At 41.9% G+C, this 56,032-nt stretch overlaps 3 protein-coding genes and 1 long non-coding RNA gene across 7 annotated transcripts; 2 read left to right on the top strand and 2 right to left on the bottom strand.

The window, feature by feature from the left end:
- Window positions 1–624: 624 nt before the first annotated feature.
- uevld (UEV and lactate/malate dehyrogenase domains) lies at window positions 625–12,537 on the bottom strand. 3 transcript variants are annotated; one of them, XR_013790091.1, is made up of 13 exons: window positions 12,380–12,537; window positions 9,435–9,519; window positions 9,121–9,186; window positions 7,885–8,048; window positions 7,643–7,784; window positions 7,392–7,492; window positions 7,186–7,291; window positions 4,657–4,827; window positions 3,853–4,017; window positions 2,800–2,893; window positions 2,371–2,494; window positions 1,900–2,267; window positions 625–1,659 (listed from the first exon to the last, which is right to left on the bottom strand). XR_013790091.1 is itself a non-coding variant. In XM_079501832.1 (12 exons), the coding sequence occupies exons 1-12, from the start codon at window positions 12,419–12,421 to the stop codon at window positions 2,103–2,105; spliced, it is 1,419 nt and encodes a 472-aa protein (XP_079357958.1). In that variant the 5' UTR covers window positions 12,422–12,537; the 3' UTR covers window positions 625–2,102. The 3 variants fall into 3 exon arrangements, 2 of the variants coding, with proteins under 2 accessions (XP_079357958.1, XP_079357957.1); XM_079501832.1 differs by having other exon boundaries at window positions 625–2,267; window positions 7,392–7,486; XM_079501831.1 differs by having other exon boundaries at window positions 625–2,267.
- A 447-nt stretch (window positions 12,538–12,984) lies between these two features.
- Window positions 12,985–20,533, bottom strand: spty2d1 (SPT2 chromatin protein domain containing 1). Of its 2 annotated transcripts, none has more exons than XM_079501829.1 (7): window positions 20,357–20,533; window positions 19,641–19,726; window positions 18,051–18,171; window positions 15,669–17,570; window positions 14,482–14,644; window positions 14,281–14,361; window positions 12,985–13,862 (listed from the first exon to the last, which is right to left on the bottom strand). In XM_079501829.1, the coding sequence occupies exons 2-7, from the start codon at window positions 19,701–19,703 to the stop codon at window positions 13,772–13,774; spliced, it is 2,421 nt and encodes an 806-aa protein (XP_079357955.1). In that variant the 5' UTR covers window positions 19,704–19,726; window positions 20,357–20,533; the 3' UTR covers window positions 12,985–13,771. The 2 variants fall into 2 exon arrangements, with proteins under 2 accessions (XP_079357955.1, XP_079357956.1); XM_079501830.1 differs by having other exon boundaries at window positions 20,435–20,465.
- Window positions 20,534–22,499: 1,966 nt separating this feature from the next.
- tmem86a (transmembrane protein 86A) lies at window positions 22,500–39,935 on the top strand. The gene is made up of 3 exons (XM_079501694.1): window positions 22,500–22,627; window positions 37,135–37,399; window positions 38,965–39,935. Exons 1-3 carry the CDS (start codon window positions 22,607–22,609, stop codon window positions 39,402–39,404), a joined length of 726 nt encoding a protein of 241 aa, XP_079357820.1. The 5' UTR covers window positions 22,500–22,606; the 3' UTR covers window positions 39,405–39,935.
- A 23-nt stretch (window positions 39,936–39,958) lies between these two features.
- On the top strand, window positions 39,959–44,994 carry LOC306923531. The gene is made up of 2 exons (XR_013790074.1): window positions 39,959–41,967; window positions 42,003–44,994. It is a non-coding gene; the product is annotated as an uncharacterized lncRNA (long non-coding RNA).
- The last annotated feature ends 11,038 nt before the right edge of the window (window positions 44,995–56,032 follow it).

The following is a 56,032-nucleotide window of genomic DNA, read 5'->3' on the forward strand; positions in this document are numbered from 1 at the left end:
TTGAAATGTTTCATAGTTTTAGAAATATAGTGCTTTCAAATTTGAGAAATTTATAATGGGGCTCAATGGCAGATTTTGGCACGTCAAAAAATCACTTTCACCTAGAAACTCCATTCACACTTTTTATAATTCAGCATACTGTGGAGACACATGCTGGAACTTTTTACTTTGAAATGTTTTGTAGTTTCTGAGTTATTTAACTTAAATGCCCAATGCATTCTCAATGGCAATAGCACAAACTTTGGCATGCTACTAGTCCTACATACTTACACCTAGAAACCCTATTCAAACCTATTTAGGTTCATCTTACAGTGGACATGTTTGCCTGAAAAGGAATCTTTGAAATGTTTCATAGTTTTAGAAATATAGTGCTTTCAAACTTGAGAAATTTATAATGGGGGTCAATGGCAGATTTTGGCACGTCAAAAAATCACTTTGCTTCCAATTTGTTCACTGAATCATGAATGAATCACATAGCGACCACATCGGACTCGGAGAGTTTGGCCACTTAATTAATTCAGACTCAGAGAGTATGCTTATTTTCCTTCTTTATTTCCATAATGCCAATGCCATACTTTACTACTGACTAATGGTGCTCAGCTGCTGACTGCAATGGTCTCTATGGTGCTGATGATGGGGTCATCCCTATAGCCCAAGATTTTGTCTTAATTGTCCCTTTTAGTGGTACCGTGATCTCAGCTGGCCCATGGACAAAGGTTGTGTGCATTCCGATTTATCTGTGTCACAATGAAAACATTTATTTTTTAAAAAAAGAATACTGTGACATTTTTTAATTCATTGTATTAATGTTATATCATTATAATCTTGTCAATTATTTGGAGGCCCACCTCGTATACAGTATCCTCATGGCCCACCAGTTGATTATCACTGGTCTAGGCCTCTGATCATTCTGTATGCAACCATTTGAGTTTTATTAAAGAAAAAAAAACATCTTCTATTTCTTCTGTTGGGTATTTATTGCACAGGTTTACAGTATACGATGGCAAACACAATTTAAATATGAAGGCACTTAATGTGTAAGAGTAAATGGCACTAAGCAGTTAGATAAGGCAATTCAAGTTAAGCTGTACACCAACAATAGGCCTACAATATATGTCTCAATATCTTAAAAACAAAACAAAACAAAAAACAATCATAGTAGTATAGTGCACTGTGCACTGTATAGCATTACTACTACAGTGTACATTAAACCCATAAGATAGGTTTATATAAATATGGAAGCTTTGGCAAAGATTTCAAGATTAATTAGTTTTCATATTTCATATTTTAGCAATATGAACAAACTTAATTAACTTAGTTAATAGTTAATCTAAATTGGGAGGGATTCTGATCCGACATGTACAATGTCATCATTACAGTATGTGCAAAGCTACCAAGTCACAGTGACATATAGTCCCGTGCTTGTAGATCAACATGTTTGCTTTGAACTTCAGCAAACTTAAGGCTGTGTTTGTTACACTTCGACTAATGCCGAAAATAGTCGATCGATAAGATCACAATGTGTTGCGATTGGACGCATTGTGACCTTACAGATCGGCTTCAAGTCCTACTGAGTTCATGAGAGAACTTAGAACTGCATTACGTTGGTAAGCTCAGATCAGCGGTTCTCAAAGTGGTGTCCAGTGACACCCAGGGGTCCTTGAGGGGGGGGGGTCCCCACCCCAGCTAAATGATTGATTATTGAGGAACCAAATGGACCCTTGCAAGCCTTTAACAAATGGAAAAAATAACACATGTAATTGTACACTCCCTGAGTTATGGGGGTTTGTGGCCTTAACCCATTAATACCGGGAAAGCATTTGTGTCATTTTAGATTGTACCATTGACTATTCAAAAATAGCAGATATACAAGCTCACACTCGCACTGCAAACTTGTACATCTGCCATTCTTGAACATTTTTGAAAAATCTTGAGTGTTTCTATTTGGAATTATGAAAATGTTTGAGAACTACCGATATAGAAGGCATTTGTAGAATCGGCCTCAGGCCTTTGGTTAATCCAAACGAAGCTGGGGGGGGGGAGGGGGGGGTCCTTGACATTACACGGTTTGAGAACCACTGGTTGGGATGTACGGAGTGTGATCATATTTTGAGCTGAGCCATGGTGTTGGAGAGCGAGGTGACACTGTCCCTCAGCTTGGAGTCTTCTTCAGCTCCTAGAGACACGCCGGCGAGACGCGCGGAGCCGTTGGCTCCCAGGATGCAGGGTATGCTGAGGAACACCTCTGCACCGATGCCACCCCAGCCCTGGAGCGCACACACACAAAAAAACATACATCAAGTTAGACAACCCTAAAGAACTCATATTGTAGCTCACCATTCTGGTGATCATCGGTGATGAGTGTTTTACCTGAGCCAGTGTGGATATCGAATGGGCCTTCCTGCTATCTGTCAGTATACTGCAGACGATATCAGCAATGGACAGACCTACAGACCATGAGCGCTGACCACGACTCTTCGTCATTTCCATCCCCCTAAAGGAAAGGATATACTGTATTTAAGTCAACCCACCATATGTCAACAAGTAGAGCTACCCCTCTCTAGTGTATGGATGCTTTTGTGTACTAAGGGTCTATGCAAAGTAACCAATTACACAATTACAACATGGAGTCTAATTATTATAGCATTTCAACCTCTTTCAACCTCTTATGGCCATGTATATTATGTTTAAGTGAATAAAACTGACCAATAACTCACAGACCTTGAAGTGATCTGTAAATATTTGGAAACAAAGAAATCCTTCCATCAAAGGATTCAAGTCACTATTTGTCGTCTTTACCTGTCTAACAGTGGCTTGGATATGCTGGTGGCTGGAGCGATCTCTGGATGCTGGCTGGAACTCAGCCCAATCCCAATGCTACTCATCACAGCAACTTGAACACAAAGAAATAAGCAGAACAGAGTCATGGCAGTCATGAGGCCTCTTAGAACGGAAACAATGGACTATGACTATTTGGAGAAAGCAGAACAAATTGTCATCCGTGTGTAATACAGAATAAAACCATACAATAACATCTAAAATTAGATGGGTTGTCCTTTTGTAAAGAAAGACCTTTAGTGATCTGTCAAGTATTATAATTTTGACCTTCAAGTCAGAATTTGTGTGGCCTGGGCCATGGCTCAGCGGTCCAGGTACCCTGGCTGGTAGTCCAGTCTGGCAGTGTGCCATGGGTTCGACTCCCGATCCCGACGGCCTTTACTGCGTGTCACCCCCTCCCCATTTCCTGTCAGCTGACTATCTATCCCTCTATCAAAAATATAAAATAAAGGCGAAAGCCACAAAAACAAAAAAAAATTCAGAATGTCTGTCAAACCAGAAACAAGATTGTGTCAAAGGATCTAAATGTCTCAATAGAAGAGCAGGGAGATTTGACAAAATACATTTATATTCACTAAAGAAAATTATGTAATAGTTGAAAAGCTCCCAATTGATTAGTCCGATTAACCAATTAACCCTGTATTGTACTTCATTGTACATTAGTGGCGTGCAAAAATAGCTAAAACAGCCGATCAACAAGCATTAATTGTAGTCGAGGCAAAGGGTGTAACCCATTTAGGCCTGACCTCAAAATTAAAAAGAATTCTTCTAAATCCTCCAGCTCTAAATCCTCCAGCTCCACGATTTTTCAAAAATCTACAAGCTCATAGTGCGCCACCGAGTGGCGCACTACGAGCTTGTAGGTCTGCTATTTTTCAATAGCTAAATTATAACATAATGTTTAAAACACCAAAAGGGGTTCCCGCCCAAAATGGGTCTAATCTTGAAATTAATTTTAATCATATCTCCCAGCCCTAAAATGCAGTGACATGGGATTACCCTCATTGCCCTCACCTTTGTTGTCAGACAGCTCTCCTATGACCCAGGCCTGTTTGTGTGTGTTCAGGTTAATGTCCAGAACGTGACAGAGGCGCTCGGAATCCAGATTACACCCTGCACCGAACACCCGGGACGGGGGCAGCCCACTCTGTCTCCAGGCTACATGGGTCATTACATCCACTGGAACCACAAAGAGACAACACAGTGGGTATGATGAGAGGAGTCATTTTGCGCAGAGTGTGAGTGAGTGAGTGAGTGAGTGAGTGAGTGAGTGAGTGAGTGAGTGAGTGCGTGCGTGCGTGCGTGCGTGGGTACACTATGCGATAGTGGACAACATTTATGCACGGAATAGAGAGAAAACGAGCATAAAGAGATAGATGAGTGAGAGACAGAGTAGACAGGGACAGGGACAGTGGGTATGTGTGAATCAGTGTGTTGTGTTGTGTTCTAGGGCTGCAGATACTGTACCAATTATTTCCTTATTGATTGTACTATCAATTACTCTCAATCCAATAATTGAGAACTGCAGGTTTGTTTTATATTTAAAATATATCATCAACGAATCAACAATCAACAGCATTATTTTATACTTCATAAATAGTAAAAACCGGCGATCTACAAGCTCACAACGCATTGTGATGTGGCGTTTAGTGCATCTGCTATTTTCACTTTGTTTTAAATGCTGACCTTGATTATGCTCAAAATAGGGATTGGTTATTTATCATTTATTTTATTCCATTGTTGATAATCGATAGTTTTTTCCAAATGGATTACATTGATTACATGACCTGTTGCAGCCGTATTGTGTTGTGTTCTGACCTGGCTGTGAGGCGATAAGCAGCATGGCGTTGGGGTTGAGTCTCATCAGGCCAGGGATAATTCCACGGAACATGTCTACATTAGTCTGGACCACGCTCACATAGGACTGCTTATTGCTCCACGCGTTGGCCGTCACCACCACTACCCTCGAACCCGCCGAGGCAGACAGATCTAGAAGATAACATACATAACATGCATGCGTCTTTAGCCATATACATTATATGGGAATTGGACTAAAATAACAAACAAATCTCCATACAGTGTATAAGAATATCCCAAACTGATGCAGTTTGTTTTAGTTGTGGTAGGAAAAGACACTATAGTTTGGCTCCGTGATGAATTACGAATAAGACATAGCAGTGGTGGCCATTTTATATATATATATATATATATATATATATACATACATATATATATATATATACATACATATACATACATATATATATATACATACATATATATATATATATACATACATACATACATATATATATATATACATACATATATATATATACATACATACATATATGTATGTATGTATGTATATATATATATATATGTATGTATGTATGTATGTATATATATATATATATATATATATGTATGTATATATATATATATATATATATATATATATATATATATATGAGAGAGAGAGAGAGAGAGAGAGAGAGATGTATAGAGAGAGAGAGAGATATATAAATCAGTGCTATTGAACACCCTTTACATCTGTGTGGGTTTTACAAATACTGAACCAATGAGAAGTATTTCGTAAGCACTTCTGACTAAACCTCCTAACTCCATTGGATCCTCAAACTGTCAGTCAAACCAACTAACTCCAACTTTGTAGAGCACTGATTAGAATGACAAAGTCAGATGGAAAAACAACATCATCACATTATTGGTCAAAAACCTAACTCCACTTGAGCTGGATTTGGGTAAAGATTTGGGTAAAGTGATGATAATATAATACACATTCAAGTATTTGACAATGTATAAAGACACTTCGATGAGAGTATTGTGTTGTTCTAAAAACATTGTTTATTTAATTTTCTGAAAAGTTAATGTTTTGGACATAGCAGGACAGGTTTCTGCCCGACAGAAGAGATATACTATATTTAACCAGTAAGACGCCCTGAGGGCGAGGTCGCGTGCACGCATCCGCCTGGGTGACGGCAGATTGCTGGGCGAGCGCTGGCGCTTTGGCATGGGGGGTCAGATCAACATGGAATGAATTATGTACTTTCATCTTTATTTATTCAGGGAAGTCAATTGAGAACAAGCTCTCTTTTACAATGACGCCCTGATTACACAGTACATACGTAACATACAATTCAAACACAAATACATTACAAGAAAAATAAACAATCCAGATTGAACAAGTACAGCTATATGTCAAATTATTCCATACAAGACTTTTAAATCGATCAAGTGAAATAAAGTTCTTCAGTTTTAAGACTGATTGTAGACGGTTCCATATGTGGGGGGCATAGTATTGAAAGGCAGTCTTACCCAGTTCAGAATTAATATCAGGAATTTCTAATAGAAAGTAGTCTTGAGAACGGGTGTGATGATGGCTTATTACTTTAGGCTGCAAAGATAGTTAGGCAATTTCTTGAGTAAGGCCTTAGAAAAACAGTTCAATGCTGTTCTTGTCTCATAGCCAATGATGGCCAACCAACCTTCTCATAAAGTCTATAGTGATGAGTGAGAAACCCATCTCTGGTTATAAACCGGAGGGCAGAGTGATAGATTGCATCCAGTGGTCAAAGCAAGCTTTATTTCTATAGAGAAATGCTAATTTTGGTTTTAGTTTAGTGATAAGTTCAGAGATGTGGGTTTAAAGGATAGTTTGTCGTCTATCCAAATGCCTAGATACTTATATATATATATTATATAATTATTTATATAATTATTTGATGAGGTCAGATCAATATATGGAATGTTAGAACAGGTCAGCTCCATATATGGAGATCCAAGGGTGGCAGCGGGGCAGTGTCTTGACTCAGTGTACAGGGTTTGATGAAGGCCCAGGTAGGGCCGGGCCTTAATTTCCCCTGAGGATGTCACGTGATGTCACAAGGCATGACCATATATGGAGGCGTGGGGTGACGGACTGACATATAGGAAATGCAAGTTTTCATAGTAAATGCGATCTGCGGTCGCAATAACCCCCTCTATAGATACCGTAAATGAATAGGTTTTCTATTTGTGGCACCACAAAATGGCCACCACTGCAACAGAAGGCCAGACAGAATAGAATAGGGTAATATCACTTTTTGTTATAGACACATACATACAGTAGCTGCTGTTGATACTGTATAGTGTACAGTTAAAATACAAGCAGCATTACAGAGTTTGGCTCTGGAAGTCTGGATATCTTGTCATTTAGGTCCTTGGTGGGCAGAGGAACAAAAAAGTGAAGCAGTTCAGCTTGCACACAAGGGGACTCAAGCCTCTGTGTGAGGGAAGGAGCTGATACATGGGTGGCGTCAGTCTGAAATAATTGATACTTAACTGTACCTTTGGATACCTCAACCTTGGGCAACTTGAAAATCTCCAGATCCATGCTGCCACCTTTGGTCGAACTCTCTGCTACGTCGATGAAAACAAGTTTATCCACTTTGCCCTAGTATCAGACAACGTGAAAGAAGAAAGTTGAATGTTACGCCAAGGTATTTCAGCGTCTTAGATTAAACACCTGAGTCACAATACAAACCAAGATTTACCTTGGCCAAAATGCTCAAAACTGCCGCCATTCCTAAGTCTCCTCCCCCAATAACTGACACTTTGTTGATTGGCTGATCATGATGTCGAACACCACCTGCAACTGCCATTAGATTAGTGATCATAGGTAGCTTTGTTTTTAGTTTTTTGCTATGTTTAGTTTTTTTTAAATCATCACGCAGCCAAATCCTTAGTGTCAGTTTAACTCAACCGTTAAACTGATAAACACATATGGTTTTACTGTATGGCTGACCTTGGTTGATCTGGAGGTTCGACACAAAGGCCAGCAGCTCATGGGGATCTTTGGTGTCTACAGTCGTCTTTGAGGACAGAGGTGGATCCTCCTCAAACTTGGAGATCATCTCAGCTAGGAGACCAACCACAGATGACTTAGGCTGTCGACAGGGATGTGAGAGACAGACAAACCCAGTGAAAAGAATACAATGCTGCCAGACTCCTTACAAAAACACCACACTGATGAACACAAGGTCTTACATGGTCCCAGTTGTGTAGCTCGGGCAGGTATAACCGTCCTCGTGCGTCAACGTGCCGGCCCTCCCTGATGACCATGTTGGCAGTGGGTCTCAGCAGGCATATGGGAGGTGTGAAGGGGAATGAGTCCATTAACCACAGCTGAATGGGAAGGTTGTAGGAGCGGCCTGTTCATGATAATGAAAATACAGTAAGGGCTTGCCGCTTAATACTGATCACTTTGAATCAATGAGTAGAAGATTAGAATAAATCTTATAAGACCATTGTTTCCAAAGTTTCATTGCATTGTCTGAATTCGAATGCACACCCCTCTTTCTTTCCCCTCAATGTAGCACCGTCCATTGAAGACTTTTTATTCCCATAGCAATCATTGCTATAGTGTGTTTGTAGTGTTTGTAGTGTGTTTGTTCAGTAACAGCGGTCTCCTCCATCTTTCCAGCTCTTTAGAAAACAGAAAATACATTTTCAGGTCAGGGTCCTAATTTCATCCAATCAGGAGAGAGAACTCATACAGAATAAAGAAGTGATGGAACAAAAAAAACACATTAACAGACAAAACTGGAACTGGCAAACTATAACAGAAGCTGATGAATGGGTACTTACTGAATTCATAAAATTGTTTTAACCAAAAGAATATTACTTACATCAAGTCCTAATAGTGACTGATTCCTGGTTGGTGTTAGCCTGGGTTCCAGCCTGATTTGCTACGTTCCGTGGATTTGTAAATAAGTGGCATTTACAAATCCACGGAACGCAGCAAATCAGGCTGAAACCCAGGCTAGGTTGGTGTATTGAATAGTAATACTAGTGGTGACTGATTCTTGATTCATAATATTGAGTAATGGATAGTGACAGATTCCTGGTTGGTATATTGAGTAATGGATAGTGACATATTCCTGGTTGGTATATTGAGTAATGGATAGTGACAGATTCCTGGTTGGTATATTGAGTAATGGATAGTGACAGATTCCTGGTTGGTATATTGAATAATAGTGAGTAGTGACAGATTCCTGGTTGGTAAATTGAATAATAGTGAGTAGTGACAGATTCCTGGTTGATATATTGAATAATAGTGAGTAGTGACAGATTCCTCGTTGGTATATGGAAAAGTAGTGAGTAGTGACAGATTCCTGGTTGGTATATTGAATAATGGCTATTCCTTCCTGGTTCATATTGAGTTATAGATAGTGACTAATTGCTGGTTTGGTTACCTGTCACGTGTGGACAGTGCATTCATACCTTCATACTGGACAGGGATGTTACCAATCAACTTCAGGAGATCCTTTTGAGAGCCGTCACTGAAAGCTGAAATGGGCAATGATTGTAAATTAGGTCTCAGAGAAATTCAACCTTAAGTTTGGGATGTTCTTTTTATGGAACCAAATGGACCCATAAATGAACACTGAAGGTTTTACTGCGTAGAGAACATACTTTCACCTGTTCTGTGAAAACGGTTAACCTAGGTGTAAACAAATAGTAATATTAAACCCTGATTTAAATCACTAGCAACAAAGTAGTTGTCATGTATTATATATTTATTGAAGAAGCCTTACTATAAGTGCCTGTCACTGGTTTCATCCCAGGGTATATCCGATGGATCTTCTGCAGCTCCCCAATGGCAACATCATGGAATTTGTACTGATATCACAAAAGTATGGGGGGGGGGGGGGGGGGGGGAATAAGCAATATAAACTTTTGAGATGACTGATCATTCAATAACATTCATAAATATTGTCTATCCTGACCATTCTGTATGTCAAAACAAAACCTTGCTTTACACAGTAAACTCATTTTTTACCAATTTGTAACTCAGGGACTTTACAAATGGCGTGTAATATTTGTACACCCTATGCTAGTGTTTAAGTAGCAGGAGTCTCCCTGTCTCTCCAGCTCTTTAATACATTTTCAGGTGTGTTGCCAATTTCAGGAGAGAACCCATCTATCTATAAATGCACCACATCTCTGTCTGTCTGTAAGTCTGTCTGTACGTGTGTATGGCTGTATTGTAACCGTTCTCGATATGGGCATAAAAGGGACACATAATAACTGGGTGGGGCATGCATTTCCAACTTGCATCGTTCCAAATAGGTCAGAGCCAACAGGCACAGCTCTAGAGACTCTGGCTGGCACAGCTCTAGAGACTCTGGACTAGCCTGATTACACCTAGATCTCCATATATGGAGCTGGCCTGTTCTGACATCACAATTATGTTCTGACATCTGCATAGACTCCATATTTGGGCATGCCTGATAAAGAACTCCATATATGGGCTAATGGGCATAAAAGGGACACAGACATAACTGTGGTGGAGCATGCATTTCCAAGTAGGCCAGTGCCCAATGGGCAACGCTCTAGTTTATCAAATTGATAGTGTTCCAGTTCCAATTTTGTCTGCTCATGTCTTTGTTTCATCACTTGCAATTCCACCTGTTTATCCTATTATTAGTTCTATTGGTATCCCAGTCGACTCCTGTTTTTCTTAAGAGCTGGAGAGACAGAGACCTGGAGACTGAGAGACAGAGACCTGGAGACTGAGACAGAGACCCCTGTTACTGAACAAACACACTACACACTATAGCAATTATTACAAAATATAGTAGCTCTAGATTTTGTAATAATTGCTATAGTGTGTACTGTGTAGTGTAATAAGTAATTAACACTTATTTTGTAGACATGATTTTCCCCATTAGAGACACATGAGCCTCTAGTCTTCCTGGGGTCCTGAACATACAACTAAAACCCTAACCCTACAAATGAAAGTCAAATAATAATAATAATAAATCCAACAGGCCAGTCAAATTAAACAAATACACAAACAATTAAATGCTTGGCAAGTTACAAATTTGTTATAGGTTGGTTATAGGGGCGACGGTGGCTCAGGGGTAGAGTGGCTGGATGGAAACCGCAAGGTTGCCAGTTCAAACCCGGGCTCCCCCAGAGTTAGTGTCGAAGTGTCCTTGAGCAAGACACTGATGTGTCTTGCTGGTCATGATGTGCTGGTTAGTGGTTGGTGCCTTGCATGGTTTCTGCCGCCATCGGTATGAAATGAAATGATTACTATATTTACCCAGGGTATCTGGGCTAAGCTCAAGAACTTGTTTCCAGCCAGGCCCTGCTCATAGAACATTTCATCGTAGTGGTTCAATGCCTTGTTCAAGGGCACTTCAGTGGTGGTAATTTGAACGTGTCGGACCGCTGATTCGAACTGGCGACCTTCCGGTATCAAGACCGCTCCGCAATCCGTTCGGCCACCGCTGTGTGTGTGAATGGGTGAATGTAATGCACAATCTATGTAAAGCGCCTTGGAGGCTTGGATAAAGGCGCTATATAAATGCACCATTTACCATTTGCACTCTGGAATGCTCTGCCCCCAAACAAATAAAATCCATAACAGTGAGTTTGAGAAAATTTGTTCTAGGTGCTGGGACTGGGAGTAGGCTACTACTGTTGTAAGTAACCATGCTCAGAAGACAGATGTAACTGGTGAGCCAAGCTGGATGGTTTATTCCGCAGTAGCATTAGATTAGAAGATTTAAACACCCCCCCCCTCTCCCCTCCACCGCCTTTCCCCCATACTTTTTTTACTTTCTTTATATGATGATTTCCTGTTTTTATAGAAGTGTACAAGTCTTAATGTTTTATCATGGTTTCGTCCACAAAAGGAGAAGTTTTTGTATTGACTTATACTTTCGTTTGAAATGTACCCATTCTACTAGCTCTGGTCCACAGCCCTAATGCTAATTATGCCCTTAATGCAGGGCAGAATTAGCATTAGGGCTATGGACCAGAGCTACCATACATACTGTGAAATAGAATTTTCAATCAATCAAATCAAAAACCGATAATTTCTGTACAGAACCAAATAATGATTAGGAGTGATGAAAGCAGAACACTTCCTAGTCATACTGATTCATCTTCCCATTTTGAATGTATTGTTTATATTTAGACCAAGGTGAGCTATCAATAGTTACTCCCAGAAGTTGTATTGTGTTCCCAGCAAAAGTAGTCAACATAGCATCTTAACCACTTTATGTTGGCTATTCAAAATAGCAGATCTACAAGCGAGCTAAATTGGCATTCAATCATGCCTTGCTCGAGAACAACACTTCCACAGTAAGCAAAGCCTTCACTTTCACCTAGGAATGTTTTATATCAGGAATAATATTGTAAAATCGACATTCATCATTCATGATATTGATGAGGTTAGCCTTGGATCAAGATGGTCATCATCGGTCATATCTAATATGATTTGTATCAAGGCTAAAAAGTTGACGTTTTTAGCCCACGGCAATAATTGTGTACCCATCGTATGGTACGCATACAATACCCATTCTGTTTTAGTCCTATGTATACACGAAGACTCTTCGTGAAACCTGAATGACAGCTAGTATATTGACAGGCTGGTCCAACCAGTTAGACGTTTGAACATAGGAGTTTACCATTAACTACTAACCAGCCACAAACTATTTTAAATATAGCTCTTAAATAAAGAACAAACCCTTGACAGTATCTTCTTTGTGGTCTCCGAACCCAGGTCCATCTATAAAACTAATACGATGAATATGGTCTCTCTCCTCCGTGGATTGACTGACTGACAGAAGCACACAACACAATAACACAACTTCCGCAAACTTTGCTGACAAAGGGGCGCGGTTTTTAACTATGGCGCGTCCCTCACAACCACAAGATACGGCAAGCCGGGGGGAAAAAAAATCCATTGGGTCATGACTCATGCTAATAGTACGCTCGTTGCTAACATGTTTTAAAAGTGGTGGGCGGCGGGCGCCAGGGGGCGGGAGTGGACAGAGAAATTAAGATATAACAAAAGCATGAATAAAAAATACATCAATATCAAAATTAATAAAATAACTATTTAATCATTTAAATTCACAAGATTGTGTCAAGTTTGACCATTTTCAAGCTAGTGGGCCGGTTTTGGTTGTGAAATTTGGTCAAAATTGGTCTAACCAGGGATTATGAGTTTATTGATCAGTTATTTTACCTCATTAATTTATTTAAGCCATATAATTGAGGGTCCTTGGCATGGAAGAGTTTAGGAACCTAAGTTACATTACTATATTCACTGAAGTAAAGATACACATGCATGATCCACAACATTTATTGCGACATGTTTGCTTTCCATTCATCAAATCACTTATTTCTGTGTTGAACAGATTAGTTTCAATTTGATTGTACCTAAAAATAGACTTCACACTTTGACCAATAGGAAAAGGACCACCACAAGTAAATAACAGCCATTAGCCATTCAGTTCTGTCAAAACCTTTTAAAGGGAAAAATATATTACAACACATTATATGGTCATGATTTGTTCATCATTATAGTATCCATCATTAAATTAAAAAATAAAAATAAGATTGATGCGATCCTGTTTGCATGATTTGAAACATGAAATGGTTTAAAAAATAAAGAGTGACGCCATCCTGTTTTGCATGAGTTTTGAAATATATGAAATGGTTTGGTTCACAAAATGGCACATTGTCAACTCCTTTTTTTTGTGGTTATTACAATTTTGTATACAAATATTTCTGCCTTGAGTAGTGTAGTTCCACTTTGTGGCTTGAACTTTGCAAACCTTAATTACATTTAACAGAGGGAAATAAATAGCATAACATGAGAAAATATGAGAATTCTATCCTGCATATTCTCATAGAATGATGTAAGTCAGATGTGGTTGTTTTATTTCTTGCCATTAACTCTTCTCAAGTCCACTTTCAGGTACTGGACATCCTCCTTGTTAAGCAAATGTAATCTGAGAGAAGCATAAAGCAAATTAAAGATACACGAAAGTGGACACAGTGGTTGGCCTCCCAAGTAGGTAAGCTGGCACCCGCCCAGAAACTCTAGAGTTTTTCTCTATTCATTTTATGGCTAACAGATTTTTCTCCTCTTGGCTGCCCTCTTCATCTCGTCCAACTCTCGCTTCTCCTCCTCCAAATCTTCGTTCACGGCCATCTTCAGGCTAAATTCGGCAAAACATAGGGGCACAAACAAAGAATCAGAAGCAGAACATGTCATGTGATCCACAATGTATCCACATGTAGACGGCCCTTTATTCCTCACCGATGAACGATAACGTGTGTCAACGTTCGTCAAATCCTTCTGAAAGTGATCCAAACGACATTGTTCACTATTATTTTTATCGGTTATTGTTATCGGTGTGTGGACTGCACTTGAATTAGATTTTTTTTAAAGATATTATTTATAGTTATCGCTAAAGTTATCATTTCTATAATACGTTATTTTCATTTGAACCTGTCTCTGAAACCACAGACATGGACAGAAGATAACAATGTAAAGGGTTAGTGCAGACCATTATGCTCCTTGTGGGTGCAAAGCTCAAACAACAACAAAATACTAATGTAATAAAAGAGCATTACCTTCTGGCCTCTTCTTTCTGTTGGTCTCTCCAGCTGCTCTCCATGAATTTCAGTGCATAGTCACTCTCATCACTCTTGTATCTGTGGTAAAGAGCATGACACAGCCAATGATTTGTATGAGTTATGGTTGATCTGTAATCTACATATTATGGTGTATGGTGTAAATTAAGTGCGTCACAGCAGTACTGTGGATTTGTGTACCTGCTCCGATCATAGCCAAAGATCTCCTTGATGTGTCTAGAGATTTCGTTCGATTCATCGTCTCCCTCATCAATGAAATCTTCCATCTCCGAGTCATATTCGTCATCTTCTTCATCATCCATCTGCCTCTTGTATGCAGAGGTGATAGGTGGGAGCGTTGTTCCTGGGAGAAACATAAAAGACTTTCAGCAGGTTCAATTAACCTAATTTGTTACCTCAAGGTCAAGGTAAACTTTATTGTCCACAAGGGAAATTTGTCTTGGGCTTTCACCCCAGCTACAGCCACACCTAAAACATCAATGACAGACAAAAATACATTGCAGAGGGAGACGCAACATTACACAAATGATGTGGATAATCTAGCCTCACACAGTTACTGCTGTTTCAGAGCCTCGTTCAACATCTTAGTTGATGCTGGTACAAACGATTTTTTAAATCTTATGTACTTCCACTTTGGCTCTTTGTATCTTCTCCCAGAGGGCAGAAGTACAAACTCACCATTTAAAACATGGGTAACATCACCGACAATTTTTTTAGCCTGTTTTAATGTAGCCTGCTCATAAATAGACTACAGAGAGGAGAGTTGTTTTACCCCCATGATCTTCCCTGCAGTCTGCACCAATCTGAACCTCAGTTTCACCGAGAGATTACCGAACCAAACTGTGATGCTAAACAGTTTGGTTCGGTAATCTCTCAGTGTAACTGAGAATTGAACAGAACAGAAACAATGAAGGGGGAGTATGTGATTTGTTTATGGGGCAAGGAAAAGCAAATATATGTTGTCTATTTCATTTTTACACTATGGGCAGGATGAACATACTGAAACTCTATGTTTATCTGAACACAGAGCTTGGTCCAGCCATTCCATGGAACTGACCCAAGAGTGGTGACAAAGGCTGTTGAGCACTGCTGGCTCAGTATTCACACACGATCGTTCTGGCACACAACACTACTGGTGTAATCACCTTTTCCAAGCTAAATAATGTAACAAGCTGTAATAATATAACAACTCTTTCAACCACAGATATAGAATCACAGACTACAATGACATCTCACACCATCTCAGATAACCATCTCAGCTGAAATTATGTATTCAGATCCACTTAAAATGTAGCTTGTGTAGCAGTGAGATACTTGAATACATAAACCAACTAGACTTGGGCCGTTAATGCGTCTCTGGTTCTTACCTGGTGGTCTCGTCATAGGTCTGGGCGGCATTCCTGGCTTAGGGGCCATGCCAGGCCTCTGTGGCATGCCGGGCCGAGGGGGAACACCCGGTCTTGATCCACTGAAGTCCCTCGTTGAGATGGTCTCAGACACCACAGTGCATTTGGGTCTCCCTGGTCCAGACCCCATCATGCCAGCTGGCCTCCCAGGTGCCCCACTTCCTGGGCGACTAGGTCCACTCCCCGGGGGCCTGATGGCTCCTCCTTGGAGGCTATTCCCACCAGGCCTGGGTGCACCTGCAGGTCTTGCCTGAGGTTGGCTCCCTTGTTTTGAGGTGCCACTCGACGGCGCTCTCATCTGTCCATTATTGCCAGGTTTTATCTGTCCATTATTGCCCGGTCTCATCTGTCCATTATTCGCCGGTCTCATCTGTCCATTATTTGCTGGTCTCATCTGTCCATTATTCGCCGGTCTCATCTGTCCATTATTCGCCGGTCTCATCTGTCCATTATTCGCCGGTCTCATCTGTCCATTATTCGCCGGTCTCATCTGTCCATCATTGCCCGATTTCACCACAGAGCTACCTCCAGGCCTTGATGGTTCTCCCTTTCCAGGCTTTTGGCCTCCGCCTGTGGATCCTCCCTTTAATGTGGTTCCCTGACTGGGTCTTGGTTGTCCCGAGCCCCCCTGCTGAGGTCTTTGGCCCATCGAAGATGTTCCAGGTGGCCGCATAGCTCCGGGCCTTCCCTGAGGTAACGATGATGGTCCCTTCTGTGAGTTAAGGTCACTTGTGGTGCTGGACTTGTGGCCGGATGAGGGCCTGGGATCTGAATGTTTGTTTGGAACCTGAGAACTTGCTCCCTTAGAAGGGACTTTACTGCTTAAGGCACCTGAAGAATTAGACAAGCCTGACCTGGGTCTATCTTTATCACTATGGGAGGTCTTCGGTCTGTCTCTGTCACTAGGAGAGGGTTTCTGTCGGTCTCTATCACTAGGAGAAGGTTTTGGTCTGTCTCTGTCACTAGGATACGGTTTCTGGCGGTCTCCATCACTAGAAGAGGGTTTCTGACGGTCTCTATCACTAGAAGAGGGTTTCTGACGGTCTCTATCACTAGAAGAGGGTTTCTGTCTGTCTCTGTCACTAGGAGAGGGTTTCTGTCTGTCTCCGTCACTAGGAGAGGGTTTGGGTCTGTCACTATGGGAGGGCTTAGCAGAACTAAGGCCTCGATCACTTGAAAACGTTGGCTTTGGTCTATTCCCTGACCCAACAGGCAAAGTGGGCTTTTCCAATGAGCCCTTTTGAGACTTCACATTTCTCTGCTCTTTCTCTAAAGTGCCTTTTCTAAATGAGCTTGAGCTAGACTGGAACTTGGTTTCCCTATCTCTTTCTCTCTCTGGCCTTGAGTCCCTCCCTTTCATAACCGGCAGCCCCTTGGCTCTGCGCTCCAACTCCATCTCCCTTATCTCATCAGCTGTGCGGAGTCTTTCGTCGGCCTTGACCAGCTTAGTTTTTATTTCAACTGGCTCAAACTGCTTCTTCTCTGCCAGCTTGAGCAGTTCCGCAAAGGATGGGGGTGGACCAGCTGGTTTCTTGGAAATGGGCTTGCTCTTGCTATAACCACTACTACTGGAGGCTTTGCTTGGCCTCACTGGCTCGGGTTCGGGCTCAGAATCGGACTTCTCGTACTCATAGTTGTCTTCATCCTCCGGATCGTAATAATCATTATCTGGCCTACTCATGGGCATATCCTCATTCTTATCGCCTTTTGATCTCCTCTTCTTGGGCTCTTCTACCACTGGGATGCCGTTGTACCCATGGAAATTGTCCTTAGTTCTGGAAGCCATTGCACGTGCCTTACGGTCCGACTTCAACTCGACCCTCTTGGCTGTAAGTTCCTCCTTTGCTTTCTTCTTGTCCGTTTCTGAAATAAAAGTACCCACTCAATTACATTAAAGGCATAGTATGTAACTTTAACCTGTGTTTACATAACAAAATAATATATATATTTTTTTGTATCCATCATTTCTCTCTATGCCTGCCGTTATCAGCCACTGGAGTAGTGTGGTGGCGTTTTACCTGCAGAAACACATTGCCCTCTCGCTGTATTTTCTGTTGTTTTGATAGAAGGGGACTTATTTGAGCGTTATGTTTTGCGAGCGTTCAGCCAATAACAGCACAGGGGTGTGTTCAAAGAGATTGTAATTCAAACTAATGTGTGAATGGATTGTTAATGGAAATGCAAGCAAGAGGGGCCCGGCCAAGTTCGAATCCTCTGTTAACAAATGGAAAGCTAGAGAAGTTACCTTAAGTTTAAAATAAAATTGTAACCATCCCATGATATTTTGTATGCGTTTGTGACTCTTGAGATGAGCTGAATGAAGTGATTTTAGTTGTGGGTTACCTTTCTTTCTGTTTTGAAGTTCTTGTTTCTTTAGAAATGCTTGCACAGCGGAAGAGTTCACACCTTTCACCTGTGGGACCTTTTTGGGTGGTCCAGTTTGTAAGCTGTACCTTTTCTGCTGCTGTTTGACAAAAACACACAAAAACAAATAGTTTAGTAAATTCATTCGTTGAAATACCAGTTGTCCATAATGTATATACCGGTAGGTTATATTCATGTTGTACAGTAGCTTAAAGAAGCTAAACTACTACCTTAACCATATTTCCCAGTAGTTTTGGGTTAACTTCCCGACTTTCATAATGTAGCTTTAAAGTTAGCAGTTCAGCAATTTATCATTATTTTTCACCATGCAGCTGGGAAACTTAAAATAATAATGGGTCTTTTAGATGGGTCCCAGGGACATTTTATGAGTCCTACTTCAACGACGTTACAGTACAGTCCAGAGTACAGTATTGCATCGCAGGATCCCTGGAGGGTGAAATGATTGCGTCCTTTCTTAATTTAGTGAGTCTAAAGCCCTAACCACACCAAAGGGTCAAGAAGGTTTTAGCGTTGTCCCTGCGTGTGATATGTCTTGTTGGACATTGACCCTAGTGATTCTATGCATGGAATTCAATGGCCCAAACCACACCAAAGGGTAAAGACAGTTGCATGGTGACCCTTTGGTGTGGTTAGGGCTTAAGGATGTAGGCTATTTGCAATTTTGCATCACTGCTGTTTAGGGACCACTGTTCAGCCATATTGTTGTAATGCCTAATGTATGCACAATACTGCCATACGACTACAACTACTGTACTTCTCAAACTACTGTCCAGAGATCCTCTGGGTTCCTTGAGGGGGTTCCACAGACAAACCACTGCTTTACTCTGCACACTACAATCTAACTAGGCCGTTGATGTTCTCAACCTATTTAGGCTTTTAGTGTATATTAACAAACTTTGTCCTACTCAAACATTAAATTCTTATGACAATGAATGGATCATTTTACGTCATAGTGTCTGAGCAAATAGGCAGTGTCCATTTTACGCCGTGATGATGTACGATGGAGCGCCCCTCACTTAACACGGGTGTGTTTTTTTGTATTAAAAATGTCTTAAAAGTCCTTTCACTGTCATTTGGGAACCCCCCAAAAATAATCTGGGGTCCCCGCTAGCTCTGGTCCATTGCTGCCGTTAAGTTATCGACCAGAGCTACGTCCCCGCCCACAGGTTGAGAACCTGAACCACTGTACTAGGCTACAACGTTTACAGTGAAGTCTGCTTTATACTTCTGCAATGCATATCACAATGTAGCCTAGCATAATAGCATTGTGTTATGCAACCTCCAGCAGTGAAAGGATTCCACACGCACATGTTCTTGGCAACCCCTTTTTAAAGCCAAGTAGCCAACCCTGGGAGGATCAGCTGTTACTTTACTGGCATGAAGGGAGTGCCAGGAGTGGGACACTTGGACGAGTTAGCCGTTAGCTGAGCTAGCACACTCGATGCTTACGCTCATGATTAGCTAGCCGGTGTGGAACAGTGGAAGAATCGTCACATTTAAAATAGTAAAAACAAACACATTCTATTCTGTAATTTCTTTTCAACTCACCGTCTGCACTTCACCGAGCCCCTGGTTCTGGGAGGCGATGGTCAGGATGTTTTCGAAGTCCATGATGGCTTGGTGGGGTCAGCTGGCTGGATCAGGAGGAGAGCCAGACGCTGGCCCGGCCACGTAGTTCACTTCACAGTTTTAAATACTTTATCTTAGATTAGATTGTAGGTCAGGGAACAGTGGCCACCCCTCGTCAAATGTTAGGAATAAAACGCTGATTGTGCTGTTGCTGGCCCCGGCCACCACAGGATGATGTGATCAGAGAAATCAAATTAAACTACAAGCAGAGATACCGTTACTCGCTGCTAGCACCATGCTAACGCTAGCCACGTTAGCTAGAAGCGAATGTTAGCTCCGACAGCAACTGGCACTGCTGTTAGACAACAACAAATGCAGACGAGATCCTCCCGGGGCTGTGTAGTGTGTACTTAGATCTCACTAAAATGTATATATAAAGCAACGCAAACGGAGCGAAATCAACACGGAATTGATCGTGACTGACTGTCTGATGCGAAACAGATTGTGGAATTAAAGGTCCACATTTCGAATCCAACAGATTTGGTAGGAACGCTCCGGCGGACTGGATCTCGGATCAGGACTGCATCAGATAACATTCAAAGTGAACTTCAAATGTAAAATGCCAACCATGTAATCCAAAAGGCATTACGATTCATTTATATTTCCTAAACAAACGGACACGACTGCATGCTTACTTCAATTGCGAATAGGCGTATATATTTGAACTTATTCTTGTTGAGGTCAGCACTAGCTCCTACTATGAAGAAACTTACTTTACGAGAGAGCCTAGTAGTATCAGCCTATCATTACCACAACCACGTATTTGTCTTCTGGCCTATGCTTAAACCTGGTAGGCTAAGTGGTAACGCGACTCACACCTGTAGTCCCCCCGTGTTCCCCAGCAGGGCCCTTGCTTCCCCAACCACAACGGGGCAAGCATGCAGTGACAAACTCCATTCATATTCCTCCCCTCCAACACACCTCCTGAAACCCCCTCCCCCTCCTTTCTTGTAATTTGCTTTATCTGGCAAACATGAGTGTGGAATCTGTGGATACTGTATTACTGTGGATGATTTAAGCCTAGCTCCGTTTGGAACCTCAATATCTGTTGCTTAAACGCTTCGGAGCTAGGTGGAAACCCTGGTGAGCCTACTTCGGAGCTAAAGCGTAAACAGCGTAGATTTGGCACAAAAAACGAATTTCACCCACACCTGACTGACTGTAAAGTGTTGTATTGTACAGTTAAGATGATCCTTTTGAAACTTCTCAAAGGATCTTTCGAGGCCAATTTTAATCTGGCTTGCAGGTCGTTCCACGACCAGGGGCCAAAGAAAGTAAAACACTTTTTTACCCCCCTCAGATTTAAAGGCTGGTACTACACACCGTAGCCAGGCATTTGATCTGAGGTTTAGCCCATTTACCAAATTCAATTTGGAGGAAATGTAAGGGGGCAACACACCAAGAATGTCTTTATAAATGTGTGTAATTATATTATTATTATTATAATAATTATATAGTTGACTAGAAGCTACATAACCATACAGTTATTACAGCCATGAATGACTTGTTGAATAACACTAACTAAAACCCAAATTAACACAAACCTCTATCTAACGTGACAGAAGAGTACAATCTAATTGAGATTATAATACCATGATAATAATACTGTGTTCAAATTGAACACAGTAGGCCTACAGTGATCTGAATCTGATTACCGTCATTAGTGATCCTATCTTCACATGCAAGCGTAATTAATATACAGCAACTTCGCAAGGGAGCGCATTGCCCCGGGCCATTCACCCATTCCGTTCTAATAGTATACTCTGTTTCTGGTTTTATCCACACCTCCTCCAGTGTCGTGGCGTTGCGTGACGTGTGCGTTGTTGCTATGTAATATGATCCGTTTAAAACCCGAACTGTGTTTATGTGCCACTAGATGTCACTATAGCGAAGCAAATGGGCCGACGTACTGTTTCAGTAGAGCTTGCCGTCCCATGTATGTGACTATGCAGCCAGACGACCTTGTTTTCTCTTTTCCTTTTTTTGTAAACTCACACCTTTCAACACGACCTTTCCTTTAGTTGTATTATGTAGAGATTGTATCCAGGTCAAAACTATAGACTAGTGATTAAGTACAAAATAAATACCCCCTTATGATTTATCCAACACAATGCCACTGTTGGAGGAAAGTAAGTACATTATTTGTACAAGACAAGTACTGTATTTACACTAGGGCTAGGCTATTTACTAAATGTTAGTTACTTACAACTAAGTAACTTTAGTTTGTATATATCGTATTATTACAAAACATAAATTAATAAATTATTCCCTATTATATACTGTCTTAGGCTATTCGAAAATAGCCGAGTATTTTCAAACAAGTTACGAATATCTGAGTTATTTTGTCCACCTCTGCAGTCTGCATTCTGCAACAATGCAAACGTTTCAATCCAAACGTAAATAAAAGCCATCTGCTCTCATATAAATGTAAACACGAGTCAGACTCCTCCTCCAAATATGGGCGTTCACGTCAGAGCCATAGTTCACGTCTGCCGCCGATCCCACCCACTTGACGTGAAACTCCCCCGTTCATTGGCCTGAACACATCGCGGCTCCGCCCCATAGAGTTGCTCCGCCCACATCTTGGCAATCCTGTCACCGCCCCATCATCTAAAATGCCTGGTTTTCGAAAATAGTAGATCTAAAAGCCCACAAAGCGTCATGGAAGCGACGCCTTGTGATATTGTAGATCTGCTATTTTTTCGAAGCGCGACACCACCGTGCGTGTGATGGAGCATACATGAGGCTACAGACCCCCCCCCTTACGAAAAGAGACAAAAACAATCGGCATCATCACAGTCAGACAAAACATATATATACCGTACTAGGGGAAACTGTCCGCCGTTAAAGCCGAACCGGGCGCATCATAAAGCGGATGAAAAATCATGGTGTCTCCGGTAACAGTGGTGAGTAGCGAGCTTTATACCGCCACGCCAGCGTTTTGATGATATGGAAACCAGATAATCCTGATACATTCAGTCTGTCATCTTTCTACCAAGTGAAGTAACCCGTCTTTGTAGGGCTGTCTGTTATGTCATGTGTGATAGTCTTGGTTGGTAAACCCGCTGTTTATTTTCTTTAGAAGATCATTTATGTATACCCCTTTATTTGCATGCTAAGAAAAGCTGCAGACCACTTACGGGTTCCACAGTTATCACCTTGGCTTTGTTACTATTTATGGCTACGAAAATGAATTTGAGAAGAGGTGATAGAAGAAGGCACAACAGGAACTTTTTTTTTGTCGGTTCGTATGGTTGCTTTTTGTTAGTTGACATGTTGTTGGCATAGACAAAACGGACAAAGACCGAGCGCCAACTTTTCCTGTAGAATCTCTGCAGCATCTGAGTCGGACAGGACTCTTCTACACACTTCTAAAAGCACAGCCCTGGCAGACAAATAAAACAGGCTGTCACGTGACCACCTTTTTGTCTTTGCTTTTTCTCTGGACCATCATGTCGCGCATGCGTCGACTAATGTCCCACTGCCTCCGTTGGCTCATTAGAGGTGAATGTTTTTTTTATATATATAAATGTTATAAATACACACACACACGCCCTGAACATGCATTGTGACCTTGTAGATCTGTTTCCCTTTTTGCTACCAACAACCTTGTGTGATGGAGTATGATCTATAAGCGTATGGTGGTGAACACCTTCACCTAAGTAAGAAACCCATTTGTTGTGGACATGACAAGTCAATAATTTAAAGTGCTCCAGCATCCGCATACTTTGACAGTTGCTGCTATGAAATAGTATCCTGGTGTGGTAGTGTGTGACCTGGCCTTAGTGGCCTATATACTTTAGCCTAGCCACTAGAAGTTTAGCCTAGCCTATATAATTGTGTTGCCCAGAGGAATTCCTGAACTGATCATGATGTATTGTACAGTATGTGGTTCTCAAACCTTTTCATATGTCAAGGATGCCCAAAATGATAAACTCAGCAACAATTATTACTCTACTTTTATAATACCACTTGGTATTGTATTTTATCATTTTAATCGTTGATTAGTCACCTTTACAATGAGGTATAGATTGTAAAGATAAGGCGTTCGTGGAATGAGCAACACCGCTACACGTGTGGGTAGCGCCTCCAAAAAATTGCCAAAATGGCAAGTGCTTGGTATTCAACCCTAGCCCCTTTCAGAACCCTCGGTTACCTTTTCTGAATTTTGGACGGTGGTACCCTAGGGTCCCTCATCGGTTATTCCACTCTCCATAGGACGCAGATTTACCTACTCTCTGTTCACGGAGACCTGCTCGGTCGCTTGAGTGTTGGTGAGATGTTTCAAAGATGCATACAGAGCTTTAGGAGACTGCAGAAACGTGTGCGAAAAGGCGCTAATCGGAGTTGCCGTTAGTATTTTTAATCTTCGCTTAACTTCTCTCTCCTCTCTCTTCCTTGACTTCCTTGTTGACTTCCCATTGTACCGCCTCCCGCACCGAGACGGCTAGCTGCACGTCCTAGTTACTGCCTCTGATTGGCAGACCGCGTACATGCAGGATGTTTATAATGCTGTTGTGTCGTGGGAGGCGGGACATGGGAAGTTAGGAAGAGAGAATTTCAGAGAAGCCAAAACTTAAAAAAAAAGATTAAAAATACTTAACGGCAATTAGCGCCTTTTGGCACACATTTCTGGGGTCTCCTAAAGCTGTTGTATGCATATTTGAAACATCTCACCAACACTCAAGCGACCGAGCAGGTCTCCGTGAACAGAGAGTAGGTAAATCTGCGTCCTATGGAGAGTGGAATAACCGATGAGGGACCCTAGGGTACCGCCGTCCAAAATTCAGAAAAGGGCTAATTCAACCCTTGCTTTGAGTTGCTTAGTGGATTGGATGATTGCACTCTCCCACAGCAATAATGGGGGGAAAACATATCAGTGTTAGGGAACTCTGTAGCGGGTGGAAGATCCAAAAGCAGCTGCAATAGCTTGGCACCATGCTGGTCACCAAACCTTAGCCACATTTTGCTGTGGGATGGCATCCCGTTCCTCAACCAGGTTTTGTTGCAAGTCAGCCAACGTGGTTCTGTTCACTCTAGAGTACAGCACGCCCAAGCTGATCCCACAAGTGTTCAATTGGGTTGAGGTCTGGACTCCTCATGGCAGGCCATTCCATCCTCTCCACTCCCAAATTCTGGAGGTAAGCTACTCTGTGATGATCTGTGGGGGAGAGCGTTGTCATCCTGGAGGATGGCGTTAGGTCCCTGATTCTGAAGATATGGGATCGCCACTGGCTCCAGAATCTCATCCTGATATTTCACTGACTGCATTGATATTGCCTTCAATAATGACAAGTTGACAACTTCAAGTTCTGTCTTGCCTGTGAGAGAGATACTGCCTCATACCATGCCAAGCTGTTGCAAATTCTTTGGAGGGGCTACCCACACGTTTAGCTGTGTTGATCATTCCACGAACGCCCGATCCTTACAATCTATGCATCGTTGTGAAGATGACTAATCAACGATTAAAATAATATAACATACAATACCACTTGGTATTATTAAAGTGGAGAAATAATGGACCAAAGTTACGTTTCCGAACTTTTGTTGCTGAATTTATATAGCTGTGGACCCCATCTTAAAAAATATTTTCAGGGATTTGAGAAAAAAAACTTATATATATATACAGCTCCATCTCAAAAAAATTGGATATTGTGCAAAATTAATTTTCTTCTGTAATATTCAAAAAGTTTCATATATTCTCATTGCACATAAAGTATTTAAAACCTTTTTTTGTTTTAATCTTGATGATTATGGCATACAGCTCATGAAAATAAAAATAAAATCCCTATCTCAAAATATTAGAATATTTTATAAGACCACCATTTATTTATTTTTTATTTTTTTCTCCAGAAATGTCAACCGTCTGAAAAGTATATTTATGTATTCAGTCAAATTAGTTCATCAATAGGAAGTGGCATGGAGGTTGTCTGCTGTAGCTCACCCTAACTTACCTTTGGTGGCACAGCAGCTATAAGCGGGACAGATATGGTGTTGTGTGATATGTTGTCATAAACATTGTCAGCTATGTTCCTGCCGTGCCTCTTTGCGTGCCTCCTACACATGGGGGATATGGGCTGCATGGGCACGTTGTTCTTTGTGCTTGTACGTGTGTCATATTCTGGACACTCAGATTACCTAGAATAGAAGTGGAGATGTCGTCATGGGTGGCTGTTCAAACATATGTGCTTTTGTTGTCTTGTGGCCGGAGGTAGGCCGTCAGTGCCCCACAGCTGTCTGTTCCAAACAGGGTCGTGTGTCCTGTTACAAAGGCCTTACACCCAGTGTTGTTTTTGGCAGCAAATTTTTATTTTAGTTTTGGTCATAGTCTCTTGAATAGTTTGCATTTAGTTTTAGTCACATTTTAGTCACCTGGAATGTTTTAGTGTTAGTCTAGTTTTAGTCGACTAAATCTACAGTTGATTTAGTCGACTAAAATGTATTTTGGCGGGCCTTGATGCCGTCATAATGACTGTTATTACACTTGCTGAAAATAACCGATCTACAAGCTCACAACGCGTCGCAGCGCGATGCGTTGTGAGCTTGTAGATCTGCTATTTTCAGCATGCAACCAAGTGTAAAAAGACTTACTGGATCTCTTGTCCACTAGTCCCTTCCTAACATTTTAGTCTAGTTTATATTCGTCAACAAAATTGTCAATATATTTCTTAGTTTTAGTTATCATTCATAGCTTAGTTTTCATTCGTCAGTGGAAAAAGTTAGTCGACGCACATTTTTCGTCTTAGTTTTAGTCGACAAAAACAACACAGCTTACACCACTGGTTCCAAAACACATTTTCTCGTTTTCAACCACTGTCTTACACAACATCCGTGTACACCTCTGTAGTCTTATCTTCAATGGGGCTTTCTGAAATTGTTGGTGACAGTTTGGAATTTGAATCCATTCTGTATAATAAGAACATCTTGCACTAGACTGGATTACAGTACTTAAGTTGACAAAGCACAAAGGAATCTGTGAACCTCAAGCCAATTAATATTAGTTTGAAGCACAAAGCACATTCAAAGCAGCCATGGTTGTCCAAACTGCAAAGTGCTGTACAAGTTCAAATCAAAATTCTAATCGGCATAAAGAAGCAAAGAGCTAGAAGCACAACAGAAAACATTGCGTCGGTAAAAGGCAAAAAGCTAATTGCAGCCAGGGTCAAAAAGATGAGTCTTTTAATAGTGAGGATTTAAAAACCTATCTGGGCCGATCTAATGTGGAAGCGTATAGAGCGTCGCAGTCCCGCCCCCTACCAGGGCCCAGAAAATGATTCCCCGTTCATCACCCAACCGTACCCGGGACCACATGGAGGTAGTTTCGGGACCGATTGAAGTTTACTCGGACCCGGATCACTGCAATGTGAAAGCATTGAATACAGTTGAATAAAGTGTACTCGGGTGCGAAATAGTCAAGGCCAATCATGTGAATCACGGTCAGCGGGGACCAGGCAACCGTATTCGGGAACAGTTTGAATCAATCACTCAGTGAATCGCCCTTAATTGGAGGAAGAGACTGGGTGGTCATGACCAGAAACTTTCATTTTGGTCTTGCTCTCATCGAGACTGAGAAAATTGGTGTCCATCCGGGATTTAACATCACGCAAACAATCTAGCAGAAATGAAATAATTGGCTGTAAAAGGCTTATTGGACATAATGGCTCAAAAATGAATAATGACTTAAAAGTAAATGACTCTTTGATTTCTCTAGTCTCTATACTAATTCAGAAATGAGTCATTCTACTGGGTCTTCCTTTACACCAAGAGAGAAACTAAATTCTGTTCACTGGTCATGTACATTTGGTCAATCATTAACCCATGCATGCAGGACATGTAGCAGCTGGTGTACAACCAACCAAGTGTGTGATAACCTGTGTTCCATGGTGCGTTTGTAAACAGCGTTCCATTTGTATTGGGCTAATCAAAGGAGAGATATATCATATAAGGCCAGGGAATGCATTTATAGGGTCTAACATGTTGTGTTCTCTGCTTCTTTCTTGGTAACGTTATGACTCATGGTCACTGTTGATGTCTACCAGACACAGTGGCTTCATGATCACTGTGATGCTAAAACCATAGCATGCCATGCCTCCCCACATCACACACAACAACACATGTATACATGTAACGCATACATGCACAAGACATAACACTCACCAGCATCAGAAATAATATGGCTTACAGATACTATGCAATCCAGGCATATTTTGTACATGACATGCTGAATATACAGAGTATAATGTATTGTATTATATATTGTAACTTGGGCATTGTCTTATGTATATTGAGTATTGACACGTAACATGAGACTGATCACCCAAACCTTTCTGAGAATAACTCGGGTGGAAGTACTGTAGACTGCTGGGGTGTGATGATAAGAGCAGGGAGTTCTGCATCGTTCAACCTACTGTTGGAGCGGTTAAGATAGGAACAGTAAAATGGAGAAAGAATAAAATGATAATTTGTACTTTCAATGAAAACAATTGATTTAGCTTTACCCACTTGAACTCTAGCATCCCTATTCTGGGGTTAACAATCTGGAGACACAATGTTTCTGCCCCACAGCGACAACATAGACATTCATGGTCAGTTTGTGCTCCTCCTCCTTAACACAGAGGTCACAAAGCTGCCACGTTGAAAGCAACCCAGCACAACAGTAAATGTGAGTAGGGAAAAAGGAATGGAAGTGAGATGGGTTACTTTAGTGCAGACAATCACATCTAGCAGTACAGAGGTGAGCAGGGCAGAGGCCTGCAGACATCAGAGCGAGTGTGCGAACAGCAGTTCTGGGGTCCGGGGACCCCAATGGGTCTTTGAAGAGGTTCCGGGAGCAAAATGTTTAGGGCACCACTTTATTTACTACTTGATTTTCGTGTTGCAATGCTGTTGTTCTGCTTGTAGACCTGCTATTTATGAAACATTTACACAAATCTTCTCTTATGCGGTTCCCTGGCACAAAATCCCTTCAGATGGGGGACAAATGTGTATCATTTTGTGAGTCCTTGACATGAAAAAGTTTGAGAACTACTGGTCTAGAATGAGGGGGCTATTCTGTTCAAACGGTTTGGCCTTATCGACTAGTAGGGCAGAGGAGGAGTAGATGAGGGTTGAGGTTGGTTGATATAAATCAACGGCAAACCACATTACAGTTCAGGATCAGGCCCGGCGTTCCACTGACCTCATCTGCTCCAGCATCCCTGGCCTGAACCCGACCCAAACATCAACAAAACAAGAGCCATTTTCAGATATGAATTCAGATGCACACACACACACACACACACACGCTCAGTTCACTTCACACCGGGTTTATCTGTGATTCTCCAAGCTAAAACATAGGACATCAGCTGCAAAAAACCTGCCACATGTGCTTGCCACACTCACACATACGTGCGCACGTATGGCATGGCTCTGACTGACCTTACAGCTCGAGCTCAAGACTCAAGTTCAAGTTCTCTCTCTTCTGAAGTTGGACTTGTTTAATTAACCGTTTGGCCGCCAGGATTAATTAAAGAATGATTACTAATGCCAGGATATCCCCCCGTTCAACCCTTATTTTGAAGATCCAAAACACCGGAACCAGATGTTGACTGAATGGTATGTGTGTTGTCGGATTAGGTGTTGATCTCTCACTAGCTGATGAGAAGTACAGGCCGGCGCCATTACAGCGACCACTATACTCCGTGCAATAAGTGTTGTTTTGACCAGAAATGCCGACTGGGACGGGGAATTGGAGATTTAACGTAGGTTACGTTTATCAACATTTATCGGCGGAGAAAGTATTAAAGGGCTTAAAAGGAGAATCTCACCTCGGAGACACTGGATTGCTGCCAGCATTCTGTGCAAAGCCCCATGTAAGCCTCGGCACATTCATCCACTTGGAAGCTACATTTCAGTAGAAAAGGCTTTACTACATACTGTATGCTGTGGATCAGCAGTTCTCAAACTTTTTCATGTTAACCATTTAAACACCATATGGGTAACTGGAGTCCTGCAGGACTCAATACTAAGGCTGAACGATTTTGAGAAAAAATCTAATTGCGATTTTTCTGACCAATATTGCGATTGCGATTTGACTCGCGATATATTTTTTTAAATCACACCCGTGTGAAGTAAGTGGTGCAACTCCGTGTGGGCGCCCCCGGGGGGGTCCCCGAAACTTCCAGACCCACAGGAACGTGCCCAGGGTGCCGGCCCGGTTTAGGCGAGCCGCTCCGTGTCCGAAACGGTCGAGAAAGAGTTACCGTGTGTGGGTCCCCAGGCGGTCCCTATACTGTACTGTACTGTACTGTACTGTACTGTACTGTCACTGTACTGTAATGTCACACCTACAATCATCATATAGGGCCTATACAGTTAGGATGCGCAACAGTGACACTTGGTTGTGAAAACCAACCAAATGCTATTTTCGTGCTCGGACAGACCCAGCCAGCCAGCCACCCACCCACCCACCGACACACAAAGCTCCATAATGAAGTGGTTGCACCACTTAAAAAGTAAAGCTTCAATTTAGTATTCACTGTGTCCATTTAAAAAGTAATGAAACATTACCAAATGGCATACCATTCATTTACTTTACCAGGCAGTGATGTCAGGATTCACAAGATGTGAGACAGCTCAAAATAATGTAGGCTAACTAACCAAATTGACCTGTGTTTAATTAACTACAATAAGAATGTGTGTTAAAATTGTAATGTTAGAAATAATTGTAAATAGCTCTCTGGATACAGACCATAAATGCAATGTAATTTCCAGACTTTCTATTTAAGTGCAATTGCTATTAGGCTACAGTTATCTAATCATCAGAGCACAATATTGTGATTCTCATTTATTATTCACATTTAGATATTATGTTCAATTGATTTATTTGTTTTTGAGGGGCAGTAGCCCCTCCTAAATCCAGTGCACGTATGTTCACAAACGTCCTACACAAACATTAAATTCCCATTGACAATTGTATGTCATTGTCTGAGCAAAGAAATAGGCCTAGTGTCTATTTTACGTCATGATGATGTACGATGATAAGAGCGCCCCTCACTTCACACGGGTGGGATTTTTGTAACCAAATAAAAGCATATGCATTGCATAAGTGTAGGCTACATTTTGACAGATGTGATGACAGAATTAGGCTATCAATTATTAGAGATCATTTTGTCTGAGGTTTAAGACAAGCTCATAACTTTAACTTTAATGTTTATGAGCTTGTTGGCCGGCTATTTTAAACTTTTTTTTAATGATGGCTCTCGGATCTCGGTACAATTTCGCGGACCTCGCTCAGACAAATCATTACAAATGTACATGCACCACAATGGGGACCGGTTCACTAGAATCGGGGACGACGACGACAATGTAGCATTTTAATAAAATAAACAGGGGACAGGACAGCAGGACAGCGCCCGTGCCATGCGAAGGTTTGTGGTGTTGCTGCGGGATGTTTTGACTGTCGCTGTACCATGACAGGTCTTGCACAAAACTCTCTTGTTGGACGTCTGTAACGTCAAAACCAAAATAATGCCATATCCCCGAAGTGCCTGATCTCTTTGGGATTAAATTGTGCGGATTTAAGAAAGTTTATTCGGGCTCCGCAGACGCTATCTGCTCCTCAGCTGCTGCTGACTTCTAGCAGTAGCTAGCATTAGCATCAACGGACTGAACACAGAGCAGAGTAGACGTAAATGATGACTTTGTTTTGGGCACTGCGCGAGCGTGTACACATGCACTGCAGTCACATGCACTGCAGGGACACTTCTGATTGGTTAGAATAGAGAGCACAGTATAGCCGTGTTGTAAATACTGGATCAGACGCGCTCCGGGTTGATTATGATTTTTTTTTAATCGCAGCCTTTGCGATTTGCTAATCGCGTGGTTTCAAATCGCAATTTCGGTTTGAAAACGATTAATCGTTCAGCCTTACTCAATACTATAGTGTATTTTCTGTTGTTGTGGGGAAGCCAGCCTTAGCTGAAAGAAGCCGATCGACAAGCTGCAATGTGACTAAAGCTCACAAAGCTTTCCCCACAATAAAGTGGAACAAGGACCCAAAACTGAAATGTATTTGGCCGCACACTCCCAAGATTTGTGTTTCCAACGTTCTTCATATTTCTTCGAGATATTTTGAAAATGGTAGATCTGCAAGCTCACAAAGCATGCAAGACTAGGTAAAGTTAAAGTTAAGTGGTTGAATCGATTTTTCCTATGGTTTGATTATTAAGTTAACTTATTTAGCTGGGGACCCCATTGGAATCCCTTCAAGGACCTCTGGGGGTCCCTGGACCCCACACAGAACCACTGCTGTAGGTTACATAAAATCAGTACCTCTCCATTCATCATGAAAGCAAAGCCCTAATGTACCTGCACCCACTAACTTGACTATTCTCAATGTCATCGCTAATGGTTAAGTAATAATATCTGCACGCTTGAGGGAAGTAGTGACACCAGCTGGTCTGACCAGGCTGACTACATTCACGTCTTCTTGAATCAAATCAATTGAGTGGTGGCTTGCCAACTGTTGTCGCACACTCCACAACCCTCAAAAAAGGTCTGCCAAGAAGCCAATTTGACAGACTCCGTAGGCCTATATGTCACACAGCAGACTCCGTAGGCCTATATGTCACACAGCAGACTCCGTAGGCCTATATGTCACACAGCAGACTCCGTAGGCCTATATGTCACACAGCAGATGACTACATAAATACATTAGTTGAAATGAAACGACGATTTATTCAAAGGTGTACCTGACACAATGGGTTGATCAGGGATTCAGCAGTGCAGCCTTACAGAAACCCTGTTCTGATCTACTAAAAAAATAGTAAAAAGCGGTCGACAAGAATTTCTCAGTCACTTGTAGCCCTCTTTATGCCTGATGAAGGTCCGACCGACAACCTTTCATCCATAAAGGTTTTGTAAGTGAAAACAGTGTGTGGGACTCCCCTCCTTCCTACTCATGCCAACCAAGCACAAATGGATCTACTGTACATAGACTTATATTATACAACAGGTCGTTTTGAGGAAGCAATCTGATTGGTTGAAACAGTATTCTAGCCGTGCTTATATGACATTATAGGAACACCTAATCAAAACAAAGAAATCAGCTGCTCTGTTCTCCAAGAGCGCAGCAGACATTAAAAAATACAATTTATTTTTAGCGATTATCTTAGTTTTAAGGGTAACTGTAACACTGCAGCATTGCAGGCGTGCATTAATGATGATAAAGAACACCCTCTCGTGTAATATTGCTTAATTGTACCGGTCGTTCATTCATGCACTCTGCATATCTTCAGTATGTTTTATGTTATGTTTTATGCCTCTTACCGGACTAATAGAGCACCGAAGTCCTGACGTCACTGTCAGTAGAGGGCGTCAGTCCCCAGGTTTGTGTACTTTTTATTTGCATTGTAATCTCCATAGGGGGATTTTAGATCGCCTCATAAGAACTGTGTTTGAAAAATAAACCGATCACCCCGGCCTTTTCACTCATATGGATATGAAGCATCGACTGAAGGTGGAACTGTACAAATATACCCAAAGAGTAACAAAATAAGCAAAAATAAGCAAAATAAACGATTCAAACAACCCAGAGACTACATTTCCGGGTAGGCAGGGTGGCTGCATCTGCCCGTCGCACAACAGAAACCGAATGTTAATTACGTTTATTTTTATTATTATTTTATTGATATTTAATGTTTCGTGGTTAGTACGAGTCGAGTCACCACCAGTTGATCTTACGTCAACGAGGAATCTCAGGAACGCAATGTGTTGACAGCTGGGCATGACGTATATTAGCAGCGACATTGCCTTCATATGTAGTTTCAAGGCTTTTGCGGCCACATTAATTCCATTTTATCCAGAAACTGGCTGTATCAAATATGAATGGACATCATTAACGACGCACAGCCACTCCCCTGACAGAAAGGCCGGGGTGGTTCAAACACAGTTCTTATATGAAGCGACCTAAAATCGCCCTATGGAGATTTCACTGCAAATAAAAAAATACATGAACCTGTGTATAGGCGCCCTCTACTGAAAGTGACGTCAGACTTCGGTGCTCTATGGAGACATAAATAAAAAACAAGTACTAGAGTCTCATGATAAACATAAGTATGTCTGTCTGTCTTTGTGTGTGCGTGCATCCATCCCATTTATGCCAAGCAGTTGCCAGCAGCAGATAGTGGCTGCTGGCTCTAGAAGCACTCTCAGATTCCACTATGGTGTAACACAAACTGCCTAGTGGTCACTTAGAACACATAACAGAGCGAAATAGACAAAGAATACGGCACTAGTGTTTGGAGCTCAAGTACAATATGCCCGATGTTGCGGCATGAGCTACGCTACGTATACGATGTCACTTGAACAAAATGATACTTGGCACTTTCAGAAACATACTTTTTGGTCTTTAGATTACACAGTGTACACATCGAAAAGCAACACAGCAGACAATGTGTTATATGTCTTCTGTTATTTGCCAGAAGCGATTACTTTACAAAAGATCTCAGTCATTCAGAAATAGTGTTTGTTCATGAGCTGGTCACTGAGCTCTCATTGACTCCAGTGCATTCTGCCGAACTTCCGGGTGCAGTTTGGCTCCCATGGTGCGACGAATCTGCCGTCTGAAATTGCGTGATAGCGAAAATGACGTTGGTGACCTTACCTCCATTTCATATACCTTAGACTACATATTGTCTCAGTAATACAGCCCTCCACCTCTCCACAATTTGGGATGAGTGCAGCAAACTAGCAAAGCATTATGGTCATTGTAGTAATCCAGCAGTGAGACCAGTGTATGTGACATCACAGACACTTTGAAATACTAAAATATCTAAACACATATTACCCACATAAAAAAAACCCGGAAAGTGTTTCTTGTCTCCCAAACATCATTAAAATAACTTAAGATCTGGTTGCAAAAGGGGGGAAGTGGCCCTTTAAAGGTTGCTCCCTCTGCACAAATGGCTTGACCGTTGTGAGCCTGCAGGTCATCAGGTTCCTGGAGATAGAGGGGGGGGTCTGTATCGTAGGGATGAAGGTGGGAGGAGGTCAAAGCGGTTCCCATAACCTCCTGTCCTATTCATGCTGAGTTTGAGCAATAATTCTCAGGGTTATTGTTCGGCTGGAGTTTCCCTTTCCGCAGCTTTTTGTTTAAAGGGCTCGTGCAGTGATGCAAACACAGGTCATCATGACCAAGACAACATTCGGGAAACACGATGATGAGCACCCGGCTACTGCTGCAAAATGCATTTATCCTTTACAATGGGCTTTACATTCACACACAGATGGCAGCTAATTAAACTATTCGAGAGGCCCCAATCTGGAGCAAGTGTCTTGCTCAAAGACACTTTGACACTAACCCAAGTATCAACCGGGAATCGAACCAGGAATCATCAACCACAGAAGTAATCTTTTCCATGTGATGTGTATGTTTTAAGACGTATAAAGGCAGAGAATGACAGTAAATGCAACTGAATGGTTCGTGACACAGCTCACTTCTCAGAGACTTGTCAGAGCCAGCATATGATACATGAGAATATGATGGAAGTACAGTACTCAGTCACTTCACTTCATACCTCCTGCTTCATAGTTGCATGGTTCTGGATGCTTCACCACTCTGCCAGCAGTTCACTTAAAGTCATAGAGGGATTACTTTACTTCCTCTTCCGTGTTTGACACGGAATGCAGCACTGTGTTGCTATGAGTGGAAATGTGTCTTCTATTAATTGAAGACTTGCACTGCATGTGGTGGAATACTTATGGCAATGTCAGGAGACTGGTAATTGCAAGGTAAATCCAATTTATGGATTCATGGCCTAAGATGAAGAAATATTGCCTATATTCATTATATTGTAAAAAAAAACACATTCACAATCTAAACGTAATAAATGTGAATAATTGAATTGAATAATTTACATGTATGGCTAAGCCTATGTGATTCTGGTAATATTACTGATTGTTTTGCATGTCTGTGGCGAAAATAAAATATTGATGGAAATGTCCATCACAAGCTTGCATGGTGATAACTGATAATGACCCCTGCACCCATCTGACTATTTCAACGTGGCAGCCGATAGACCCGAACCCTTTCACGATTTTCAAGTATAGGCCCTTAGCCAGAAAGAGCGACTTCTCTGTGCAGTAGCCTACAATCCCACTGAGTGATTCTCAGAAGTGATCGGTGATCAGTCATGGAGTGTTGGAGCTCTCAGTGGCTCTCTTTGTCCTCTTTATACCCAGATGGGCCCCATGAACATAAAAGCGAGTGGACTGATACAACCTTGAGGAGAGCGAGAAAGGAAAACATCATTATACCAGAAAAATATGATTCCTGGACAATGACTGAGAGCAGAATACAGTGAAGACAATAGCGTGCCTTGGAGGAGAGAAGCAGTGGTTTATATAAGTGTATATAACTACATTTAAGTATTGTACTTAAGTACAATGACAGGGTACGTTTTACTTTACTTATATTCCCATTATTTATACATTATACTTCGACATATCAGAGGCAAATATTGTATTTTTTACTCCACTGCAACTATAACACTTTTAGGAGGTTATATGAGGTTTCCACCCAACAGAGATGAGATTTAGATTATTATTACACATAACACACATTAACCACTTAAGCCATACCATAATATAGTAGCCCATATTTAGATGCCAATGCATACAAATAATGTACTCAAGTAAACTGTTGAATACCAGGCTTTTTACTTGTATTTTATATTGTGGTATTGCTACTTTTACTTTTAAGTACTTCTTCCACCACTGCAGAGAAGAAAAACAACAGAGGGAGCAGAGGGGAGGTTACTGGGAGTCAAAGAAAACAGTTCAGGAACCTGTTATCTTTATACCTACTTCTTTCTCATTTTGTCTAAGCGTTGAGTTTCACTTCAGCCAAACAGGTTCATAGTTTCCTCATTCTACATTTATAGTAGCCAGACTTTAGAGCTTGCTTCCTCAATTAAAGATGGAGAAGGGGAAAAAAATGCTGTTCCCTTTTTTTATCAGCTTCCTTTTTTATAGTGTTCCAATTTTGTCTGCTCATTTCTTTGTGTCATCACTTACAATTGTACTTGTTTAATCTGTATCCTGACTGACTTCCCTATCGTGATCGGAAACAATTGGTATTTGGTATCCCGACCTGAAAATGCATTTTCTGTTTAATAAAGAGCTGGAGAGACATGGAGATTCCTGTTACTGAACAAACATTCAGAAAAACCACATACTCTACGTTTAACCCATTAAAACCGGGAAATCATTTGTGTCATTTTAGATTTATTTGTTGGCTATTCAAATATAGCAAATATACAAGCTTGTACATCTGCTATTTTTGAACATTTTAGAAAAAGTTAGTTAAAGAAAGTTTGAGAACTACCGTTTGTAGAATCAGCCTCCGATTGTAATGGGTCCATTTGTCTTGCAGGTCAAGAGTGAGGGACCCAAGCTGGTCCCCTTCTTCAAGTCGACCTGTGTGTACTTCGTCCTGTGGCTGCCCACCTCCACCCCGTCCTGGTTCAGTGCCCTCATCAAATGTCTGCCCATCTTCTGCCTGTGGGTCTTTCTGCTGGCCCACGGGTTCAGCTTCCTGGGCGCCCGCTCCAGTGCCCGCAAGATCCTGGCTGGCCTCATCTTCTCCGCCATAGGGGATGCTTTTCTCATCTGGCAGGAGCAGGGATACTTTAGCCATGGTGAGAATGTACTGTAAGGCCTGTGATTGTTGACCCAGATGCATATCTGAAAAGTTCAAGTCAATGCTGCTCACTTCAGTTATTAGATTGAAGTTATTATTTTGGTTTTTTTATCCGCTACGCTCATTGAATTAAAGCTTTCTGTTGCCTTCATCCTTCAGGCAGCTTACAGACCTTTCTGTCACACACATGGTCAATGTATTTCACTTCAACTTAGTAGTAATAGTATATCGTTGCTGTCGGGCAGAAACCTCTTATCTCCATATTTTTACTTTTTGTTTTTTCCCTTAAATGAATGCCCTACTTCTTTTTCATGTCAAGGAGCCTCAAATTGACATTAGCCCGCGGACCCCCATACGAGCAGATTTTTACGGCTCTAGCAGAGATTCTCAACCTGTTTAAAGAAAGCCGTCCAGAGGCGTCACGTGGCACGGCGTGAGTTAGTTTCAAGGACCCCCAGTTTGACATGCATATTAGTCTACGGACCCCCAATTTATATTGTAAAATCAATGTTAATTTAACTCAGAGTGTACATTTGCACACTCTGAGTTACAGACCCATAAGGGTCCATTTGGTTCCAAACTATAATTTAGCTGGGGACCCCCTGGAACTCCCTCATGGACCCCTGGGGGTCCCCGGACCCCACTTTGGAAACCACTGCCCTACTTGATCATCATGCTACTAGCGTCACACAAAAGTAGCAGATCTACAAGCTTGAAACGTGTTGTGAACTTCTGTGAGGTGATGCGTTTTGAGCTTGTAGATTTGCTACTTTTCTTTTTTTACAGTTTTGAATTTCAACACTGAAAAGTAACAATTTTGGACCTATGAGGTTTCCACCCGACAAAGACGATATTATTTCCTTACTGTTGTTGTCAGCAACCACTTTCAACCTGGTGTCCCTATTTAGAAGGGATGAAGCGCACCTGCCTAATATCCCCCATTGTCACTCCCTTTTAATTAGTGGTAGTAGATGTTTGAGTTCCCATGCGGGGGAGCAAGGTTAGACTGGAGGCGGTTACATGTGTTTACATGTTGTCGTCTGACAACAGAAACTGAAAGCATCACACGTGAAAGCATCACATGCTGCATACTAATCTGCCTTTGCAATGCATATTGCCCCAGGCAGATTGAGTCTGGTGTCGCTCAATTGTGGGTGTGTTTCGGCCGACCAGCAGTAGTGGAGGATCAACCAGGGCTCACTATGCAAACATAGGGTGGGCTTACCAGTCTCTAACCAACCAGGGCCCAGTATGTGTGACGTACAGTAGCGGGCTGTGCTGCTCTAATTGATTGTAGTTATAACCAATAAAGTCAGTTTGAATGTTTTTGTAACCGCCCCGGAAAAAATCAAAACACAAAGGGGAACCAGACTAATATCCACACAGTGATATTAGTCTGGCTACACAAGGCTAGTGTTTCGCACCACGTTGCAAGCTATTTTTGATACTTTTGTGTGACGCACATAGTATGATCAAATAGGGCGTTCATTTATAAAAAAACAACAAAATATGGAGATGAGGTTTCTAAAACGTTACTTTGCTTGCGTCCCCCTCCCCCCTCAGGTCTCCTGATGTTCGCCATCACGCACATCCTCTACTCGTCCGCCTTCGGCATGAAGCCCCTCAACCTGCGTGCCGGCCTGGTGACCGGTGTGGTTTCGGGCCTCAGCTACGTGTTCCTCTACCCCTACCTGTGGGGGCCCTTCACCTACCTGGTGGGCGTCTATGTGGCGCTCATCGGCTTCATGAGCTGGCGGGCGGTGGCCGGCGTGCAGCTCACCGGCGACCTGTGGACGTGGACCAAGATGTCGGCCTGCCTGGGCGCCGCCCTCTTCATGGTGTCCGACCTCACCATCGCCGTCAACAAGTTCTGCTTCCCTGTGCCACACTCACGCGCCATCATCATGGCCACCTACTACGCCGCGCAGATGCTGATCGCGCTGTCCGCCGTCGAGTGCCAGCAGGAGGCGGAGCAGGAGGAGGCCCGGAAGAAGACCACGTGAGGCCGACCGAGCGCTACGGTCACTGCTGCCGCACCTCTGGCCCTTTGTGATTGTGGACACGTCTTGACGCCGGATGTTCAACCCTTAGCCCGCGTCCTAGTCTGGCACCCTCATACCGGTGGTCCGCTACAGCTCCCTCACGGCTATCACCACCCCGCAAACCCCGGTCAACTCCGTACCGTGGAGATACGGCAGTAGCTGTCTGCAGCCTCACTTATACTTAGTTGTGTGCCGCCGCCGTGCTACGTAAATGGCAGATCTACACGCTTGTGTATCTGCTATTCGCGGCAGGCCACGCCAGTGTGCAGCTACGTATAAATCAGGCTTACAACCTCCTCTAACAACAGGCCTACCTGCCCTTATTCATTCTAGTGTAGGGGTCTCTCTCGCACCCAGAAATTACTACAGAGAATGTATAGTATTAGTTTGCTACGTCTGCCTGGAGCATAATTTCCGTATTTGACTTTTACTGGGTTTTTTTATTTAAAGGGGGAACATATCTGAGGGGGGGGGGGGGCCTTCGAGAGTGTGTGTGTGTGTGTGTGTGTGTGTGTGTGTGTGTGTGTGTGTGTGTGTGTGTGTTATCTGAGTGAGTCCCCTTGTTTTAGCTGTCCGTTCCCTGCTCTGTTATGGCTCTCTTCCACTAAAGTGATTTGTTTCCATTACACTTCTGGGAACTTTATAGACAATCTACAAGCTCAGGACACTTTTAATGAGTTTGTATTTTTGAGGGGCGCTAGTCCCTCCTATATTCAGCTATTAGTGTACATTTTCGTCTTACACAAACATTCAGTTCCCTTTGACAATAAATGGAGAATTTACGTCATATGTGGACGAGCAAATCGTCTATTTTTGACCTACACAAAAATTCCCATTGACGATGATAAGAGCGTCCCTCACTTCACGCGGGTGTGATTTTGAATTATCACCAAATTTCACTTGATCTGGATGGTTCTGGGTTCACCTTTTGTAGTGGAACAAAGCTACAAGTCACCACATCTCTGTCTCTACAATATGTCTCCCTTGTGTTTCTTCTCATAGCCTTTTCAATTCTGTATTTATAGCATTTGTTTTAGTCAATGCCACTTTACTGAAAAGGGAGTTGTTTTTTCATTTTCCCCTTTGTCTGTCACATCTCTGTTCTCCTGTTCTCTTTAAGGGTGCTATTATCTAAGACATGAGCCGAGTCACATTTATCACATTTCTGTCCCTTCCATTTCCCTCATAATAACCATACTGCCTTTGTTCACTCCACCTTTTCGATCATGCTGTCCTCCGCGACAGGTGGTTGCAAGAGGGAGAAGAGAAAAAGAAAAAATGTACTTATTTAAAGGCAAACTCCTGCCTTCGGGACACGGTAGACGTTAAGCCTGATGCTTATGCTTCGGCGCAGAGGCATTTAACTGTATATAAAAAAATGTTTGCCGCCAAATCATCAGGCTGAAATGTTGCACCTGTGCACTGTTGCACCTGCACATTACTGCTTGCTATGTCGTCAAGGAGGAAAGAATACCAACACCTGCTACTTCTGTCAGCAAGTACTAGGTGTTTCACAGTTCCTTGCCTGCCCAATGTTCCTGCTACACTATGCTGTTGTAGTCACAAACGTAGGTGTACACACTGGCTCGCACGTGTACGCACCACCAACAGCTCCCGCTGGTTTGATTATTAGGAAAACACGGTGGGGTACATATATCTGTAATTGTGTCGAGAGCGCATGGGGTTGCTGGCTCGGTGTGTCGTATTTGTCTGAACCGCAAGGGCTACAGCACAGCATTTGTTTTAATACGCGTTTAACTCTCAGGAGCAACACGCATGCATGCACGCCGACCCCGCCTTCCCCCACGCCATAGGGCACCCTGATTTTGACACTGCGTTGCCACAGTCCAAAAGAACAAAGGGGAAAGTCATCAAAGTAAAGGGAACAGTTGGTCCATTATTCCAGTTATTCTCAGCTCAGAATGAATCCAGTATAATCCTGTTGGAGCGATGCCCAGACACTTATGTTGATGTTTTCCTCATTGTTCTAACCCGGTGCTTATCTGTATGTCTCGAGTGTGTGTGTGTGTGTGTGTGTGCACTAATCATATATGTTGTTGATGTTTTAAGAGAATGTCAAACTCAAGGTCAGAGTTGCTGTAAACGTGCCTAGATCAGGGGTTTTCAACAGGTGGTCTGTGAAGTAATGTAGCAAAGTGAAGATTTTGTATTTTCTTCCATGGAACAGTGCACTAAACTTTTGTGCAATGTTCGGTGGAAGTACGTCAATGTTATCAGAATTACTGGGAAGTCTGAGGTTAAGAAATTCCACAGATTCTAAAACAGACAGTTAGAATCTCAAGAAGGGTAAAGTGTACCAGCTTGCCTGATTGAGTCATCATTATTAGGAAATGTGCTCATATAATCATGCCATCATGTGCTATATATATATATATATATATATATATATATATATATTAAAATAGTTCAAATAGCCGATCTACAAGATCATAATGTGTGGATGTAGATCGACTAGTTGAACTATTTTAAAATATTTTTCAAGATAGTAAAATATGGGAAAAAAGTTTAGGGATAAAGGTTAAGGCACACCCAACATAGGGCCACATGTGTCAGTACTGTATATCAGTTCAGTCTGTGGACCGTCACCATCGTTTGAGAAACAGTATAGACATGGGATGCATTCCATAGCAAGTGTTACGAAAGCACTAATCTTAGCCCATATCCCATTGCAACTCAACAGTGGTCCCCCCCCAGGTTGATTCTTAGTCAAGGTGGTGGTCCCTGGTTCACAATCAGTTGAAAACCCCTGGCGTAGATGGTTGAAACAAGTACATGAATACTTGCTTTGCGCCATGTTTAGAGCTTGTGGATCTGCTACTTTTGTGTGACATTGTAGTATGATCGAGTTGGGCATTAATTTGCAAAAAACATAACGTAAAATATGGATATGAGGTTTCTGCCCGACCGCAACGTTATAAACTACGCTTTTCAGTAAGCCACACCAACCGTACTACAGAGTATAACACAAATCATTGGCGAGCAAAGTGTGTGCGGCCACAAAATGAAACAGTCAGTCATGTGTTCATTCAACTGCTTCAATGACCCCCATATTTGTCACAAAACACACGCTGACAGTGCCCTCACGTGACACGCAGACAGTGCACAAACACTCACATGCACTTGCAAGACACTCACACTTCACTATATTTCACAGTATTTATACATCATCTACTCAGCCATATCTGCAGGCAGATTATGCTGTTGTTGACATTAGTCAAGGTATTGAGACTGGCTAATAATATTGTGCAGTCTTATGTCGACAGCTCGCCCAAGTATCCCTCCATAGCGCTTGGTTTTGGCAATGTGTGTGTCGGCACAATATTTCAGCGTAGTCAGACAGATGTGATCTGTCAGACTCAGGCTGCCTTGTCTTTCTGGTTGTCCTATAACCAGCTACCGTATCTATCTCTCCGAGACATGCACTCGGTATATGTACGTGTTATTACGTATCCAGTACTGTGATTGCAACCCAGGCAGGACAACTCGTGTTGATTTTTAACACAACAAGTGTCATTTAATTTAAGTCTTTGATGGTTAGATGGTACAAAAGGCGATGGACTGACTTGAGTGACAGATAATCGCCTAGGTTATAAATTACCATCCATTTATGACCTGGGTGGTAATAAATAATACCTTTTTAGAGCTTGATCCAGTGTGTGGACTCTGGCTTGGTATTGCCTACAAACTCACGATCGATACGTATCACGATACACTGTAATGGGCCATTAAGGCTAAGTATCCTTTTTCATGCTGGCACCGACAACCAGTATAACCTCTGCAGTCCATTGGCACCCTCATGTATCAATCAACCCATTGTCTGGGCTATTGTTTTGAGATCCTGTAGCTGGAAGTGGGCGAGGAGGTGAAATGTGACACATGAAGAGAGAAGATAGCTCGCTGCTAGCCTGTTGGGGGACAGGCTGGCAGGCGCATTACTTTACCTCTGTACCGCAACAGTCCCTGTTGTTCAGGGCTTTGTGCGTGCAGAGAAAGGGAGAGGGGCTGTGTGGGAGACCAGCTTAGACCAGTACGGTTCTGAACCTGTGGTTGTGAGGGTCCCCAAATGACAGCGAAGTGACCATTTAAGAACTTTTAATACCTAAAGACAAAGACCATTACTGCATCGAAAGTAATCAACAAATATACTATAAAAACTGGTCAAACTGTGGCCAATTTGTCAAATAATTGTGAATTATTTGTGAAAATAACCAATCTACAAGTGCACAACGACTTGCGTTGCGAGGCATTGTGAGCACTGAGCTTGTAAATCTGCTATTTTCATCATATTTATCTGTGGAACAGGAACCTACTACTTCTACTCCTATACATTCCATGTGTTTATCAGGGTGGAGCGGTCCCCAGTTCAAAAACAATTTGGGGCCTGAAAAGGTTTAAAACCACTGGTTTAGACGGCACTGTCCCCAAGGGTGAACTGGAACCAGTATAGTTGTGATAGAAAGAGAGCCGTGCTTTCACTTGCTCCTCTTACAGTAGTTGGCACTTTCTTGTCCCATTACCATTCAGTGACCGACATTCACACACAGACCTCTAATGTGCTTGTGTTTCATTATGTATATGACCACTGACCAGTACAGCTTTGAATCACACTGATGCAAGTCTTGCATCTGAACAGCGTCCCGATCAACAAATCCACCCCCCCACACACAGTAAAATCAAGTGTAAATCAGGATTTATTTTTTGCTGGCTGGGTGTGGTTTTGCTTTTAAGAGAAACACACTATTTTACAAGCTTTTATTTTATTTTTTAAATTATTCTAAAATGTCTTCAACTCAATGCAAGAAGGCAGAGAAATGTTTTTCCTTTATTTGTCACACAGTATAATGCTAGAAGAAAAGCTCATAGTACTACTGTACAGTGCACTTTTTTAAATGCCTGACTAAAGGCCAGTCAAATGTCTTTTTGAAAACCAGACTGTCAGATGTAAAACAAAGGGTTTGTTGTGTACTGTATTTCCTTCTAAGTATACGCTTCTATTTCCTATCTCCCTCATTTTCTTTTCAAGTAGCCTATAGAGATGAATGCTGTTTTAATGTTTATGCACAAGAGCTCTTGTGAGAAGAATACATTTATATTGAAAACAAAAGGAATATTTAGTTGCTTTCTCTTTTCTTTTGATGGCATTAATTGCTTTTGAAGTGTTACAGTTACAGCCACCTTATGTATAGAGTTTCCATAAAGGTGTTATCCTTTCGTTCTCAGAAAAAAGCTCCGGAAAAACGCCTGTTTAGCCCCCTAGCATGTAAGGGAAAAAACTGGGATGGTTTCTGACAAATAGCTTTTGATCTTTATTTAAAGCCCACTAGAAAAGAAAGGCTGACATTGTTTTTTTATGAATGGATGTTATTCTTCTGTAGTACCTATTATTTCACCTTGTCCTCAACTTTCACTTTTGTGATTTATTTTCCCTCATGACTGTATAGAGATTAAGGACCATATTGATCCTTTCCTGTAGTGAACTGCTATGAATGTGAATATGTATATTAGAGAAATAAATGCAATTGCAATGCAACTCGAACACTCGTCGTGGCTCATTCTAAATCGGTGGTAATCAAACATTTTCATGCCAAGGACCCCCAAGTTGATATGTATTTTACCCCCATCTGAAGATATTTTCCTTTTTTTTTTAGTTTTAAGAATATCTAACATTTCCAATACTTCAGATCTTCACAAAATGTTCGAAGATAGCATATTATGTACACGTTTGTAGATCTGCTACTTTTGAATAGCCAACATATAAAGTGGTTGAAATGATGAATGCTATGTTGTGATCCAGGTCCCCCCGAAACGACCCCTGGGGGACCGGGACCCCGCCCAGACCCCATGTTGAGAACCACTGTTCTAAATGCTTCCCCTCATTCATTAAGGAACAGTCAACCCTATATTTATAACATGACAAGCTTTGTGGAATTTTGGTTGTCTACACAAGGTGGGTTTAAAGCCTGACACGTCTTACGACGATCTACAAGTTCACAATGTGACACGTTGTGAACTTGTACATCTGCTATTGTCTAAATTATGCATAGCCATAGGCTTTTTTTTCTTTTTTTTCACCTAATATAGACATGGCTAAAATATGAGACAACCAGGGTTAATGTGGTTAATATCTCTGACTTGGGAATACATCCATGCTATTGTATTATTTAAGCTTTGGCAGCCCAAGGTGCAGTAGACTGGAGACTGAGGGCCAGAGGACAGCGGCCAGCACTGTTCTAGTGACTGCTCTATTACACTCCATTGTCTCGCTGTGGCAGAACGTGTCCTTTGAACAGAGCCGAGCCCTGTGGGAACGCATCCAGCTTCCGACCATATGAAGCTTTTTCTCTCTTCCTCTCCCTATAGGCCTCTATAGCTCCATTTCACTTTCTCCTCTCTCCTTCTCCCTTTCTCTCAGATACGCATATGAATCCTTGCGCGTGCACACACACACACACACACTATTCTGTGCCATTTCAGCCTATAGTCACCGTCCACAAACTTCGTCTTAAACAAACATTAAATTCCCATTGACAATGAATGGAGAATTTTAAGTCCTAGTGTCTGTGACAGGCATAATGTCTATTTTACGTCATGAAGATACGACGATCATCATGACGATAAGAGCCTCATTACAATATATCATAATGTATCAGGTTTATTTTGGAAGCGGTGATACCAGTGGCACCTCATGGCGCACTCTGCTTGAGCACAAGCAGGCCATACATGAGCTACTTGTGTGCAAGTTGTCAGCTCGACAGAGTGCATTTCTAGTTTATACTGTAACAGGGGGCACGCTTTATGCTAAAGATGGCCATTACTCCTCATGTAATGAAGAATATGGTCGCACATTGTGAATGTGAACACAGAGTAAGAATCTTAATATATTTATCAAACGTATTTTCAGAATTATGAAAATGTATCAAAGCGTGACATGGTGGACATTATTGTGGACTAACCCTAACCCTGGACGTTATGCTTGTTTACCACATCAGTATAACGCAACCTAAAACATTGATAAAAAGGCAAATTAAACAGTGATACTTATACTTCTTCTGGTATAGGGTTTCTTATCAAAAATATGCTATTTTCTGAAGTCATGTGGCTAGAGGAGTAGTCGGGGACATGGATTAACAGGGGACAGGCAAGTCAGGGGCAAACATTGATTTCAAGATTCTAAGCATTAAAAAATAAAAATACATTTATCACAATAACATTTGGTGAGAAACATCAGAACTAATACTATATAGTAAGAATTCAAAATTTTGATTGAATTTGATTTTATATTTGTAACTGAAGCTGAATAAACATGATGGACATGGCATTTTAGCTTACCTCTACTCAAAGCTATTTTATATTTATTTCACCCTGAGATGCAAATCATTGTGTTCTATGGTAGAGAGGCTTTAACAGTATAAGATAATCTTTTTGCAATATGCAATTAGTGTTTCTTGCTTATTTTACAAAAGATATGCTGTAGGCTAATAATATCATGACACAAATGGCACAGAATAGTAGGAATGACCCCATTAGCTGTGCCAGTCCTCTCTTCCAAATGCATCCTATTCACTGGCAGCCAAGGTTCAGCCATCAAAAGGCCTCTCTGTAAGTGCCTTTATAAAAACGCCTCATCATGGCTGCATGGACAGCACTGAACAGCTCAGTTGAAGTGATGACACCTGTCCAGGCAGGTGTCTGATCCAGTGTGATCAACAATGACAGGAGTATTATTCCACGTTCACACTGGCTTATACAAAACTACACATTTTGTCGCTTTGTATCTGTAGCTGTAGTTGAAATCAGCGCAACATTTTTTGTAGCTTTGTAGCTGTTGTTGCTTAGGAGCTACAGATGTCGGATGTATCTTTGTATCTCCATGTCGTTGGCTTCCTTTGAAAAAGAATGGCCTGTATCTTTGTAGCTGCCAGTGTGAACACAGAAAAAACAGACTATCTTTCAGTGTCTGGTGATTCTGAATATTAGAAGTTTTCCATAACCACTTAAACACTATACTTACTTTGTGGACTGGAGTCCCCCATGGGTCTGTACTAGGCTGCCTCCTTGTTTCCCTGCATGTGTACTAAATAACGTCTCAGATCTACAACCTGTTGCAACGCGTTGTGAGGTTGTAGATCTGCTATTCGTTGCTGAATGTTTGCCTCCCAGAATAGGTTCGCTAGGACAGTGGTTCTCAAAGTGGGGTCCGGGGACTCAAAAGCATCACAATCATTTTAACCACTTTATCCATATTGTATATGTTGGCTATTCCAAAATAGCAGATCTATTCGTGCCATGCAAGCTTTTACATCTACTATTTTTGGAAAGTTTCTGAAAACAATAGAAAATGTTTGGAAAATGTTGAATAATTTAGATAATTTAGCCTAAATCTTCTGTTCTGGCCGGTCCATGGCCTCGGGTTGGCCAACCCCTGGCCACGAGTTGGCAAATGGACCCCCATATCAATTTGAGCATGTCCTTGACATGAAAAGGTTTGAGAACCTAGGATTCGTGTTGTTAAATGACTCATCTCAAGTCGTGCCCAGATCTCAGTGTTCAGGGACTGAGCTGCTATTTGCATTCCCAGTAGATTTACATGCATGGCGTCCTCCCCAGTCCCCCTGTGTACCCTCAAGTCAAATGTATTCATGCAAATGAAACCAACAACAACCACCCAGCACCCACTTTTGGTGTCCTTGCAAACAGAACACTGGACAAAAAAACCAAGACCATTCAGACATTCACCCCTCCAACCAATGTCCACCCTGCCAAGCTGCCGCTGAAAAGCACAGCGTCATAAGGTGAGGTGTCATTGACGTAGGCTTTTTGCTTGTCTTTTTCTGTGCTAAATCGATGTGTCATGCAAGCAGAGTCCACTGGTGGCGCAATAGAAAGCCAGGACATTGACGTAAGGATGGAGAGAGGGGTCATAGGCCCTTCTCTCAGTGCATTCTGGCTGCTCTCCTGAAACACAACAACAACACCTCCAACAATGGTGGACTGTGTTGAGTGAATGGTATTACTGGGACTGGGTTGGGTACAATTACAAGTTACAATTAAGTTTATTCACACTTATAATTATACACACACAAATGCTATGACATATAAAAGTATGTTATAAAAGTATAAACATGTAGGCCTATAGTAATAAATTAGCATAATTGGCTAAATATCAAGTCAAACGTTACTCTTTTACCTGCTTTTTACTAACACTAACATTACAAAGATGCAGAACATCGAGATGAACCTGTTTAGTTTATGGCTGGTCCAACAGTAGTGGCAACATTCCCCCAAAAAAAAAAAAAAACGGAATGTCAAAATATCCACCGCGGGGTCTGAGACCAGAGCCATTGAGTAATGGTTGAGACGAAGCAGTGAAAGGTCCTGAAAGATACATAACGTCAGTCTTACCCAATACCCAATCTTTCTGTTTTATGAACACATGGCTGCTGTACTTTATACCTCATATACTAAGCATTTAAAGTAAAGAAAAAGAAGAGGTGCGCCTGGTGAGGGTTTAAACCCCGCAGCTATGTCGAGTCCGCCTACAGGAAATACGTAAGCTGCGACCATGAGACCCGTTTCTGAATTTGTCTATAGCCGTCTCCATATATGAAGATCAGGACACTGACCTCATCAAACCCTGGATAGCCATACATGGAGAAGACTGGATCATCACCTAGATCTGCATATATGGAGCTTCAAAACTGGAGCTGACCTGTTCTGACTGTAAAATGTTCTGTTTTTGCATTGCACTATTATGGTACTTACGGTTCTGCCACTCTATTAGTGTGTTCTTTGGTACTTCCCACTACCCAGCGGGCTTTGCACTATACGCGGGCTTTTGCAGACAGTCTATTATGTAAATCAATGGCAGTGGCCGGTTTGTTATTTTGCAGTACGTTCAACTCAGTAAAGTTTGTCAATACAAAGAAGGTTGTCGTTTTTGACTTATCAATGGTAGCAGAAGATGGCTCACAACGTTAACTACAGAGTCCCACCGGCGTTTGAAGAAAAGAAGTCTTATGAGAGCTGAAAAAATGAAGTTGAAATGTGGAAACGTGTCACTGAACTGGATACGAAGAAACAGGCTTTAGCTGTTGCTCTATCACTGACGGGGAGAGCTAGAGATACAGCGTTGGAAATACCTGCGGACGATTTGAACAAAGATGATGGGATGAAGACACTTGTAGAGGCATTGGATAATGTATTCCAAAAAGAAGAAAAAGACCGGGCTTACGACGCATACACGGACTTTGACAAGACTCGGAGAGAACATGACGTTTCCATGGCGGATTACATCGTCCATTTCGAGCAGAGGTACAACAAAATGCGCAGATTTGACATGACTCTTCCTGATACTGTTTTAGCATTCAAGTTGTTGGATACAGCCGATCTGGATGTTAAAGATAAACAGCTTGCTCTTACAGCGTGTTCAACACTTACATTTGCAAGCATGAAGTCAGCTCTAAAAAGGATTTTTGGAGACAATACTGTGTTACCCTCGAGCAGCAGCGGAGGAATTCAAGTGCGACAAGATACTGCTTTTTATGTTGATCAGAGGAAAGACGGTAATTACGGGAGCAAATTCCGTCCCCAAACCAACCACACGAGGGCGCCATTGACTGGCTCAAACCCACTGGACAGGTATGGAAGGAGAACAAAATGTGCTATTTGTCAGAGTACGTTCCACTGGGCTAAAGACTGCCCACACAAAGCTGAGCATGTGAAAATGACGGAAGAAAATGCAGAGGCAGAGAAAATTGAAGAATGCCACATTACTTTGTTTTCTAAAGAGTCAATATCTGATGCTGAAATATTCATGGTGGAGGCCTTAGGTTCAGCTGTAATTGACACTGCATGCACCAGAACAGTCTGTGGTGAAAAATGGTTGGACAGTTACATTCATACACTGAAAGAGAGTGACAGGAATAAAATGGAAAATACACAGAGTAGAAGAGCTTTCAAGTTTGGTGATGGTCAAGTTGTTCATTCTACAAAAAAGGTGAAAATCCCAGCTAAGATAGGCCAAACCAAGTGCCATATAGAGACTGAGGTGGTCCCAGTGGACATTCCTTTACTACTAAGCAAAGCATCACTTAAGAGGGCAAAAGCTGTGCTTGACATTGAGAATGATAAAGCCACAATGTTTCAGAAACCTGTGCCCCTTGAAATCACATCCTCTGGACACTACTGTGTCAGCATAGTGGACAAAGATTGCACAGCCATGAATGAGCCCCAAGCTAATGAGGTTCTGGCCATAACCGATGGCATGAGTAAAGATGAAAAACGCAAAGCCTTGGTGAAACTCCACAAGCAGTTTGGACATGCTTCGGTTGATAAACTTAAAAAATTACTGACTAGTGCTGGAACTAATGATGATGAGAGCATTACTATTTTGAATGACATTGTAAGCAGCTGTGAAACATGTCTGAGATACAACAGAGCCAAGCCAAAGCCATCAGTTGGTCTACCAATGGCTTCAACCTACAATGAAACTGTGGCATTAGATCTGCATGAGCTAGAACCTAATGTGTGGTACCTTCACATGATTGATCACTTCACCAGGTTCAGTGCTGGTAGTATTGTGACCACAAAAAGATCCAGTGAAATTGTGAGGCACTTTATTCATTCCTGGGTGAGTGTTCATGGAGCCCCGGCAAAACTTTTCTTTGATAATGGAGGCGAATTCAACAATGAGGAAATGAGAGACATGGCAGAGAACTTTAACATTGAAACCAAAACCACTGCTGCCTACAGTCCATGGAGTAATGGATTGTGTGAAAGACATAACCAGACCCTTACAGAGATAATGTTAAAGGTGAAGAAAAGCAGTGGATGTGATTGGAAAACAGCCCTAGATTGGGCTCTGATGGCAAAGAATACAATGCACAATGTACATGGATTTAGTCCATACCAGCTAGTATTTGGGCAAAATCCAAACCTACCTTCTGTGCTAGTTGATAAACCGCCTGCCCTGGAGGGCACTACAATAAGTAAATGGGTAGGACAGCACATTTCAGCATTGCATGAAGCAAGGACAGCGTTTACTGAGGCAGAGTGCTCTGAGAGAATCAGGAGAGCTCTACGCACACAGCTTCGCCCCACAGATGAACACTACGAAACTGGAGACAAAGTGTACTACAAAAGAATGGACTGCAATGAATGGAAAGGCCCTGGAGTGGTAATTGGACGGGACGGCGTGGTCATATTTGTTAGACATGGAGGCACCTATGTCCGGGTGCATCACTGTAGACTACGCAAGGCCAAAGATCACTACACTGACAAGTCAGGTGACAGCCAAGAAAGTCAGACAGAATATAATGCAGCAGAATGTGACATGAACAATGTACCCGATACTGAATCTAGTGATGTACCGGACACAGAGAATGCTGCAGGGGACTCTAATAATGACACAGACAACATTGAGCAGGCTGATGATCCATCCAACCGACAACCTCCTATCATAAGAGCTGACTGCAGTATGAATCTAAAGGCAGGTCAATTTATTAAGTATGTGGAAAGAGACACTGGAATTTCACACACAGCAAAAGTGCTCGGCCGAGCAGGAAAGACAACAGGAAAAAACAAGAACTGGTACAATCTAGAGTACACTGAGCCAGTTAGCCTCACTGGCACAACCAGGTCAGCTGACCTTTCACAGGTTGACACACTGCGGATTGAACCATTGGACAGGGTGGAACAGCCACCTGACAGACATCACGATGATGTACTGGTTACAAAGGATGTGTCATTTGAATCAGCTAAACTTACTGAAATCAGTAACTGGAAAAAACATGGAGTGTTCAATGAAGTACAGAATATGGGACAAAAGTGTATTTCCACAAGATGGGTGTGCACACTCAAAGACACAGCAGACGGCATAGTTCCAAAAGCAAGACTAGTGGCGAGAGGTTTTGAAGAGCTAAACACAAAAGATCTCCCAAAAGACTCTCCAACATGTGCCTCAGAGTCTCTTAGACTACTCATGTCAGTGATATGTCAAAACCAATGGAAACCCCACTCTATGGACATTAAGTCAGCATTCCTTCAGGGAAATGAGCTATCCCGAGACATTTATCTCCGTCCACCACCTGAAGCAAAGAGTGAAGGAACTCTGTGGAAGCTGAATAAATGTGTTTATGGACTAAATGATGCATCACTGTACTGGTACAATAGAGTTAAAGAAACAATGTTGCAAACTGGAGGAAAGATGTCACAAGTTGACCCTGCCATTTTTTATTGGTTGGATAATGATTGTAATGTGTCTGGAGTGCTTGCTTGTCATGTTGATGATTTCATCTGGGGTGGTTCACACAGTTTCGCAACAACAGTGATCCCTCACCTGCAATCTGCCTTTCAAGTGGGCAGAGAAGAACATGACAGTTTTCGCTATGTAGGCATGGAGTATGTCACTGAAAGTGGAGTAACTTGTATGCATCAAGACAATTACATACAGAACCTTCAGCCAATTCACATGGACACCTCCAGAGCGATGAGCCGGGATGCTCCCCTGACTGAGAGTGAAATTGATGACCTTAGATCAAAGATAGGTCAACTTCTGTGGGTTGCCAGACAAAGTCGACCTGATATTATGTTTGATACTTGTGTCCTTGCAGCTAACATAAAACATGCTACTGTACAGAGTTTACATGACACAAACAAGGTGGTGAGAAAGCTAAAATCAGAAAAAGTGACACTGAAATTTCAGAACCTGGGAAAAGACAGCTCTCTAAAGCTAGTAGTGTTCTGTGATGCCTCACTGGGAAACCTTCCAGATGGTGGCACTCAAGGGGGACATCTCATTGTGCTGATGGGTGAGGAAGGAAGATTCTCACCTGTTTATTGGCAGTCAAAGAAGATCAGGAGAGTCGTCCGAAGCACACTTGCTGGAGAAACACTCGCTCTTGCAGATGCTGTTGACAGTGCTATTTCTCTTTCTGACCTCCATGCAGAACTTACCACAGGACATCTTACCCAGCATGTCTTACCAATAGTGTGTGTCACTGATAACCACTCCCTTGCTGATGCTATCAAGTCTACTAAGTCAGTGACAGAGAAAAGGCTCCGCATTGAAATAAGTGGTATCAAGGAACTTCTTCAGAGCAAAAGAATCCAACGGATACTGTGGGCACCTACAGGAGAGCAGCTAGCTGATTGCTTGACAAAACGAGGTGCATCCGCACTTCAGCTCCTAAAGGCACTCAGTGTTGGAGTATGGAAATTGGAATAGAGACTACTGTATTTTGTTTTTAACTGTAATTTTGTTTTTGGTCACTATGTTCTCACATGCCTATGGACATTAATAATAGACTTTGTTTTTTTGTTTTAAAAAAAGAAAAAGAAAAGAAAAGTGGGAGATTGTAAAATGTTCTGTTTTTGCATTGCACTATTATGGTACTTACGGTTCTGCCACTCTATTAGTGTGTTCTTTGGTACTTCCCACTACCCAGCGGGCTTTGCACTATACGCGGGCTTTTGCAGACAGTCTATTATGTAAATCAATGGCAGTGGCCGGTTTGTTATTTTGCAGTACGTTCAACTCAGTAAAGTTTGTCAATACAAAGAAGGTTGTCGTTTTTGACTTATCACTGACATTCCATATGTTGATCCTTCCCTACCCGTCCTTCCTCTTCGATGTCTCCCTTTTGACCGATACCTGTCCACTCTAGACGGGCCTGCCGCAAAGTTATTGCCCAGCAGCCGGCAAAAACTAGAGTTCTCAACAGGCCTGAAAGTTAAGGCGCTCCATATATGGCCAGTACAGAATTTATTCCATATGTTGATCTGACCCCCCATGCCCAGCAATCTGAAATTCATAGTAATTTGGGCCCCTAACTGATATGACATATGACAGCTCTTATTCTTATATGCTGAATTTAGACTGGATGCGGGGGCCACCAGCACAAATGGCTGTGCTGGAACTTGTGTACAGACCTGCAAGCTTTCAGACTGCTCCTGCCTTGCCAACAAATTAAAGTGCACAGAAATGTGCAAGCTACAAACCTGTAGCAATCAGAAGGAAGAGGAGGAAGATGAAATTAAACTGATCGATTATGTGATGATAATGATGAAGATGATGAATACTGAATAATTGATATTGATATAGACCTTTTAAAAAAAACATGATAGCATTTGCCACCTTGAATGTCCCTCATTAGTGAAGATTCTGGTCTGGGCCCATGGAATAATAGGCACCTGCAGCCTGACCCACAGGACATAGATTAGTTAGTGGTTGGTTAATCACTTTCAATGTGGCATGCTATTTTGGTCATGTAATTATAGCAAATAAAAATTGAAAACATTTCCAAGCATTTCATTAAATAACTAATAAACAAAATAGCACATCTACAGGATTGTAGCTCTGCTACTTTTGCCATTTGTCGTATAGCCCTGGGCTAGAGTTCTACTCGCTACTGCTCTACTACACTCTGAACTGAACCAGGTGTACCACTTCACACTAAGTTCAAACTTAGCCTAGTTATAGCTTGGCTTGACTTAAAAGCCATTTAAGCTATAACTAGGCTAAGTTTGAACTTAGTGTGAGGTGGTGCAACTGGCTCAACAAGGCATATAGGGCTTACGAGGTTAAAGTAGAACAAGCGGAAACAAGGTTGACAGAAAGAGGATCACCTCTCTTTTTCTTTCAATGTATCTGAATAATGATCCCTCTACACACACTACTAGACTAGTCAATAAACATAATGGGAGCTGGGCTGACCTCTGGTGTCCATTTGGTATATTACCGGACAGATCTGAAAAATGATAAAATCATCATTCCATCAACTCCACCTCACCACCTGATTGGTTCCCTATTCATCAGTTCACCAGTCATCTCCCATCACCTCAATACACCTGTGCATGCACATTTCAGTCAGAACCTTTTTCTCTGTTTTGTCAAGTCCTGGGAGACAAGTCCTACATTGTTATGTTCAATCCAGGCCTGTTGTGTTTAGTGTGTTTGTCTCAGCCTTCTGTCATTTTTCTGTTCCTGTCAGGGAAACAATAGGTAAGATTTGGGGACCGGGAACCCTTTACATTTTAAAAGTAGGAATTGTATGTTAAAACACTATTAAGTCAGTGCCAGGTTTTTGTTTTGTAGAAGTTATTTTGTAGTTTAGCGAGTGGGTTTTTTGGTGTTGCTGTGAATTTTGATTTGGCACTCACCATTTTCATTTTCCCTGTTTTCTGTTATACACCAGGCAGTAGGCACATAAAATAAAACACTGAATTTACTCAGTTTCAATCCATCATTTCACTCACTGGATACCATGTTATTGTCCCACTCCCTACATACCCTAGGCCTATTCACCTTTTTCTTACAGCCCATAGTGCATTGCGTTAGTGTGTGCATTATGTTTCTCTTGTTGTTGTTGCCAGTTTCGCAAGAGAAACAAGTGGCCAGGTCTATGAAAACAAGCACAAATGAAAATAGCTAATCTACAAGCTCACAGCGACACATTGTGAGGTTGTGTACATCCGTTACTACTATACACTTCAGAATCAAGCCCAAAAAAACATCAACCAGCAACTACCAATAATTTATTTGCAAGTGACTTTACAGAAAAAACAAGTCA

The sequence above is a fragment of the Electrona antarctica genome, assembly GCF_951216825.1.
Source record: "Electrona antarctica genome assembly, chromosome: 5".
Classification (NCBI taxonomy): Eukaryota; Metazoa; Chordata; class Actinopteri; order Myctophiformes; family Myctophidae; genus Electrona; species Electrona antarctica.

What these genes read in the sequence shown, in the direction of transcription:
- uevld (XM_079501831.1), bottom strand. Translation starts at nt 12,421, where the DNA reads ATGGACCTGGGTTCGGAGACCACAAAGAAGATACTGTCAAGG. An exon ending in CATCCCTGTCCAGTATGAAG is followed by an intron (nt 8,049 to 9,120) that starts GTATGAATGCAC and finishes TATCATGAACAG; the next exon opens with GCCGCTCCTACAACCTTCCC. An exon ending in AGAGCTGTCTGACAACAAAG is followed by an intron (nt 2,894 to 3,852) that starts GTGAGGGCAATG and finishes TTTGTGTTCAAG; the next exon opens with TTGCTGTGATGAGTAGCATT.
- spty2d1 (XM_079501829.1), bottom strand. Translation starts at nt 19,703, where the DNA reads ATGGACTTCGAAAACATCCTGACCATCGCCTCCCAGAACCAGGGGCTC. An exon ending in ACCTATGACGAGACCACCAG is followed by an intron (nt 14,645 to 15,668) that starts GTAAGAACCAGA and finishes TGTTTCTCCCAG; the next exon opens with GAACAACGCTCCCACCTATC. An exon ending in TTTGGCTATGATCGGAGCAG is followed by an intron (nt 14,362 to 14,481) that starts GTACACAAATCC and finishes TCTTTACCACAG; the next exon opens with ATACAAGAGTGATGAGAGTG.
- tmem86a (XM_079501694.1), top strand. Translation starts at nt 22,607, where the DNA reads ATGGTGTCTCCGGTAACAGTG. An exon ending in TGGTGTCTCCGGTAACAGTG is followed by an intron (nt 22,628 to 37,134) that starts GTGAGTAGCGAG and finishes TTTGTCTTGCAG; the next exon opens with GTCAAGAGTGAGGGACCCAA. An exon ending in GCAGGGATACTTTAGCCATG is followed by an intron (nt 37,400 to 38,964) that starts GTGAGAATGTAC and finishes CTCCCCCCTCAG; the next exon opens with GTCTCCTGATGTTCGCCATC.